Here is a 72,089-nt window from a genome sequence, read left to right on the forward strand (position 1 = left end):
CACCATCAAGACATTTTCCTACAAGTGGACAATCAGTAACTTCCATTTTTCTCTGGAGGGATTGAGTGAAGTCATAAGCAGTCCAGTTTTCTCATCAGAAGACAATGACCAAAGAAAATGGTGTTTGAAATTATACCAGAATGGGTTTGATGAAGAAAGCAGAGATTACCTTTCAGTTTACCTGGCATTGCTCAGCTGTCCAAAGAGCCCCACTTGGGCAAAGTTCCAGTTTTGGATCTTAGATGACAATGGGGAGAAAAGAAATAATGTGGAGAGCCAAAATGTCAAGGGTTTCCTGCCATACCAACACTGGGGATTCAAAAAGTTCATCCCTCGAGAGTTCCTCCTGTCCCAGGCCCAATGGCTACTACCTGATGGCAGCCTCACACTCTTTTGCAAGGTGAGTATTGGCCAAGATGTCGTCAGCCTTTCTCAACAGACATCTGCAATCAACATTCCAAGGTGCTCTTTGACAGATGAGCTGGGAGCACTGTGGGAGAATTCACACTTCACAGACTGCTGCCTCTTGGCATCTGGTCAGGAATTCTGGGCTCACAAGACCATCTCAGCAGCTCGCTCTCCAGTTTTCAGAGCCATGTTTCAACATGACATGGAGGAGAGGCGAAAGAACAGAGTTGGGATCAAGGACCTGGAGCCTCAAGTCTTCAAGGAGATGATGGGCTTCATTTACACGGGGAAGGCACCAAAACTCAACACCATGGCCACTGGTGTTCTGACAGCTGCTGACAGGTGTGGCCTGAGTGCTTGAAAGTCATGTGTGAGGATGTGATCTGCAGGGATCTCTCAGTGGAGAATGCTGCTCACATGCTCCTCTTGGCTGAATTCCACAGTGCAGAGCACCTGAAAATGCAGGCACTGGATTTCATTACCATTCATGCTTCTGAGGTCTCTGAGACCTGGGTTTGGAACATCATGGTAGATTTCCATCCCCACTTGGTGGCTGAAGCATTCCATGCCCTGGCTTCTGCACAGAAGCCTTTCATGGAAACCACTGTCAAACACCTGAAGACATAGATACTAGCACCTGCTTCCTTGTGACCTCCACCTGTCTTCCTGAAGCAACAGCCACTGTTTTTACCAGCAACTCCCAAGTAGACTATGTATGGCTGTTGCATTCACCATCTATCTGGTGAAGCACACCGTTGTGGCTCAGGATTTGAAACAGATGGAAGAAGGTCGAATGCTGGTTGGGTGGACAGCCCTGTACTCAGGTTTATTCTACCTTGTATCTACTTTGTTTTGCTACTAGTTTGATAGTTGTCCCATGAGTTGGAAACTGAGATTGAACTTAAATGATTGCAACAAACACATCTCAACAAGGCATGTTTTGGGCTGAAACATGTCTGGATTAGATTGATCAGAACCCATGACCGATGGATCAGAACAAAGGGAAAAACAAACATGAACCTGTAATGATATGAGAAGGGACAAAGAAGACTTTTTTATAGTCTCAGTTTGTACGGACAGGAGTGATATCTCAGTTGGTAAGAGCACCTGTTTCTCTTGCAGAGGACAACTGGATGCTTCTCAGCACACACAGAAGTTATTTCAACCCTCTGTAACTGGACATACACAGGATCTCAGGCACCTTCTTACCTCCATGGGCACATGCATCTCTGTATTCCAAACCTTACAAATAAAATATAAAATGAATAAAAATATCAAAATCATTTGTGGGTTTATCTGATTTATATGTTCAGGAAAGTCAAGTTTAGTGCATTCAGCCATGGAGGTTTGTTACAGACTCCTCAGTACCCCTGTCCTATTAAAACCCTTTCTCCTTTTTCTTAGCACTCAGTATGTACTGCATCAACTCCTTTTTTCTTCATTACTTATTTACTTAATTAATTAATTGGCTTTACATCACGATGTGAACTTACCCTACCTCCTCCTCTTTAAGCCTGTCCTGATGCCACCTCCTCCCTTTCTTCCCCACCCACTTTATTCCAGAGAAGGATAGACCTCTGATGGATAGCAATAACCTTGGAATATTAAGTAGGACTGGCTACATCTCATATTGAAGCTAGACCAGGCAGTCCAGTTGGAAGAAAGTGATCAAAAGGCAGGCAACAAAGAACCTCTACTCCCATTGTTAGGGAATCCCTATGATGACAATGCTGCACATCTGCTCCATGTGTGTAGGGGGACTGGGTCCTGCCTTGCATGCTATTTGTTTGGTGGTTCAGTCTCTGTGTGTCCCCAAAGACGCAGGTTAGTTGATTCCCTATGACTTCTTGTGTTGTCCTTATCCCTTCTGGCTCCTTCAAACCTGCTCCCTTCTTCCACAAAACTCCTGTAAATAGCTATTAATTGACTGTAGGTTTCTGTACCTGTTTCCATTTGCTGCTGGATGAAGCCTTTCTGAAGACAGGCTCCTATCTGCAAGCACATCAGAGTTTCATTCACAGTGTCAGGGATTGGCTCTCTCATGGGATGGGTCTCAAGTTGGTCCGCTCACTGGCTTGCCAGTCCCTCAATGTCCACTCCACTTTAATCCCTGCACATCTTATACAGGAGACACATTTCAAACAGAAGGTTTTGTGAGTGAGTTGGTGTCCCCCTCCCTCCACTGGTAGTTCCTCCTGGCTACAGGAAGTTGTCAGTGAAGACTCCATACATGGCACTACTATATATCTCTGTTAGGGCCACCCCCATGGCCTTCTGGTAGCTTCCCCTGTTTCAGAGAGGTCTACTGCACACACCTATTTCCATTCTATGCACAGTTCCATCCTCTCCCATCACCCTATGCCCCACTCTCTTTACCTGATCTCCATTCCTGCTAAATCTCCACACCCCTTTTCATCCACTTCCTTCATTACATCTACTTCAGATGTCTATTTTTAACTCTTTGAATGGGATTCAAGTATCCTTTTTGGGACCTCTTTCGCTTATTTGGGTTTGTGGATTGTAGCATGGTTATCATATATTCTATGGGTAATAATTATATTGTTGAATATTAATTTTTAATATTGGTTTATGTTTTATTTATACAGTAGTTATTCCTGAACCAGCTGTATACCCAAATAACCATACAGAGACTAGGATTTATTTAATTAACCTAGAGCACAATGCTAGGCAATAGTTACACCACTCTACACCTCCACACCCACATAGTTTCCTCCCATTCAGATTTGTCATATTACTTGCTGTTCATCATAGCTTAATTCCGGGTTCATCTCTCCTATGGTTCCAAGTTTTGTCCTTCTGATCTCTCCTCTCAGACTCCTCTCACTTCCTTCTTTCTCCTCCTTCTCAGTCCAGGATGTTCTACCCTATTCTCTCCATTGCACAGCATTGGAGAGAATTTTATTCACAATACAGAGAAAAAATGGTAGCATATTTATACAAACTTGAACAGGTGATGCTTAGAATAAACATCCCAATGTAATGTTTCCATTGAAACCACATGCTGGTGTAGAGAGATCTGCATTTTAATGAACAAGGGTAATTGTGTACATTCCACAAGAACATTATACCAACATATATCCTTACAAGTGAACACAACCATGTGTGTCTTTCTGGGTCTGGGTTACTTCACTCGGGATGAAATTTCCTTGTCAATCACATTATCCCAAATATCTTACTTTAAATCTCCAGGCCCTTCTTGCTTTTGAAGCCTCCAGTGAGAAGTTGGGTCTACCTTTGAAAGTGTTCCTTGGTCTTTTTTCCTTGGAGCTTTTCATAGTCTTTCCTTTTCTGTATGCCTAGTGTTTTGATTATCATGTGGCAAGGGAACTTTCATTTGTGGTCCAATTAATTTGGTGTTCTGGATGCTTCCTGGATCGTTATATGCATCCTCTTTGGGTTAGGGGACTTTTCGTATATGATTTTGTTTAAAATATTTTCTGGGGCTTTGAGCTGGGATTCACAGCTCTTTCTAGTCCTATCATTTTTTAGTTTGCTCTTTTGATAATGTCCAAGAAATCCTGGATGAATCGAGTCAGGGTCTGAGCAGTCTGCCCAGTATGACTCATGGCTAATGCCCTGGTGGTAGCTCCGAGTCAGGAAATTTGACGTTTTAATTTTCTATTATTGTATCTTCAACACCTGAGCTCTCTAGTCCTTACCTTGTATTTTCTTGGGAATGCTTGTGTCCATATTTCCTGTTCACTTACTCAGACTTTCCATTTCCAGTGTTCCTCAGTTTGTTTTCATTTTATTGCATCTATTATCGTCTTCAGTTCTTCGAGTGTTTTATTGAGTTTCTACAACAGTTTGTTTTTGTTTTTGTTTTGTTGTTTCGTTTTTTAGGTTTTGGAGAGGTTTTTTTTTTGGGTGTTTTTTTTTTTTTTTGGCTTCATGGCTTTCTTTAAGGGATTTATTTACCTCCTCTGATTTTTTTTATTTCTCTCTTTCTTTTCGCTTTTAACTTTTAATTATCTAATTAATTATTTAACTAAGGAATACGTTAACTTTATAATCTCTTTTTGTCCCCTTTATTCTCTCCTCCCAGTGCCAACTCACACCCCAAGTTTTCCCCTCCACTCCTCATCAGACAAGGGGATATCGCCCATGAGTACCAGCTGACCCTGGCACATCAAGTCTCACTAGTACTAAGCACATGGTCTCCCGCTGAGGCCACACAGGCAACCAGCTATGGGAAAAAGATTCAAAGTCAAGTAACAGGACCAGCAACAGCACCGTGCTCCAATTGTTAGGGGAAATGAAAAATAAGTTGCACATTTGCTAAATATATGTGTGTGGGAGGGCTAGATCCAGCCCATGCATTTTCTTTGGTTGGTGGCTCGTCTCTGTGAGCTCCATGGGCCCTGGTTAGTTTACTCTGTAGGTCTCCTTTTGGTGTTCTTGACCCCTCTGACACCTTCAATATTTTCCCACACTTTTTCACAAGACTCCATGAGTTATGCCTGTTGTTTGGATGTGGGTCTTTTTATCTGTTTCCATCGGTTCTTTTTTTTTTTAATTTTTCATCAATTATACTTTATTCATACTGCATCACCCCATAAGCCCCTCCCTCCTCCCCTCCCAATCCCACCCTCCCTCCTCCCTCTGCTTGCATGCCACTCCCCAAGTCCACTAATAGGGGAGGTTCTCCTCTCCTTTCTGATCTTAGTCTGTCAGTTCAAATCAAAAATGGCTGTATTGTCCTCTACTATGGCCTGGTAAGGCTGCCCCCCCCAGAGGGAGGTGATCAAAGAGCAGGCCAATCAGATTATATCAGAGGCAGTCCCTCTTCACATTACTATGTAACCCAATTGGACTCTGAACTGCCCTGGGCTACATCTGTGCAGGGGTTCTGGGTTATCTCCATGAATAGTCCTTGGTTGGAGTATGAGTCTCTGGGAAGTTCCCTGTGTTCAAATTTTCTTGTTCTGTTGCTCTCCTTGTGGAGACCCTGTCCTCTCCAGCTCTTACTATTTCCCAGTTCTTACCTAAAATTCTGTTCACCTGCCCAACAGTTGCCCATCAGGCTCAGCATCTGCTTTGATAGTCTGAAGGGCAGAGGCTTTCAGAGGCCCTCTGTGGTAGGTTCCTAGGTTGTTTCCTGCTTTCTTCTTCTTCTGATGTCCATCCTCTTTGCCTTTCCGGATGGGGATTGGACATTTTAGTTAGGGTCCTCTCTCTTGCTTAGTTTCTTTAGATGCACAGGTTTTAGTGGGTTTGTCCTATGTTGTATGTCTATATGAGTGAGTATATACCATGTGTGTCTTTTTGCTTCTGGGACAACTCACTCAAGATGATCCTTTCCAGATCCCACCATTTACCTGCAAATTTCATGATTTCCTTATTTTTTTTTTCAATGCAGTTTATTCAGGAACCTTGAACAATCCTCGGACCCTGGGGAAAGCCAGCCCACAGCTTAAATAGCCTCTGAGTAGCCAACCCAGGCTTGCCACATGGGCAATGCAGATAGGTCCACATATATGGAAGCAAGCCAGATCCTCAGCCTTAGACAAATGTGGAATTGTTCGTGACAGAGAGCACTCACCATCGGGAAGGTGGAAGGCGGAAACCAGCTCCATCTTTAAGGCATAGCATTCCGCAGCTCTCTACAGTTCCCCCTTTTTGTTTTAGGCGCATCAGGCAAGAGTAGAGGTCTGATCTCTGATATTAGAAATAAATTGGGACTTTGTACAGATGTTCATTTAGGTGTCATCCACCCAAAGAGCATGAGACCCGTCCGATACCTTTTTCTCAGAGGCGGGACCTGGGGCATCAACCTGCATGCAATCAGACATGCTCTTCTCTGGGTCGAAAGAGGCTGACCCTGAGTGCAGTGCTTAGCCTCTCATCCTGAGCATATCATTTTAGCTTTTTATGGTATCCAACCATGCTTGGGGAGAATGTCCTGCTTCAATGGCTGTAAAGGCCTGAATGATCATGGCTGCATCACACTGTTGTGAGACTCTAATCTTACATATATACCACAGGCAAACCAAGGAGACCAACACCAGAAGGCCTGCTAACGCTCCCATGCCCGCCCATTCCTTCAGATGATTCATGGCTGCAGCAATCCATGTTGATAATCCTGTGGCTAGTCCTGCGTCCACTCTGGTAGAATTTACTGTGACAATGGCCACTCTCAGCTGCTCCATCATAATATCGAATTCTCCAGTCCAATTACCTAAAATATAGCTCGACAATTGTTTAGACAGATTTGCAGCACAGGAAAAATTCTCATGTTGTATGCTAGTGACACAAAGTCCAGCATACTTTCATTGACAGCCAGGTTGAGCGATTTGCCTTAGGGTATCAATTTGCTCCTGCAAGAGGTCAATCCTCTGATTGAACACCATCAAGCTTCCTTTTAGTTGAGCATTAATTCCTTTATGTACAACTAAGGCATGAGCTACATTGGCTAAATTTTTATTCAGGGTCTGAGCAGTCTGCCCAGTATGACTCATGGCTAATGCCCTGGTGGTAGCTCCAACAGCCGCCAATGAGATGGTAGTAACAATGGTGGCTGTAGTTCCAAGATCCCTTTTCTATCTGAAGAGAGTCCTAGCGTGAGGGGCATCAATGGGCACAGGCACGCAGTGAGGCATGCGAGTAACCAGGGCATACCTAATTTACTAGCATTCCAGCGTTGGGCAAAAAAGCAAGTATCATTACCACAACTACTTGGCTCTATCTTGCTAATAATGAATAAAAATGGGGGATATAGACAAACAGGTGTGGGCTTATAGGAAATATTATGAGAAGCCTTAACCCCTCGTTGGAACATCCTGCATCAATTCTAGAACTAGCAGTGGTGGTGTCCGAGGTCTGAGTAGGTTCAGGAGACCATTGCCCCCAGGGGCGAGACGTGCTCCATGCCAATTGACTAACTCCATGTTTTCCTCCACTTTTGAAAGTCATTTAAGGTTCTTAAATTATTTTTTTCCCTTTTTTTAAATTATTCATCAATTACACTTTATTCATTCTGCATCCCCCCATAAGCCCCTCCCTCCTCCCCTCCCAATCCCACCCTCCCTCCTCCCTCTGTTTGCATGCCACTCCCCAAGTCCACTAATAGGTGAGATTCTCCTCTCCTTTCTGATCTTAGTCTGTCAGTTCACATCAAAAATGGCTGTATTGTCCTCTACTATGGCCTGGTAAGGCTGCCCCCCCCAGAGGGAGGTGATCAAAGAGCAGGCCAATCAGATTATGTCAGAGGCAGTCCCTCTTCACATTACTATGTAACCCAATTGGACTCTGATCTGCCCTGGGCTACATCTGTGCAGGGGTTCTGGGTTATCTCCATGAATAGTCCTTGGTTGGAGTATGAGTCTCTGGGAAGTTCCCTGTGTTCAAATTTTCTTGTTCTGTTGCTCTCCTTGTGGAGACCCTGTCCTCTCCAGCTCTTACTATTTCCCAGTTCTTACCTAAAATTCTGTTCACCTGCCCAACAGTTGCCCATCAGGCTCAGCATCTGCTTTGATAGTCTGAAGGGCAGAGGCTTTCAGAGGCCCTCTGTGGTAGGTTCCTAGGTTGTTTCCTGCTTTCTTCTTCTTCTGATGTCCATCCTCTTTGCCTTTCCGGATGGGGATTGGACATTTTAGTTAGGGTCCTCTCTCTTGCTTAGTTTCTTTAGATGCACAGGTTTTAGTGGGTTTGCACTATGCTGTATGTCTATATGAGTGAGTTTATACCATGTGTGTCTTTTTGCTTCTGGGACAACTCACTCAGAATGATCCTTTCCAGATCCCACCATTTACCTGCAAATTTCATAATTTCCTTATTTTTCATTGCTGAGTAATATTCCATTGTGTAGATGTACCACAATTTCTGCATCCATTCTTCAGTTGAGGGGCATCTGGATTGTTTCCAGCTTCTGGCTATTACAAATAAAGCTGCTACAAACATGGTTGAGCAAATGTCCTTTTTGTGTACTTGAGTCTCTTTTGGATATATGCCCAGGAGTGGTATGGCTGGATCTTGAGGAAGCACTATTCCTAGTTGTCTGAGAAAGCACCAGATTGATTTCCAGAGTGGTTGTACAAGTTCACATTCCCACCAGCAGTGGAGAAGGGTTCCCCTTTCTCCACAGCCTCTCCAGCATGTGTTGTCACTTGAGTTTTTGATCTTGGCCATTTTCATGGGTGTAAGGTGAAATCTCAGGGTTGTTTTGATTTGCATTTCCCTAATGGCTAGTGAGGTTGAGCATTTCTTTAAGTGCTTCTCTGCCATTCGGTATTCCTCTACAGAGAATTCTCTGTTTAGCTCTGTTCCCCATTTTTTAAGTGGATTACTTGGTTTGCTGCTTTTCAGCTTCTTTAGTTCTTTATATATACTGGATATGAGTCCTCTGTCAGATAAAGGGTTGGTGAAGATTCTTTCCCAATCTGTAGATGGTCGCTTTGTTTTGATGACGGTGTCCTTTGCTTTACAGAAGCTTTTCAGTTTCATGAGGTCCCATTTATTGGTTGTTGCTCTTAGAGCCTGTGCTGTTGGTGTTCTGTTCAGGAAGTTTTCCCCTGTACCAATGAGTTCCCACTTTTTTTTCTAGCCGATTTAATGTTTCTGGTTTTATGTTGAGGTCTTTGATCCACGTGGACTTCAGTTTTGTGCTGGGTGACAAGTATGGATCTATTTTCATTTTTCTACATGTAGACATCCAGTTAGACCAGCACCATTTGTTGAAGATGCTATCTTTTTTCCATTGTATGGTTTTGGCGTCTTTGTCAAAGATCAGGTGTCCATAAGTGTGTGGGTTTATTTCTGGGTCCTCTGTTCGGTTCCATTGATCCACCATTCTGTTTCTATGCCAGTACCATGCAGTTTTTAAAACTGTTGCTCTATAGTACAACCTAAGATCAGGGATGGAGATACCTCCGGAAGATCTTTTATTGTAGAGGATTGTTTTAGCAATTCTGGGTTTCTTGTTATTCCAGATGAAGTTGAGAATTTTTCTTTCCAGGTCTGTAAAGAATTGTGTTGGTAATTTGATGGGCATTGCATTGAATCTGTAGATTGCTTTTGGTAAAATGGCCATTTTTACTATGTTAATCCTACCAAGCTATGAGCATGGGAGATCTTTCCATCTTCTCATATCTTCTTCTAATTCTTTCTTCAGAGATTTGAAATTTTTTTCATACAAGTCTGTGACTTCCTTGGTTAGGGTTACTCCGAGGTACCTTATGTCATTTGTGGCTATTGTGAAGGGTGTTGTTTCCCTAATTTCTTTCTCAGCCCTTTTGTCTTTTGTATACAGGAGGGCTACTGATTTTTTTGAGTTAATTTTGTATCCTGCCACTTTGATGAAGGTGTTTATCAGCTGTGGGAGTTCCCTGGTAGAGTTTTTGGGGTCACTCACGTATACTATCATATCATCTGCAAATAGTGATAATTTGACTTCTTCCTTTCCAATTTGTATCCCCTTGATCTCCTTCAACTGTCTTATTGCTCTAGCAAGGACTTCCAGCACTATGTTGAAGAGATATGGAGAGAGTGGGCAGCCTTGTCTTGTCCCTGATTTCAGTGGGATTGCTTTAAGTTTCTCTCCATTCAGTTTGATGTTGGCTATAGGCTTGCTGTATATCGCCTTTACTATGTTTAGATATGTGCCTTGTATCCCTGATCTCTCCAATACTTTGAACATGAATGGATGTTGGATTTTGTCAAAGGCTTTTTCAGCATCTAGGGAGATAACTTAGAACCCCTGCACAGATGTAGCCTGTGCAGCTCAGTCTCCAAATGTGCACTTTAGTAAGGGGAACAGGGGCTGTCTCTGACATGAACTCAGTGGCTGGCTCTATGATCACCTCTCCCTAAGGAAGCGAGGTTCAGCCTGGCTAGAGAGGAAGACTCTGAAAAACAATCCTGATGAGACCTGATAGGCGAGGGTCAGATGGCAGGGGAGAATGTCCTCCCCTATCAGTTGACCGAGGAAGGGGCAGGGGAGGAGATGATGGATGGAGAGAAGGAAGGATTGGGAGGGATTTAGGGTTGAGGCTACAGCTGGGATACAACGAGAATAAATTGTAATAAATAAAAAATAGTATTTTAAAAATCTAGGGAGGAAACAGAAACCATGAAACAGAATAACTACTCCACAAAGGCATACCGAAATCAGCACCTAGACCTATAATCATTCCAATCCCAGATTTGTAGGCTTAGATTTTTCACCAAACCTACTTTATATGGGGTTCTTATACAACTTTAATGCCTTTCAATCATCACCCCCATCCTAAGTAGAAGATTAGAAGGGACAAGGGCTGTAGACCTCTTCTGTCTACTTCCTCCTGATTAGGGTCAATGGGTCTGTAGGGGATTACCAAAACCAAGTTATTAGGATACCAACAGCCCAGTACAAAGATCAATACCAAGTAGCAACATGAAGTCAGGAAAAGCTGCAAGACTCAGTTGAATTGCCTGGAGAAGTTCTCTGGAATATTTGTCTCTTCAAATTCAAGTGTCAGAGCACTAATACCAGTGCAGACATGTCAACCCAAAAAACGAAGCCTCACTGTGTGGGAACCTATATATATCTCCTCTCCTCAGAGTCCTCCCAGAGATGGTCTCAGCTGTCCAAAGTCACACCCCTTGCACATGAGGGGTCAGAACAAAATATCACATGCCCTCTTACCAGCCAACCTATAGCAAAACATCATGTACCCAGCTTACAGTAAAACATCACATGAGAAAACTGAGTCTTCAGAGAAACCAGAAACTTCCACATCATATCCTTATTTCTGTTTTAAAAAAAAATGTATTTTTACCTTTTACATTAATAATATACACACAATAAGAATAATTATAATTATGGGAACCATAAGACTAGAAATATATATCAAATAATAGTCAAACAAAACTACATTAAATTTCTACCAGTAAATAATAATTAAACCAAATAGATTTTTACATTTCCAAAGTCATACAAAATAACCTGAATTTCTATCAATATACAATAGTTACACAAAATAACCTTAAATTTCTATCCACATACAATATAAAATAACCTTAAATTTTCACAAAATAACCTTAAATTTCTATCAATATACATTAATTCATACCTAGGCAAAGTAACACATCAAATGACCAAAAACATCCTCCCCACCTTTTGAGAATGGGAATATCCTATATGCAAAGATATCTTTTGAGTACCCTATGAAAATCTGGGATATTGGCCATGTCCCATGAAAGCTAGCTGAATATTTGTTGTCCATTATTTTTGTTGTCTGTCTAGTCTCGGTGTAGTCTGTCTAATCTCTGTGTCGTCTATCTGTCCAGTCTCTGTGTTGTCTGTCCTTTGGGCTAGCCCTTTTGAAGATGATTTTCATGCAAATTTTAGAAAAATCAGTCATTGAGGTAAAACAAAACAAAACAGAACAAGTTTGCAAGAGTGAATCACTTGGGCTATTTGCTTTGTGAAGACCCCCATGCCTCAGGTGATAAGAGGTTTTCTCTGGTCAGAACTCATCTATATAAGTTTTGTTGGTAAGCATATATTGTCATTCCTTGTAGATACATGAGCCTAACCACATCCCATCTCAAAACTATTGCAGATTTCCATTCTATTAACACATCCTTAAAGTATATTGGTTGACCTAGATCTTAATTTTTTTTTTTAGTAACACAGTGTCTCTCAGGTGCTGTTGTTTGTTTTATTCCAAACGTTAAGAAAATTTAAAATTAACAAAGCATTATTTAGTTTGTTCCTGGGTTTTTTTAACTCCACCTTTTTGTTTAATAAGCATCTCTTCTAAGGTGTGATTTGTTCTTTCTTCAACTCCTTGTCCTGTAGGATTGTAATACCTGTAATGTGCTTTATATTGTAATATGCAAAGAATGGTTTTGTCTTATTGGCTACATATGCGGGAGCATTATCGGTCTTAATTTGTGTACATATCCCCTTAATTGCCATTATTTCTAATAAATGTATAATTGCACAATCACCCTTTGCAGAACTTGAAGCAATAGCCCATTGAAAGCCTGAGTATGAATCAATGGTGTGGTGTATATACCTTTGTTTTCAAAATTTTGCAAAATGAAAAACATTTATCTGCCAGGTTTCATTTTGTGTTTGGTCCCCCTAAGGTTACTACCAGTAGGTAACAGAATTTGGTTATATAGAGAATATGTAGGACATATTTTTTATTACTATTTCTTTAGCTTGTTGCCAAGTGATAGAAATTTTTTTCTTGAAACATTTTCCATTAACATGATGTCTCTCATGAAATTTAGAGGCTTCTAAAACATTCCATATTCATAATTGCTCAGTTTCCTCGTTTGCTTGTGCCTGGTGAACCTGTATGTGACAAAATGGATAGTTTCTACTTCTGACGTACTGTTGTAATCACATAAATAATGAAGTTATTTCTGAGCCTGATTTTTTAGGAACAAATTCAGCAGTCTCTACATGGAAAAAACAACTCTTTCTGCATATAAATAATCAGTAATTATATTAAGAGTTTCTGGAGAATCTAATAATACCATGAAGATTGCATACAGTTGTGGGTTTTGAACTGAGGTATATGGACTTTTGGTCACCTTTTTGTCTGACTTATAACCTGCCAGCACTATCTTGTTTGCATCAGTCTAGAATGTTGCTGTCTCTGGAATTGCTGTTCTCTTTCCAATACGTGGAAGAATCCAATTAGTTCTTTATATAAATTGAATACATCTGCTTTTAGGATATTTATTGGGCTGGAGAGATGGCCCAGCGGTTAAGAGCACTGCACGCTCCTCCAGAGGACCTGAGTTCAATTCCCAGCAATAACGCAGTGGCTTCACAACCGTCTAGCATGTGATCTGATGCCCTCTTCTGGTGTGCAGGTGTACATGCTGATAGAGCACACATGCATAGAATCAATAAATAACTTAAAAAAAAAGACAAGGAAGGAACGAAAGAAGGGAAGGTTTGTTTTGGCTCACAGTTCAAGGGGAGCCAGACCATCACTGTGGGAAAGGAATGGTGGCAGGGGCAGGAGGAGGATATTTATTATTAATTTCTCCCAATGAGTTAGACAAACTCTTTGCCAATCATCATTGATCACCCACAATGACATTGTCTCAGTATTAGTGAGAGGCACTACAATTTCAGCCATATATCTTCTTTTATAATTTGTTCAGAAATATTTTCTATATATGTTGGGATCAATTAAGTAATGATGAGGCACACAACAGATCTTATATGAAAGAGGTTTCTTAGATGGGATTGAAGAGAGAAAGAGGAGAGAGGAGAGAAGGAGAGAGGAAGACATGATGGAGGGAATAGAGAGGGGACACCCCCACAGAGAGAGGGGAGAGGACAAGAAGGCAAGAGAGGCCAAGAGAGAGACAAAGTAGTGGGTTGATCGTTTTAAGGAGCAAACTAACCATACCTGCCAGGTGTGGCCACCTTGCCTGTTACACTTAAGTTGCTAAGCACCCCAGAAGCAGGTGTCTAAATACTTATAATATATGTCTTCAGTTTTTTAAACTTCGTTTATGTGCTCAGAAAATCCATTCTATAATGCTGTATTCCCATTGCATAATGAGCTCAGAGGAGAAAGAATTGAAGTCAAAATGACCAAAATGCAATCAAGGTTAGGATCAATTTGATCCACATAAGCATCTTCAGTCTTTGTTATTCACGAGTTAACTCTTTTGCTGCTTCAGCTGTTGGACATCTTGCACTGTTTAAGTTTGAATCTCCTTGAAATTTTGAAACAAATTACTTAACTCATAAATATTCAATCCAATTATAGGCTTCAGCAAGTTAATATCTTCCATTAATTTTTGAAAATCATTAAGACATTGCAATTGGTCCCTATGGGTTTGTGTCTTTTGTGGTCAACTTATTTGATGGCAGATTTTATAACCCAAACAACTAAGTGAATGTCCTCTTTGCATTTATTGTCGAGCAATCTGTAACCCAATATTGGTAGAATATTTTTATGTTTCCTTAAATATTTTCTCTGAAGTATCTGTATCAGAATCAGCTAACAAAATATCATCCATGTAATAATATATGAAAGATGAAGGAAATTGCCTACTAATTATTTCTGATGGTTTTAACACAAAATATTGATTTAAAGTTGGATTATTTAACATTCTCTGTGGCAACATCCTCCAGTGGTATTTCTTTATTGGACCACTATTATTCAGAGTAGGTACTGAGAAAGCTAAACTTTCCCTGTCCTGCTTATCAAGTGTATTGTGCAAAAAGCAAACTTTCAAATCAATTATTATTATAGGCCAGGCTCTAGGTAACAAGGAAGGTAAAGGAAGTCCAAGCTGCGAAGGACCCATTGGTGAATAAGTCTATTTACTCTCTTAAATCTGTTATCATCCTCCAATTTCCTGATTTCCTTTCTTCAACAAACACGGGTGGAATTCCATGAGCTTGTAGACTCTACTATATGTTGAGCCTCCAGCTGCTCTTGAACCAGTTCTTTGATGGCCTGCTATTTTTCTTTTGTTATGAGCCACTTCACTTGCCACACTGGTCTGTTTGATATCCAGCTCAGGGGAAAAGGCCAGTAAGCACAGAATTTTTGGTTCTGTTGTTTTCTTTGTGGAGCTCCAGATACTTCCAAGTCTTTCTATCTCCCCCTACTTTCATAAGATTCCCTGCATTATGCCCATTGTTTGTCTATGTGTCTTAGCATCTGCTTTAATACCCTGCCAGGTAGAATCTTTCAAAGGCTCTCTGTGGTAGGTTCCTGTCTTTTACTTGTTTTCACATTTTTTCCAATGTCTGCCCCATTTCCTTTCTGAATGAGGATTGATCATCTTTTCATGTAAAGTCAAGTAAGTAAGTAACGAATGAAAGAAGGAAAAATGAGTTGCAGCAGTAGCCACTGACTGCTAAGAAAGAGGAGAAAGGGTTTTAATAGGGAGGGGGCACTGAGGAGTCTGCACAAACATCCACAGCTGAGCAGAGCTGGATGCACTAAACTTGAGTTCCCTAAACAAAGAAACCAGGAAAACCCACAAGAACTTCATTATATTTTTCATTTTATATTTTATTTGTAAGGTATTATATACAGAAATGTATTTGCCCATGGAGACAAGAAAGTGCCTCAGATCCTGTGTATGTCCAGTTACAGATGGTTGAAACCTTCCTGTCTTTGCGTCCAGGTGTCCTCTGCAAGAGCAACAGGAACTCTTCCCAAATGACTTATCACTCCCGTACTTACAAACTGAGATTTAAAAAAAAGTCTTTGTCTGTCCCTTCTCATATCATTACACGTTCATGTTTATTTTCCCCTTTGCTCTGACCCTTGGTCATGGGTTCTACTCAGTCCAATCCAGACATGTCTCAGCACAAAGACCCACTGTTGAGATGCATTTGTTGCAATCAACTAAGTTCAATCTCAGTTTCCAACTCATGGGACAACTATTAAAACCTGTACAGAAACAAGGGAGATATGAGGTAGAATAAACCAGAGTCCAGGGCTGTCCAGCTGAATAGCATTCCACCTTCTTCCCAGGAGTTTTAAATCCTGAGCCATGATGCTGTCCTTCCCCAGATTCGCTGTAAACACGGCAGCAATACCAGAGACTGCCTGAGAGTCGCTGATAACAACAGTTGTTGCTGCCACAGGAAGACAGGTGTAGGTCACAAGGAAGCAGGTGCTAGGATCTATCTCTTCGGGCGTTTGAGAGGGGGTTCCAGGAAAGGCCTCTGTGCAGAAGCCAGGGCATGGAATGCTTCAGCCAGCAAGTGGGGATGGAAGTCCACCATGACCTTCCACCCCGAGGTCTCAAAGACCTCAGAAGCATGAACTGTAATGAAATCCAATGCCTTCATTTTCAGCTGCTCTGCACTGTGGAGGTCAGCCAGGATGAGAGTGTGAGCGGCATTCTCCACTGAGAGGTCCCTGCAGATGGCAACCTCACACATGCTCTTTAAGCACTCCAAGCCATACCTGTCAGCAGCTGCCAGCACACCAGTGGCCATGGTGTGGAGGTTTGGTGCCTTCCCTGTGTAAATGAAGCCCATCATCTCCTTGAAGACTTGAGGCTCCAGGTCCTTGATCTCAACTCGGTTCTTTTGCCCCTCCTCCAACTCATGTTCGAACATGGCTCTGAAAACTGGAGAGCGAGCTGCTAAGATAGCCTTGTGAGCCCAGAATTCCTGACCAGATACCAAGAGACAGCAGTCTGTGAAGAGGGAATTCTTCCACAGCGCTCCCAGGTCATCCATCAAAGAGCAGCTTGGAACCTTGATTGCCGATGTCGTGTTCTGTCGTGGAATGCTGCAGGAGTCTTGAACTATGTACACCTCGCACAGGAGGGTCAGGCGGTTCTTGGGGAGAAGGCGCTCTGCCTGGGACAACAGGAAATCTCTTAAGGATGAATTTTTTGAATCCCCTGCCTTTGCCAGGCACAAACCTAAAGACAATTTGGCTCCACAGTCCTTGGCATTTCTCTCCTTCAGCATTTATGATCCAAAAGTGGAACTTGGCCCAAACGGGGCTCTTTGGACAGCGGAGCAACACTAGGTGAACTGACAGGTAATCTTTGCTATCTTCATCGCTCCCATTGGCGTGAACTTTCAAAAGCCATTGGAGTTTGTCATTGGCTCCTGATGAGAAAGTCGCACTTTCAATGGCTTCCCTCATTCCCTCCAGGCAAAAGGAGAAGTTGCTGATGGTCCACCTGTACGAAAATGTCTGGACAGTGATCTGCGTGGAGCCCCAGCTCTCAGCTGCCAGGTTGTCTGACATATCTGCTGGAGGTGGCTTAGAAGTTAAACTGGACAAAAAAAAAAAAAACAAGCACAAAAAGAGCTAGAATTTCTTATGTCTTTATCATGAATGACACAATTATAGATAATTATAAAAGTTTAGTTTCAAATTCTCCTAGGTTCCCCTTTCTATGACTTTGGACATTTGTATCTCTCTGAAAATATTTATCTAGACTTGAACATTAGTCAGAGAAGTTAGCACCAGCCACTAGCCAGTGCTAAATTGTGTGTGTGTGTGTGTGTGTGTGTGTGTGTGTGTGTGTGGTGTGGATGTTAACACTTAGGTAAATAATAACTAGATTTAGCTATCATATCAAATTTCTGAAGAGTGGAAAATTTTAGAGACTTCCATTTCATTCCTGTGATGTTAGTCAGGGTCCTCTAGAGTAACAATGCACAGAATGAACTTCTCTATATACCTATAGAAAGGGGAATTATGACAATGACTTGCAAACTGCAGCCCACCTAATCCCACAATAGTTAAAGCCAGTACTTACTTAATCCACAAGGCTAGAAGTCTCAGGTGGTCTTCAGTATATGCTAGACATCTGAAGAAGTAGCCTCTAATGACAGTGAAGTGATCCACTTGCTATCAAGTTGAGTGCAAGCAGGCAAAGAACCAAGGTTTCCTTCTTCCATCTGTTTATATAGGATTGCTGCAGAAGGTGTGGTCCGATTAGAGGTGTGTCTTCTACCCCAAGATCTGGATTAATGGTGTGTGTTTTTCCTACCTCAAAAGTCTATATTTGAACTGGGTCTACCTACTTCATGTCAAGTAAAAAGCTTCTAATAGGTTTGCCCTCCTGTTTAAGTTCCTGAAGTTTTCCTTTTGGGAACACAAATGGACTTCACAAGTGTTTTGTGCTTACCAAGGTCAATGTTCCTTAAAAAGGATGAAGTCAGTCTCTGTCCAGCTATTGTTTGCCCTTGTGATGATGTTACACTGATCCCTGCCAGGAACATAATCAGGGAGGGGTGTTGTCTCTACCTTGTCAGAGGTCTGAGTCTTCATAGCATGGAGGACAGGAGGAAGACCTCATATATGGTGTGCAGGAGGCAGAGGGAGGAAGCTGTGAACGTGGGATCATTCTTTCTGCCTTTTATTCCAAAGAGACAAGCAGTCTGTGTGATGGCTCCCCCAGTTTTGTAGCTGGTCTTCTACTTTTCTCTCAGAGAATCCTCCTTGGAAATATTTTCCCAGCTCAAATTGAGGGTGTAGTTTATGAATATCCTGAAGTTTTTTCGATTCAGTCATAGAATTCAGGTACTCAACACCTCATGTTCTGCAACATCCACTGGTAAATTCAGTCCTCTTCAACCTTAGAACTGCCATGCTTCCTCTGCTAGGCCTTAGTAATGAGAGATTATACAGGTTTTCAAAGGTCCAGCATTTAGTCAACAGTACCCAAGACTGGGCTTTCTGATGTTTCCCATTCTGTAAAGTGATGTGTAAAATGCTGCCTACATCTGTTTTTGTTTGTTTGTTTGTTTGTTTTGGTTTGGTTTGGTTTTTTTTTCCTCTTCTCAGTTCTTCACATCTTGGAGAGATTCACTAAGCCTAGAGAACACAGAAATAGTTTCTGTGATTCAATCAGCTCAGCATTTCCCAGCCCAGCTCTTTTGTGTGTCTGGTTCCAATGCTGTTCATCCCTCAGTACAGCATGAATCAGTCAATTGGCTTTGATCTTTTGACTTTTGGCTCCCTAGTTAGATTTCTAGAGTATCTGTACTAAGTGGTTCCCAGGTGGCTTTAGGTTTAGAGTAACTGGTACTCTCTTGCTCAAATCTGTCACTTGAATGTTTTCAGGTGATCAATGCAAGCCACCTCCTTTGCAAGAAATGTGCTCCTAATTTTGTATCCTGTACACAGAAGAGCATGCTCTAGGAGAGTGGGAGTAGCCTCTTACAGGAGAGCTGCAATCCTCTGGAGCAGGAAACTTGGACCCTGACCATAAAGGATCTCATTCTTGGAGTGAGAAAGGTGTAGGTGCTCTTTGTGTAATTGTTCTCTTTGAGAAGTGATTGACAAAAAGAATTCAGGTTGTAATACCACCATCATGGGACCCTCAGAGACCACCATGAAATGACTCCATCCAAGAGAGCTTTATTAGGAAAGCAATCGAACTCTGGCCCCAAGTCTCACTGATGCAGCAGTAGAGAAGTGGGACCCTGAGCTCTGAGTGTACAGGGTTCTAAAGGGAAAGATTGCAAGCAAGGGTTTTCCTTGACAACAAGCAAGGGTGAACCTCTCTCCAGGACAGAAAAAAAGGTGGGTTCATGCCGTGATGTTACAGGATTTTGAGAAAAAGCCATAGGGAAGAGGTGACCCTTTACATAATCACAATTGCCATTCTTCTAAACTACATCTGAACCTTTGGGGAGAATATTTCCAACACATACTCATTAATTATTGCCAGGGAGATTGTCTCTATTTTTTTAATAAACATTTATTCTGTGATATTTCCTGAAGGCTGTTGCTATAAGAGCTAACTTTGTTTTCTGCCAGGTGCACATTCTGTGATATTTAATGATACTTGAGTTCAGCTACCAGTCAAAATGGTTCCTCATTTCAAAATGGAGTCACTCAGATTAACTTAAACTCTTCATTCCCCCGTTTTCTTGTAAATAAAGAGGCCAATTTTGGGCTCTTACATTCCAAGCTCAGCTTCCAACTGGCAGTACTGGGTTCTCATTACCATCAACTGTATAATCCCTAGTCTTTGCCTAATATATCCTAAGAACTTGTTAAGCAAGCATGATCCAAAAATGACTAAAAGCATTGCAGTATTGTAGTACTAGTTTCTGCTCCACGTAAGGAGGTCCCCAAGATAATAGCTAATGTCGGAGCCCCCTTTGACTTAGCATTTCAGCCTGTAGGTAGGATTTTGGGCCTGTGGTCTCTTCTTCTGAAATGTATTCAATGTGACAATAGGACCTTTGGCATCAGGGGATAGGGAGGCTGAAATGCCAGCCAAAGCCTGGGAATGAGGCAGTCCTTAGAAGTGTCTGGTTAGTTGTTGATCCATCTGAGGAGGCAGTGAGCAATCATCTCAGCTTCCAGCAAGTTCAGATCTCAGTTTGTGGTCTCAACCAGGTGAAAATCTGCTGAGACAAATTCAAACTAGAAACAAAAATTAAAATTTGTCTAATAAATGGGAAAAGTTAGAGTTTGCTAAAGGAAATATAGAAAAAGACTCAGAAAAATAATATAAAACTGCATCCAATGGAATGAGTGCCAATTCTTCTTAGCTGTTTCTTTTGTAACCTTTATAAATAATTTAAATGTGTGCATGGTCTGAAACTTTAACATTTTAACTGTAGTACAGCTGTTGGTAATCAGCCACCAATGGAGCTCAGCAATTTTTTATAAACTCAGCATATACTTTTCATCTCCATCTCAATGTTACACTGAAAAGTTGGGCAGATATACATTAATGGCTTTAGTATTAAACTCTGAATGCTTGGGCTTTCTTTAACAAAGTAACTAGAAAAAATAAATTTAAAATATTCCTCAATCCTGCATCACAATGTACCTCAAAAATGGCAGATATTAAAATTACGGTAGTAAAATCTCTGGCTTTTTGGGTCAAATTCACATTTTGGACAGATGATCTTAGTATGATGAAATGCATCTTTGAGTCTATCTCCAGAAGACAACCAAGAGAAAATTAAAATCTCAAGCTTGTGATTGGAAAATAAGCAGTCAGTGTTCCATCAGCTTATCCCAATTTTATTAATCAACATTAGAAGGCTGAACTTGTGGAATTTTATAACAATATAAGCACATCAATAGCAAAGAATGGGGGAGAAATATGAAACATTGCCTTAAAGTATTTATTTAGACCCTTTCATTAATTTTTTAACTCTGAAACTTTTTTCCAGATCCTTAAACTTTTTTATATATTTTTATCCAGCTATTTATCATAAAACATAGACAACTAACATAAAGCCTATAAGCCAAGAAAAACTGTTTCCCTTTTAAAATAAAATACCTACTACTCTAATGCCAGGTTCATGGGACCCTCAGAGACTACCAGAAGATGACTTGATGAAATTGCAAGAGAGCTTTATTACAAGACCAATCGTACTCACAACCCAACTCTCACTAACACAGTAGTAGATAAGTGGGACCCTGAGCTCAGAGTGAACAGGATTTCTGTGATCAGGGAGTTTCCGTGGCAGCAAGCAGGAGCAACAAGCCTTGGCTTTACAGAATTGGGTAAAGTTTAGGAGGGTGGGGTGACCTTTACTGAGGCACACAATCACAAAGGCTAAGGCATACTATTGCAATGGCTATTTTTCTAAAACATATCTGTAACATTGGGGAGAATTTTCCCACCTGATTTCCAACCAATTCCCATTGATTATTGCCAGGGAGTTTGTCTCTATTTTCTATATTTCTATCAGATACAATACATAGAAGGGCTAGCAAATCTTACTCATCCTATCATAGTGCATTAAGACTGAACAGCAAAAAAGCATAAAGGAGAAAAGTTTCATTTAGCACTAAATGGAAAACTAAACACAGCTGTCAACCTTAGCAGAGGTGGACAATTCTGTCCATTTCAAACCTATCGGCCTGAAAGAAACAGCATTAAATCATTTATATAGGAACTGGCAACCAGGCATATATTTTTATAATAATTAACAATGACTTCATTATAACCCTACATAACCCTGGGCTAACATGGAGGTGCAATGAAGAACATTAAAAGAAAAAACATTTTGTTTTGAAGAAACATTAGCCTTTTAAACATTAGCAACATATCTTACATTTCTCCCTCAACTCATCCTTGCAGGTGTGAAAAAACAAGGCAAATACAATTCATACCTTCTATAACATTCCATATACCTTCACGTTAGGCTTTTTCCAGTTCAGTTCTTTTAAGACATTTTTCTTGAACTTCAGTCCATATAAAAGTTTTCGTCAATACTTTGAACATGAATGGATGTTGGATTTTGTCAAAGGTTTTTCAGCATCTAGGGAGATTATCATGTGTTTTTTTTTTTTCTTTCAGTTTGTTAATATGGTGGATCACATTGATGGATTTCCGTATATTGAACCACCCCTGCATACCTGGGATGAAGCCTACTTGGTCATAGTGGATAATATCTTTGATGTGTTCTTGGATTCGGTTTGCAAGTATTTTATTAAGTATTTTTGCATCAATGTTCATAAGGGAGATTGGACGGAAATTCTCTTTCTTTGTTGAGTCTTTGTGAGGTTTAGGTACCAAGGTGACTGTGGCTTCATAGAATGAGTCTGGTAATGTTCCTTCTGTTTCTATTTTGTGGAATAGTTTGAAGAGAATTGGTGTTAGCTCTTCTTTGAAGGTCTGGTAGAATTCTGCGCTGAAGCCATCTGGTCCTGGGCTTTTTTTTGGATGGGAGACTTTTGATGACCGCTTCTATTTCTTTGGGGGATATAGGACTATTTAGTTGATTTACCTGGCCCAGATTCAGCTTTGGTAAGTCAAATCGATCAAGAAAATTGTTCATTTCATTTAGATTTTCAAATTTTGTGGCATATAGACTTTTGAAGTAAGTCCTAATGATTGTTTGGATTTCCTCAGTGTCTGTAGTTATTTCAGATTTTGTTGATTTGGGTGGTGTCTCTCTGCCTTTTAGTTAGCTTGGCTAACTAAAAAGCTAAAATGTTACGCTCAGGATGCGAGGCTAAGCACTGCACTCAGGGTCAGCCGCTTTCGACCCAGAGAAGAGCATGTCTGGTTGCATGCGGATTGATGCCCCAGGTCCCGCCTCTGAGAAAAAGGTATCGGACGGGTCTTATGCTCTTTGGGTGGATGACACCTAAATGAACATCAGTACAAAGTCCCAATTTATTTCTAATATCAGAGATCAGACCTCTACTCTTGCCTGATGCGTCTAAAAAAAAGGGGGGAACTGTAGAGAGCTTCGGAATGCTATGCCTTAAAGATGGAGCTGGTTTCCGCCTTCCACCTTCCCGATGGTGAGTGCTCTCTGTCACGAACAATTCCACATTTGGCTAAGGCTGAGGATCTGGCTTGCTTCCATGTATGTGGACCTATCTGCATTGCCCACGTGGCACGCCTGGGTTGGCTACCCAGAGGCTATTTAAGCTGTGGGCTGGCTTTCCCCAGGGTCCGAGGATTGTTCAAGGTTCCTGAATAAACTGCATTGAAAAAAAAAAGTTTTCATCAGAACCCTTTTCATTATTTTATCATTCTGACACAATACATTATAAAAACTGCCATTTTTAATTGACTCAAACAGTATGGCTTGGCTTCATTTGGTAAAATTAACAAAATACATAGCAAAGTCTTTTGTACTTCCCAAAGGATTGAGAAAGTGTTTGAAGTTTTATATTAAAATGCCCAAGGTCATTGTCTAAAATGCCTGAAAAACTTGAAAATGTTTTATTGCCTTAAACATATTTTAAACATGTTTTTGAAATATTAACATACAGTACCCTTTTAAAGAATGAAGTCTCAAAGTATAACCACAATTTTAAAAGTCAAAACCAAATTTTATCAATGCAGATAATTTAATATTTTTTAAATTGACACCAAGTGTATTATTTTGATGTTATAAACTTTGCTGCCAGCAAGAAAAGTTCTTTTATACAAACACATGGAGGTGAATTTTTAATATATTTTTTCCATAATTTTATTTTTCTCATTAGTTACATTTTGTTAATTCTGTATCCCAGTTGTATCCATTTCCCCAGTCCCACCCTCCCTCCCTCATCTCCTCCCTGCCCCTTTCCAAGTCCACTAATAGGGGAGGACCTCCTCCCCTTTCATATGACTCCCTTTTGTCAGGTATTTTCAGGACTGGCTGCAAAGTCCTCCACTGTGGCCTAACAGTACTGCTCCTCCCTTGGGAGGTGGGGAGGTCAAAGAGCCAGTCATTGAGTTCCTGTTAGAAATAGTCCTTGTTCCCCTTACTATGGGAAACCAATTGATTACTGAGCTATCACGGGTCACATCTGAGCAGAGGTTCTAGGTTTTATCCTCTCATGGTCTTTGGTTGAGTGTCCATCTCAGAAAAGACCCTGTGCCCAGATACTTTTGGTCCTTGTGGAGCTCTTATCCTTTCCACATCAAACTCCCCTTCTTTCATATGATTCCCTGCACTTTGCCAAAGGTTTGGTTGTGAGTTTTAGTATCTATTTTGGAGCACTGCTAGGTAGAGTCTTTCAGATGCTTTCTGCAGTAGACTCCTGTCATACGTTCAATGCATAGCCCATTTGTCTTTCTAAATGAGGATAGATCATCATACTCCGTGTTGCTTTCTTGATTATCTTCTTTAGGTGTATAGATTTCATTATGTTTATCCTATCTTTTAGGTCTATATAAGCGAGTATATTCCATGTTTGTCTTTCTCCTTCTGGGATACTTCACTCAGAATGATCTTTTCTAGATCAAGTCTCTGAAGAAAGAAATTGAAGAAGATCTCAGAAGATGGAAAGATCTCCCGTGCTCATGGATCGGTAGGATTAACATTGTGAAAATGGCCATCCTGCCAAAAGCAATCTACAGATTAAATGCAATTCCCATCAAAATACCAACTCAATTCTTTTCAGACCTTGAAAAAAAGATTCTCAGCTTCATATGGAGAAACAAAAGACCTAGAATCTCCAAAACAATCCTATACAACAACAGATCATCTGGAGGTATCTCCATTCCCGATCTCAAGCTGTACTACAGAGCAATAGTAATAAAAACTGCATGGTATTAGCATAGAAACAGAAAGGAGGATCAATGGAACCGAATTGAAGACCCAGAAATAAACCCACGTACCTATGAATACTCAATTTTTGACAAAGCAGCCAAAACCATTCAATGGAAAAAAGATAGCATCTTCAACAAATGGTGCTGGTCTAATTGGATGTCTACATGTAGAAAAATGAAAATAGATCCACATTTATCACCCTGCACAAAACTAAAGTCCAAGTGGATCAAAGACCTCAACATAAAACCAGATACGCTAAATCTGTTAGAAGAAAAAGTAGGGAACAGCCTAGAACTCATTGGCACAGGAGACAACTTCCTAAACAGAACTCCAACAGCACAGGCTTTAAGAGCAACAATCAATAAATGGGACCTCATGAAACTGAAAAGCTTCTGTAAAGCAAAGGACACCATCATCAAAACAAAACGACTGCCTACAGATTGGGAAAGAATTTTCACCAACCCTTTAACTGACAGAGGGCTAATATCCAGTATATATAAAGAACTAAAGACACTGAAAAGCAGCAAAACAAGTAATCCAATTAAAAAATGGGGAACAGAGCTAAACAGAGAATTCTCTGTAGAGGAATATAGAATGGCAGAGAAACACTTAAAGAAATGCTCAACCTCACTAGCCATTAGGGAAATGCAAATCAAACCGACCCTAAGATTTCACCTTACACCCATCAGAATGGCCAAGATGAAAAACACAAATGACAACACATGTTGGAGAGGTTGTGGAGAAAGGGGAACCCTCCTCCACTGCTGGTGGGAATGTAATCTGGTACAACCACTTTGGAAGTTAATGGGGCGCTTTCTCAGACAATTAGGAATAGCGCTTCCTCAAGACCCAGCTATACCACTGCTAGGCATATACCCAAAATTTGCTCAAGTACACAATAAGGACATTTGCTCAACCATGTTTGGAGCAGCTTTATTTGTAATAGCCAGAACCTGGAAACAACCCAGATGTCCATCAACGGAGGAATGGATACAGAAATTGTGGTATTTTTACACAATGGTATACTACTCAGCAATCAAAAAGAAGTTTTAATATTTTATATAAACAGAGTTACAATCCTTATTGATTTTATAACCTCTCTTTTAAGACAGGACAGAAATTATGTAAAGTCTTAATATACTTAATAATTAATAATCAGACAACAAAATATATAGAACATGGTAAATTACATATTCAAAACAAAGAGACAAAACTACAAAATTTATTTTTACTTTTTTTGCTGGAATTTCAATGGAGGAACACCTTGCTACCTGTTGAATCCAATTTTTATAACCATAGAGGCTTGAAGTTTTTTTTTTAAACTGAGAATCTTGCTATTGCCTATTTAAGAGCTGCCTGCTTGCACAGAAGCCTTAAGTATTTCTTAAAACCTGTTTTATCCACTTCAGCAGTAATATCATTCTTAAGGTTGGGTACTATAAGGGCTGGCATTCCATATATAATCTCAAAGGGAGTTAACCCTAGATGGAAAGGAGAATTCCTAACCCTACAAAGGGCAAAGGGGAGGAGCATCACCCAGTTAGAGCCAGTCTCCGAGGTCCATTTAGTAGAGGTCTCTTTTAATGTTTTATTTATTTTCTCTATCTCTCCTGAAATTGGGACCTATATGCACAACACAATTTCCAATTTTCCCCTTATGGCAATCATCCTTAGGGCCTCTTGGACCCCATGACCTTAGTCTGGGACCTGGGTGCCCTCTTTTGACATTCTCTAAACCAGTAACCTTCCTCCTTGCAAGGTGCACATTGGTTCTTACCCAGTGGTGGTCTGTGTCATCCTTTGTATCCTTTGTCATTGGCTATTTGCTGATCTCTAAGATTTGGAACATTGCTTGGCCAGTAAGATCTTTGCCAGATCCCGATCTAGAGCACACTGATTAATGAAAGCTAAAGCAACCATATCTAGATGTCCAGGTTTCTCTGCATCTATATGTGCATAGGTGTGGATCTATATGTGCATAGGTGTGGAAGGCTTCACTAATCTTTTCAAAGGGGCAGCTGGAATTTCAACTGTTCCTGGTCTGACATCATACATCATGGCCAAATTAGTAGGATGTCTTGTGGCCACCTTGAGACCTGCCAATAGAGTCTGTAGGTAGAATAGGAGATGCTTCCTCCCTGCAGCCAAGTTGTAATCCCAATTGGGCCTCTTGTAGGGAAAGTGGTTGGGACTCCTGCAGTGTCTGGAACATTTTTGCATGCTCCTCTATGGCCGACAAAACTTTTAAAAACTGCTGACAATCATCCCAGGTGGGCTGATGGGAAAAAAAAAAAAACAGTTTCAAAGAGATCAATAAAATCCCTAGAATTGTCAGAGAACTTGGCATTCTGAGTTCTCCACTTATCTGTTTCCCCAGAGGGAGAGGCTGCCCAGTGGCTCTGGGTACTTAGCACTGGCCAGTTGGTGATTCCAACCTGTATAAAGGGGCTGGAGCCAGTTGGAGAGTGGGAGGAAGTCTGCATGGAGGGGGTGAAAAAATTATTTCCATAGGAGTCCCATACTGCAAAACAGAGTATAACGAGTGGGGGTGGGGCAAGGGAGCCAGGGCAATGGCCTCTGGTTTCAGAGAGCCTATGGAAGGAGGCTTGTAATTCAGGGTCAGAAAGGACTTGATCCATGGAGGTAGATGAATCACTATATCCTTCCAAACTACACTATAGGGCACTTGGTTTGGTTGCACACACCCTTTCTGAAAGACTATTTGCCACTGCAAGGAAGATGTGAAAGTGGAAAGTTCCTTCTGGCAGCCAGCCCACATTGAAGGTGGGCCATTCCAAGCTGCAAAAAGTCATCAATTTTTCTTTCCTCACATCAACTGAAAGACTGTGAGCTCTAGTCTTAACCTCAACAAAATGAGTCAGAACCAAGTCAAAGGGTTTGGAAATATTCTGTCTCATATTGTCAGTCATGCTATTCATCAGGAGAATTCAAGAAAATGAAAAGAAATAAAGAGGACAATTTCAACCAACAGTAAATCACAGAAAAAAGAAGCCGGCCATTTAAGGCAAAAGCAAAACTAAAGACAGTAAATCACAGCCTGTGCCTGGGCTAATATCCTGGGACAAAACTGAAATCACAGAAGTGAAAAGAGCTATGGCTTCAAACAGAAATTGAACCAAGCACCTTCAGGAAACCGTGAGACCACAAACAATTAATCACAGAAATGAAACAGTAACTCCTGGCACAACACCAAGCAAAACAAAATTAATCACATGCAGAGACAAAGTAAAACCAACAACCTGGCTTTTCCCGGACTTCTTTGCCACAGAAGTTTCAGAAAGGCTAAAACTGCTCCCCAGTCCACCTTCCCTGCCACAGAAGTTCTGGATGGATAAACTGATTGCTGATGAGAAAATGAGATGTCTCTGATGCCCCAACGAGCAGATGGCCATCTGGCTGTCTCCCCCAAGCCATACTCTGCGTCCTGACTGAAGGTTAATCAAAACCATATAACAAAAAACTTAAGACAGACAGACAACACAAAACATTTACCTGAAGGACTAAGCTCTCCGGGTCAGGGGTCCTAGAGATCCTGAGGGTTCCTGCTCAGGGAACCAATGTAATACCTGGATCATAGGACACTCAGAGACCACCAGGAGATGACTCATAAAGAGAGACTCATAAAGAGAGCTTTATTAGGATAGCAATCGAAATCAGGACCCAAGTCTCACTGACACAGCAGTAGAGAACTGGGATCCCAAGTTCTGAGTGAGCAGAGTTTTTAAAGGGAAAGATTGCAAGCAAGGGGTCTCCATGACAGAAAGCAGGTGGGTTCATGCCTTGACCTTACATGATTGGGTAAAAGCCATAGGGGAGAGGTGCTCATTTATATACTCACAATTGCTATTCTAAACTATATCTGAAACATTGGGGAGAATTTTCCTAACCAATTCTCCTTAATTTTTGCCAGGGAGATTGTCTCTATTTTTTACTAAGCTGTTATTCTGTGATATTTCCTGGAGGCCACTGCTAGAAGAGCTAACTTTGTTTTCTGCCAGGTGCACATTCTATGATATGTCCTAGTAGTTGAATTCAGCTCCCAGTCAAGAAGGCTCCTCATTTCAAAATGGAGTCACCAGGCTAACTTAAACTCTGTAAGGTCCCCAACATTAGGAGTCCCAAGTGTTAAGCTACTAGGGATCCTCATACCAGAAAAAACCACTGGTCATTAAAGAAATACAAAACTAACCGGAAACACACAAATACACACAAACCAATCACACATAATGTCACACACAGAGTGTTTAAAATTATTTTTTAAAATTTTATATAGGTTTCTTATTTCTTTTTCTCCATACTCCATTCCAATCCTTTGAACACCCCAACACCATGTAAGCGAGAGAAAGAATCAGCAGGAAAGGGGGCACAGTTCTTTCTTAGCTGCTTCTTGCTGGCTAGGGTTTTCATGTTCCTTGGAGCCAGTACAATCCTTCTTTCATGAGATCTCCATCCTCTTGTCTCACAACAGCCACCAGGAGCAGCAAGGGAGAAGCAGGAGCAGCGCTGTTCTCTGATCTTCACACTCTCTGGGCTCTTGTATTTATTCTCTCTCCAGATTCCTCAGGTTGAAACTACATGCAGAGAGCAAAGAGTGATTCTCAGAGCCTGAACAAAGCAGGTAGTCTGCTGCTGTGGACCATCTGAATCATGCCTACATCACCCATGTGGGACCAAAACAAAAACATGTTTATATCCACAACACAGAGACACACAGACACTCCATAAGACAACCATGGGTGGTCACCACACATTCATACACTAGAGCACACAGGGGGAACCCAGGGATGTGTCCTTCCTTTAAGCCCTGATCAGCATCAGTGTTGGGCCTCTCCTATGTGTCTACACAGAGGCATCATGACCAGACTCACCTCCAGAGCTGACAGACTAGGGGACTTTCTCCTTTGTTTCTTTGGGAGTAGAGGTGCCAAGAACTTGTGAACTTTTTGGGCAACAATTCATCAAGGCAGTCTAGGATACCTGGAACTCAGGTTGAGCACACCCCAGAAATTCCTTGACTGCTGCCCTCTTGGCAATTCAAGGGACTCTGAGAGCCCCAGCCCTTGAGGTTTGTCTCTGAAAACTCAGTGGAACCTCCATAAATTTATAACAGAAAATGTACCAAAATTTCTGTATCTAGACAGGAGCCTAGCATAAATGTCCTCTGAAAGGTTTCATCCAGAAGCAGATGTAAACAGGTGCAGAGACCTAGAGTCAAATAATAGGACAAGCTCTGGAACGTTTGTGGATGAGTGGGAGGAGGGTTTGAGGGGACTAGAGAGGTAAAGGACAGCAGAAAAAGGCATAAGGAATCAAAGAACCTAGGCCAATCTGGGTCCACAGGGTCTGGACCACCAACCAAAAAGCATGCACAGGCTGGCCCTACACCCCCTAAACAAATGTAGTAGATGTGCAGCTTGGAGATTGAGGGAATGTCAAGCCAGTGAGTGGACCAACTTCAATCACATCCCATGAGAGAGAGAGCAAACCCCTGACACTGTTAATGAAAATCTAACATGCTAGGACAACTGTCTTCTGAAAGACTGCATTCAGCAGCATACGGAAACAGAAGCAGAGACCTACAGTCAACTAATAGGCCAATATTTGGGAGTTGTGTGGAAGAGTGGGAGGGAGGTTTGCGGGAGCCAGACGGGTGAATGACAGCACAGAAGGCTTAGGGAAGCAAGTACCTGGGCCCAGGGGAGCTCACAGAGACACAACCACCAACCTAATAGCATGCAGGGGCTGGACCTAGACCACCTGCACATATGTAGCAGATGTGCAGCTTGGTCAGGATGTGGATTCTCTAACAATGGGAGTAGAGATTTATTGTTGCCTGCCTTTGGATCTTTTTTTTTCTAACAGGACTGCCTGGTCAAGCCTCAATAGGACATGTGCCCAGGACTACTTGACATTCCATGGGTATTGATATCCATGGGAGTTCTACCCTTCTCTGGGAATAAAGTGAGTGGGGAGAAAGAGAGGAGAAATGGAGAAGGAGGGGTTGAAAAGGGAAGAGTGAGGGGAAGTTCCCATCCTGATGAAAAGTCAATTAATAAATAAATTAATTAAGTAATTTAGTAATGAATGAAGGAAAAAGGAGTTGCAACAGTAGAACTCTATAATGCTTGTGAGAAATTATATGTTTGCAGAACAAAAGAACTGGACACCAGAGATGCTGGATCAAACCTAACAGAATCATTATTCAGCATGCTGAGATACTGACATTTGTTCTAGCATCTTACATGGTCCAGCATTCTGCTTGTTCCTGCCTCAACTGCTTCAATGGCTATTTTCTCATCAAAGCCTGCTCCCAAAAGAACTTTGAAGAAAGCTTCGAATTTTAACTGGTCCAGCATTTTAGACTGTTCCAAAAAGGACTTTTATTAAGCCTGAAATTTCTCAACATTCAAATGTTATTGGACCACAAATGTTATTGGTTGCTTAATTAACCATTTTTATTTGGGCCCCATACAGGATTTCTACATGTCTACAATGTCAGCTAGAAGAAAGTCATGAGAATGACGTCCAATTTTCCTTAAAAGGGGTTGGGTATGTTTTTGGTTGTTTGCTATGGCTACAAAATTTTATTGTCATTGGGAGATGTTTATTCAAAGTAAAACAAGGAATATACAAGGATATTTTCTAGAAATAGAAAAAAGGGTAGATTATTGAATCTACTCAACTTAAGGTTTTATTTGTTAATCCCAAATAAGGTTAATTTTAACTCTGGTATAGGATTTGGCATATTGATGAAAAATAAGTATTTTTAATACATTGGTATAAGCTTTAGTATATTGATAGAAAGTCAAGGCTACTTCCAATACTTTTAAACTACTATTAAAAGGTGGTTATGATATTAGGTATGCAAGTTAATTGTTAGTTATTCAACTCATAGTCATGTCAGACACTAGTCTAATTTATCACAGGAGTATACATCATAGGTTTAACAGATAGATATGATTTTGTGTACAAAGTGATTACATAAAGATAGGTAGTCTTCAAAAACTTCAGAGACCTACAAAATATGGCATTTAAAATGTTCTTATTATTTTAAAGATTCTTTGACAATGAGACAAGTCATTTCCTGGCAGCACCCCACCTACCTGAAAGAAGATAATGAGCATCGAAGAACCTCCATATGGAGATGGCTTCAAATGTGGCAAACAAGCCACTCAGATAAAGAAAATACCCTCGCTTCACAGCAGACAAATTCTGCCTAAAATGGGCAAGCTTAAATGCAGGACACATCAACTGCCAAACTCTGCCAAGACAGGGTAAGCAGTCCTAAATAGTTCCTGCTTCATGTATATGTCTGTCAAAATATTCTGAGCCAGATGGCTGAAGATGATGCTCCAACATTATAGAGAGTTATGGGTGACTGTTCAGCAGCAAACTGTCTCTGTCAATTTTTATTTTTTGGAAGCTGCTAACATGCACTTCCTATTTACTCTCATAACTAATTTTATTCCTTCTCAAGTCTCTGATGGGGTTGAAGACCAAATAGTTACAGTAACACATTTAAGCTTAAGTTGTTTAGAAGTTAAGAAATCTTTTCATATAGGTAATACCAATAAGGATAAAAGTTAATTTAGGTATAGAACTTAAAACTTTTCAAGATAGATAGGATAATCAGATACTTTCTCCTAAGATACCCTCTCCATGTGCTAAATACACATGGACTGGACATCGCACATGTAGATTTTACCTAACAGTTTTCATAATTTCATAATTATTATTGTATTGAAAGAAAAGGAGCCTTGTATTGGACTTAAAGGGGGAAATGTTGGTATAATGGTTTTTTTTTAATGTAAACAACTTATGCTTGTTCATTCAAATACTGATTTCTCCCCCACCACACCCCCAACTCTCTGGTTTCAATCCGAATATTGCATTGTGATACTCATTCTAAGCATCCTGTCTCAACTCTTGTGTTAACAAGACAAAATAAAGCAACTAGATACAATGTTGAGCAGGGAGGAGCCAGAGGACAGAAAAGAAGAGAGGAGCCAATAGGCAGGAGAGGAAAAGGAGGAGAAGGGGTGAAAGGAGAGCTAGGAGAGCAGAGCTGGAGGAGAGATCTTGGAGGACATGGAGCATGAACTAGACCTAAGATTTCACAAAAACCATGTTTAACGTGGGAAATCTAAATGTTAGGAAACTGATGGCTTGGAGGTTTAGGAGGGAGTAAAAATTGCCCAGCATTGTGTTCTAGGTTAAGTAAAAACCCAGTCTCTGTGTGGTGATTTGGTTATACAGCTATTTAAGATTAACAGCAAGCTTTATTAGAAGATAAATCAATAATAAATATTAATCAACTCATACAACAAGCAGTAGACACTAAGTGCTAAGAAAGAGGAGAAAGGGTTTAATAGGGAGGGGGCACTGAGGAGTCTGCACAAACACCCACAGCTGAGCAGAGCTGGATGCACTAAACTTGAGTTCCCTGAACATATAAACCTCATAAACCCACAACTGACTTCATCATCTTTTCTATTTTATATTTTATTTGTAAAGTTTTATAAAAAGAGATATATGTGCCTGTGGAGGCAACAAATTGCCTCAGATCCTGTGTATGTCCAGTTACAGATGGTTGAAACCTCTCCTGTGTGTGCTTGGAAGCATCCAGGTGTCCTCTGCAAGAGCAACAGGTGCTCTTCCCAACTGAGTTATCACTCCAGTCCTTACAAACTGAGCTTAAAAAAAGTCTTTGTTTTTCTATTATAATATGACTATAGGTTCATGATTGTTTTCCCATTTGCTCTGAGTCCCTCTTCAAGGGTTCTACTCAATGCAGCCGAGACACATCCCCACATCCCACACCCAGCCAAAAGAACCCCTGAGAGATATGTTTGTTGCAATCAACTAAGTTCAATCTCAGTTTCCAACTTATGGGATAACTATCAAACTAGTACAGCATCAAGGTAGATACGAGGTAGAATAACCCAGAGTCCAGGGCTGTTCAGCGGGCCATCATTCCACCTTCCTCACAACTGTTTAAAATCCTGAGCCACATGCTGTCCTTCCTGAGATTCATTGTAAACGTGCCAGCAATACCATAGTCTACCTGGGAGTCTCTGGTAACAACAATGGCTGAAACTTTAGGAAGACAGATGTAGATCACAAGGAAGCAGGTACTAGGATCTCTCTCCTCAGATGTTTGAGAGGATATTCAGGAAGGGCCTCTGTGCAGAAGCCAGGGCATGGAATGCTTCAGCCAGCAAGTGGGGATGGAAATCCACCATGACCTTCCACCCCAAGGTCTCAGAGACCTCAGAAGCATGAAGTGTAATGAAATCTAGTGTCTGCATTTTCAGCTGCTCTGCACTGTGGAGGTCAGCCAGGATGAGAGTGTGAGAGGCATTCTCCACGAAGAGGTCCCTGCAGAGGGCATCCTCACACATGACCTTCAAGCTCTCCAGGCCATACCTGTCAGCAGCTGCCAGCACATCAGTGGCCATGGTGTGGAGGTTTGGTGCCTTCCCTGTGTAAATGAAGCCCATCATCTCCTTGAAGACCTGAGGCTCCAGGTCCTTGATCTCAACTCGGTTCTTTTGCCCCTCCTCCAAATCATGTTAAAACATGGCTCTGAAAACTGGAGAGCGAGCTGCTAAGATAGCCTTGTGAGCCCAGAATTCCTGACCAGATACCAAGAGACAGCAGTCTCTGAAGAGGGAATTCTCCCACAGCTCTCCTAGCTCATCTGTCAAAGAGCAGCTTGGAACCTTGATTGCAGATGTCTGTCCAGAATTACTAAAGATATCTTGGCCCATACTCACCTTGCAGAAGAGAGTGAGCCTCCCATTAGGGAGTAGCCATTGGGCCTGGGACAAGAGGAAATCTCGAGGTATGAACTTTTTGAATCCCCTGTGTTGGTATGGCAGGAAACTATTGACACCTTGGCTCTCCACATTATTTCTTTTCTCCCCATTGGCATCTAAGATCCAAAACTGGAACTTTGCCCAAGTGGGGCTCTTTGGACAGCTGAGCAACACCAGGTAAACTGAAAGGTAATCTCTGCTTTCTTCATCGAACACATTCAGGTATAGTGTGAAAAACCATTTTACTTGGTCATTGTCTCCTGAAGAGAAAACTGGACTTCTAATAACTTCCCTCATTCCCTCCAGATAAAAACATAAGTTGCTGATGCTCCACTTATAGGAAAATGTCTTGATGGTGATATGTGTGGAGCCCCAAGCTGTCAGCTGCCAGGTCCTCTAACATTTCTGCTGGAGGTAGTTTAGAAGTTAAACTGGATCAAAAGAAAAAACAAAAAGAGCTAGGATTATTTTCTCTTCACCCTGCAGGACACAATTACAAATAATTATTAAAATTTAGGTTCAAAAACTACTAGGTTCTCCCTTCTATGACTTTGGAAATTTGTATCTCTTTGAATATCTAAATTTGAATATTAGTCAGAGAAGTTAGCCCTGTTCACAGGCTACAGCTAAATTGTGTGTGTGTTTGTGTGTGATGATACTTAGGTCAACGGTTTCTAGTTTGGACCAACATATCCAACTTCTGAAGAGTGGAAAATTTTAGAGACACTCATTTCATACATGTTGTATTAGTCAGGATCCTGTAGAGTAACAGAACACATAGAATATACCTCTCTTTCTATGAAAAATTGTTATCATGACAATGACTTACAACCTGCAGTCTACCTAATCCCACAACAGTTAAAGCCAATACTTACTTAATCCACAAGGCTAGCAGTCTCAGCTGGTCTCCAGAAAATGCTGGACTTCTGAAGAAGTAGACTCTAATGCCAGTGAAGTGATCCACTTGCTATCAAGGAGAGGGCAAGCAGGCAAAGACACAGGTATCCTTCTTCCATGTGCTTATATAGGCCTGCAGCAGAAGGCATGGCCCAATCAGATGAGTGTCTTCTAGCTCCAAGATCTGGATTAAAGATGTGTGTGTTTTCCAACCTCAAACATCTGTGTTTGAACTGGGTGTACCTACTTCATGTCAAGTAAAAGCTTCTAAGAGGTGTGCCCTCCCAGTATGAACTATACTTAGTTCCAGAAGTTGTCCTGTTGGGAACAAAGATCCACATCACAATTGTTGTGCTTACCTTGATGAAGTCAGTATCTGTCCAGCTATTGTTTACCCTTGTGATGGTGATACACTCATCCCTGCCAAGAACTTAATCAGAAAAAGGGTGTTTTCTCTACCTTGTCAGGGATCTGAGGGTTCATAGCATGGAGGACAGGTAGAAGACCTCATATATGGTGTGCAGGAAGAAGAGCTGGGAAGCTGTGAATGTGGGATCATTCTTTCTGCCTTTTATTCCAAAGAGACAAGCAGACTGTGTGATGGCTTCCCCCGTTTTGTTGCTGCTCTTATACTTTTCCCTCAGAGAATCCTCCTTGGAAATATTTTCCCAGCTCTAATTGAGGGTGTGGTTTATGAATATTCTAAGAGCTTCTTGATTCAATCATAGGATTCAGCTTCTCAGTACCTGATGTTCTGCATCCTCCACTGGTGAATTCTGTCCTCTTCAACCTTAGAACTGCCATGCTTCCTCTGCTGGGCCTTAGTAGTGAGAGTAGGCAGGTTTCCAAAGCTGCAGCATGTAGTCAGCAGAACCCAAGACTGGGCTTTGTGATGTTTCCCATTCTGTAAAGTGATGTGTAAAATGCTGCCTACATCTCTTTTCTCTCCTCAGTTCTTCACATCTTGGAGTGACTCACTAAGCCTAGAGAACACAGAAATAGTTTTTGAGATTCAATCACCTCAAGAGTTCCCAGCCCATCTCCTGTGAGTCTGGCTCCAATGCTGCTCATCCCTCAGTACAGCATAAATCACTCAATTGGTTTTGATCCTTTGACTTTTGGCTCCTTAGTTAGACTTCTTGTTAGACTTCTTGTGTGTCTTTACTCACTGTTTCCCAGGTGGCTTTAGGGTTAGGGTAACTGGTACCTGCTTGCTCAAATCTGCCCTTTGAATGTTTGTAGGTGATCAATGCAAGCCACCTCATTTGCAAGAAATGTACTCATATTTTTCACCCTGTGCACAGAAGACTGGAGAGTGGGAGAGCTGCAATCCTCTGGAGCAGGAAGCTTGGGCTCTGATTATAAAGTTTCTCATTCTTAGAGTGAGAAAGGGGAAGGTGCTCTTTGTGAGATGTTCTGAGAAGTGACTGACAAAAAGAATTCAGGTCCATAACAGGAGGGGCCACAAGTATTAAGCCACTAGGGTCCTCATACCAGAGAAAACCACTGGTCATTAAAGAAATACAAAACTGACCTGAAACACACACACAAACTCACACACAGAGTGTTTAAAATTATTTTTTAACTTTTTTTTACGTTTCTTGTATCTTTTTCTCCCTACTCCATTCCAATACTTTGAACACCCCAACACTATGTAGGAGAGAGAAAGGGTCAGCAGGAAAGGGGACACAGTTCTTTCCTGCTAGTTAGGGTTGTTAGATTCCTTGGAGCCAGTACAATCCTTTCATGAGATATCCATCCTCTTGTCTCACAACAGCCACCAGGAGCAGCAACGGGAAGCAGGAGCAGTGTTGTTCTTCTCTGATCTTCACACTCTCTGGGCTCTTGTATTTATTCTCTCCCCAGAATCCTCAGATTGAAACTCCCTGCAGCTGGCAAAGAGTGATTCTCAGAACCTGAACAAAGCAGGTAGTCTGCTGCTGTGGACCATCTGAATCAGTCCCACATCTCCCAAGTGGGACCAAAACAAAAGCATGTTCATATCCACAACACAGAGACACACAGACACTCTATAAGACAACCATGGGTGGCTACCACACATTCATACACTAGAGTACACAGAGGGAACCCAGGGATGTGTCCTTCCATTAAGTAGCCCTGATCAGCATCAGTGTAGGGCCTCTCCTATGTGTCTACACAGAGGTGCCATGACCAGACTAACCATGAGATTAACAGAGCAGGTTACTTTCTCATTTGTTTCACTGGGAGTGGAGGTGTCAAATCCTTGTGAAGTTTTTTTGTTTTGTTTTTTTTTCAATGCAGTTTATTCAGGAACCTTGAACAATCATCTGACCCTGGGGAAAGCCAGCCCACAGCTTAAATAGCCTCTGGGTAGCCAACCCCAGCGTGCCATGTGGGCAATGCAGATAGGTCCACATACCTGGAAGCAAGCCAGATCCTTGGCCTTAGCCAAATGTGGAGTTGTTCGTGACAGAGAGCACTCACCATCGGGAAGATGGAAGGCGGAAACCAGCTCCATCTTTAAGGCACAGCATTACGCAGCTCTCTGCAGTTCCCCCTTTTTGTTTTAGACGCATCAGGGAAGAGTAGAGGTCTGATCTCTGATATTAGAAATAAATTGGGACTTTGTACTGATGTTCATTTAGGTGTCATCCACCCAAAGAGCATCAGACCCGTCCGATCCTTGTGAAGTTTTAAGCAACAATTCATCAAGGGAGTCTTGGGTACCTGGAACTCAGGTTGAGCACTCCCTAGGAATTCCTTGACTGTTGCACACTTGCCAATTCAAGGGACTCTGAGAGCCCCAGCCCTTGAGGTTTGTCCCTGGAAACTCAATGCAACTTCCATAAATTTATCACAGAAAGTGTACCCCAATTTCTCTATCCATTCGTCCGTTGAGGGACATCTGGGTTGTTTCCAGGTTCTAACTGTTATGAATAAAGCTGCTACGAACATGGTTGAGCAAATGTCCTTGTTGGGTACTTGTGCATATTTTGGATAAATGCCTAGGAGTGGTATAGCTGGAACTTGAGGAAGCACTATTCCTAATTGTCTGAAAAGGTGCCAGATTGATTTACAAATGGTTGCACAAGTCTACATTCCCACCAGCAATGCAGGAGGGTTTCACTTTCTCCACATCCTCTCCAGCATGTATTGTCACTTGAGTTTTTTTATTCTAGCCATACTGGTGGGTGAAGGTGATATCTCAGGGTCGTTTTGATTTGCATTTCCCTGATGAATAAGGACATTGAGAATTTCTTTTTTTTTTTATTTTTATTTTTTTTATCAGTTACATTTTATTAACTCTGTATCCCAGCCGTGTCCCGATCCCTCATTCCCTCCCAGTCCCTCCCTCCCTCCCTCCCTCATCTCCACTGTGCCCCTTTCCAAGTCCACTGATGGGGGGGACCTCCTCCCCATTCATCTGATCCTGTTTTATCAGGTATCTTCAGGACTGGCTGCAAAGCCCTCCTCTGTGGCCTAACAGGACTGCTCCTCCCTTCGGGGGTGGGGAGACCAAAGAGCCAGTCATCGAGTTCCTGTTAGAAATAGTCCCTGTTCCCCTCACTTTGGGAAACCAATTGGTTACTGAGCTACCACAGGCTACATCTGAGTGGAGGTTCTAGGTTATGTCCATACATGGTCCTTGGTTGAATGTCTTAAAGTGTTTCTCTGCAATTTAGTGTTCCTCAATAAAGAATTCTCTGTTTAGCTCTGTTCCCCATTTTTTTAATTGGATTACTTGATTTGTGGCTTTTTAATTTCTTGAGTTCTTTATATATTCTGGATATTAACCCTCTGTCACAATTAGGGTTGGTGAAGATGCTTTCCCAGTCTGTAGGCTTTGGTTTTGTCCTTTTCTTTACAGAAGCTTTTCAGTTTCATGAGGTCCCACTTACTGATTGTTGATCATAGAGCCCGTGCTGATTCATAATATCCAGAACCTGGAAGCAACCCAGATGTCCCTCAGCTGAGGAATGGATACATAAATTGTGGTACCTTTACACAATGGAATACTACTCAGCAATTAAAAATAAGGAAATCATGAAATTTGCAGGTGTAAGACCTGGAGTCTCACTGCTCAGGAGCTCAGGATCGTGCCCTTCTCTGGAACTCTCACAAACCACAACTCAACGTAAAAGCAACAGGTTTTATTGCTATCGCAATAGGGTCACCCCTCCAAAGATAGGAGACAACCCCAAACATGCAAAGCACAGGGTTTTTATACCTGAAAATCAGATCACTTTGCTCTATAGTTTACAGCTGGTTGTTTCTCAGAACAGTTCACCCCTTTAAGAGCTATCTGCACCTGGCTTCAATTCAAATAATCACAGTTGGTTTTTTTCATTCCCAGGTGGCCCCTCATTTCCAGGAGATCCCTCATTCCCCCCCTTTTCTTTTTGCCTCAATTTTAAACCCTAAAATTGTGGATTATCCCTGATGAGTTTTGGTTTTAGCGGTTTGCTGGAGGCTTGGCCTTTCCAGGTGTCTGCAGGTTGATGAAGAGCAGGCTTGATGTGTGACGTGTGGATCTAAGCTGCCATGCCCTCTACTCTGACAGCAGTTGGGGTGGTGAGCAGGACGTCATAAGGATCCTTCCATAAAGGTTCCAGATTCTGGCTGCATACACCAGATCTCCAACCTGGAACTGATGGGGCACCTCCAAGGACCCAGGCACATATGCACTGCCAACCTTGCTCCAAATTTCTTTCTGAATAAGCTGCAGTCATTTCAGCCTGGACAACAAGTCAGAGCTACCACTAGTTATGTCAAGGGGGTCCCCAAGAAGAGTCAGGGGAGCAGGAACCCCATATAGTAGTTCGAAGGGAGTCAGGCCCAGTAAGGAGGGAGTATTTCTGACTCTAAAAAGGGCCAAGGGAAGGAGCACCACCCAGTTAGTGCCAGTCTCCATGGTCAATTTGGTGAGAGTCTCTATTAGAGTTCTATTCATTATTTCTACCTGTCCTGAACTTTGGGGTCTATAAGCACAGTGTAATTTCCAATTGATCCCCAGAAACCTGGCCACCTCCTGACTTACCTGAGCAACGAAGGCCAGCCCGTTGTATGACCTAATTACCTTTGGAATACTGAATCAAGGAAAAATGTCTTCCAGAATCTTTTTGGCTATGACCAGAGTGGTTTTTTTCTTTGTGTGAAAAGCTTCCACCCATCCTGAGAAGGTGTCCACAAAGACCAGGAGATATTTATTGCCATGCCTGGCTTGTTTAATTTCATTGAAATCCACTTCCCAATGCATTCCAAGTCTAGTTCCTCTCAGCTTCTTCCCTGGGCCCTGGAAATTCTTACTTATGCTTACCTTCTGACAGGGTTTACACTCCAAAGTCACTTTCTCAGTCAGAGAGGTGAGGTTTAGTATTTGGTACTGGGATTGGCGGGCAATTTCAGCCAATTTCTTTGGCCCCAAGTGAGTCCACTTCTGCATCTGAGTTATTAATTTCTCAGCGTCTTTCTGTGGTAGAATGATCTTATCTTTGGAGTCAATCCATGCCCCCACATAGGTGTCAAATATCCCCTGTTTTTGCTGTATTAGCTTTAAGTCACTTTCTGAGTAGTTTAGTCATTCTTCTCTGGGCAGCTCAGCAGTCAGTACCACTGGGACAGAGTTTCCTCTAGCGGCTGCTTTAGCCTCCTGATCAGCCATGTTATTTCCCCTTTGCTGCCCTGGAAGTTCCCTTCTGATGTCCTGGGCAATGAATAATGCTTACCTTGGCGGGCAGCAACAAAGCAGTGAGCAAAGCCAGAATCTCGTTTTTATTTTCGATCTCTTTACTGGCCGATGTTAGCAGGCCTCTCTGCTGATAGATGGCCGCATGCACATGGGCTGTTGCAAAGGCCTACCGACTATCAGTGTAGATGTTTATCTTTTTATCCCTTCCCAGAGTTAATGCCTGGGTTAAAGCGATCAATTCTGCTCACTGAGCAGAAGTGCTCTCCAGCAACGCTTGGGCCCATACTACCTTGTGTCCATCTACCACCACTGCCCCTGCCATCCTCTTCCTGTTTTCCAAAAAACTGCTCCAGTCCATATAGTATGTCACCTCAGCATCAGGCAGAGGTTGATCTTTCAAGTCCTTTCGCCATCCCTGTTCAATCTGCTACAACCTGCAAATAATCATGCTCTGGGGACTGGATTTCTGGATCCGGCAATAAGGCAGCACGGTTTAGTCCTGTCGCCAGGGCAAAGGTGACTCTATCGTTATTCAAGAGCAAACCCTGGTAATGTGTCATGAGGGTGTTCGTGAGCCAGTGAACAGGTGGCTGCCTTATGACACTCTCAAGGGCCTGAGGAGCATAGATGGTAACGTCCTGTCCCAGAGTCAGTTTGTCTGCATCTTTTACTAGTAGCCACTGCTGCTACTATTCGAGGGAAGTTGGCCATCCTGCCGCTACTGAATCAAGCTTTTTGGATAGATAGGCTACCGGTCTCTTCCAGGGTCCAATTTTCTGTGTTAGCACCCCTTTGGCCATTCCCCGATTCTCGGCCACATAGAGATGGAAGGGTTTGGTCACATCAGGAAGTCCCAATGCTGGGGCCGACATTAAGGCTTGTTTAATATTATCAAATGCGGCTTGTTCATCCTTTCCCCGGATGAAAGAGTCGTTGCCCCTTGTAAGGGCATACAGAGGGGCTGCCATCTCGGCAAATCCCAGAATCCATAGCCAACAAAACCCCGCTGTACCTAAAAATTCCCTCAGTTGTTTAGTAGTCTGCAGAGGGGGAATATGAAATACAATCCCTTTTCTAGCCTCCGATAGCCATCTCTTTCCCTCTCTTAATATATATCCCAGATAACTGACCTGTTACCTGCAGAGCTGGGGCTTTTTTGCCAATGCTCTGTAGCCGAGCTCACCCAGCTCTTGCAGTAGCCGGTCGGTGGCTTCAAGGCAGCTTTCTTTACAATCTGCAGCTAATAGAATGTCACCCACATATTGGAGAAGAGTTACCTGGGGATTGGTGGCCTGGAAGTGGGCCAGGTCCCAGTGTAGGGCTTCATCAAATATGGTAGGGGAATTTTTAAACCCTTGAGGAAATTGAGTCCGTGTAAGCTGGCCCGAGACCCCTGAGTCTGGGTCTTTCCATTCAAAAGCAAAAATGTCTTGGCTGATAGGGCTACATTGAAGGCAAAAGAATGCGTCCTTAAGGTCCAGGATTGTATACCAAACCCTGTCAGGGGAAAGGGAACCCAACAGGTTACATGGGTTGGGCACAGTAGGATGTAAGTCCGTGACCTGTTTGTTAACTTCTCTCAAGTCCTGTACGGGTCGATAGTCATTGCTCCCAGGCTTCCAAACTGGCAGCAATGGAGTATTCCAGGCAGATTGGCACCTTCTGAAAACCCCTAGGTCAAGGAGCCATTGTATGTGAGGGCGGATCCCATCACGGGCGTCCTTAGACATCAGGTATTGTCGCACCGCGATCGGGGTAGCCTGAGTCTTCAGCTCTATCTGAACTGGGGGCTGTTTCTCTGCTTTTCCTGTTTCAGCCCATGCCCTGGGATCTCTCTCTAGCCACCAGTCAATGTCTTTTTCCAGACTTACCACCTTTTCAAACAGTCGGTATTCATCTTCCAGTTGAATTATCAGCACCTGAATGGGATCCCCTTTATTGTCTGTCACCTGTGGGCCATCTGAATATGGGCCCCTATCTTAGTTAGCATATCTCCCCCACTGTGGGTACGGGCACTCAGGGACAACTAAGAATGAGTGGGATACTGGGCCCACTCCAAGTTCCACAGTTCTTCGGGTAGTCCATGAATATTGTTTACATCCAGTGGCTCCTTGGACCCACGATTTTTTTCTCTTTTTTAGCTCCAGTCTTGTAACAGAACAGAATGCTGGGCGCCAGTGTCCACCAAGAGGTGGACTGGCTTCCCCTCCACTTTAAGGGTTACCCTGGGCTCGGGGATGGGAGCCGAACCCCGTCCCCCCTAGTCGCTATCATCGCCCAGGGTTAGGACCCGGGTCTCCAGGGCTCGAGTGTTCCATTTTTCTGGCTTTTTCTTCCTTTGGGGACAATCCTTGACTTAGTGTCCTTTCTCCTTGCAATAGGCACACTGATCTTTAGACAAAGGGACCCTCCAATTGCTCTCCCTATCATTACGACTCTCCTGCACTACGGTGGCCAGGATCTGAGTCAACTTTCTGTCTTGCCTCTTATCCCTTTCTCTTTCTCTCACTTCCTGCTCTTTCTGCTTTCTTTCCTCTTTCTCTTCTTCCATCTTCCGGCTGTAGAAAACCTTTTCTGCTACCTGCACTAAATCCTTCAATGACGTGTCCTGTGAACCCTCTATTTTCTGGAGTTTTCTACAAATATCTCTGGCTGACTGCTCTATAAAGATTATAGTCACCATTGCCCTATGCTCATCTGAGGTAGGGTCATAGGGTGTAAACCGGCGGTATGCCTCCATCAGCCATTCAAGAAAGGCTGTGGGAGATTCATCCGGCCCCTGAACTGTCTCTCTTACCTTATCAAATTGGTGGGCTTTTGAGCAGCCCCACGGAGACCCACCATTAGAGTCTGTTGGTAGACCTTCAGGCGTTCCCTACCTCCGGGTGTGTTGTAATCCCAGTTCAGGTGGGTGAGAGAAAGCAATCATCAATCTCATTAGGGAGGACGGAAGGCCTCCCATCCATTCCTGGCACATTCTTTCTCGCATCAAGGACAACCCGCCCCCGTTCCTCAGTAGTCAGGAGGGCCTGCAAGAGTTGCTGGCAATCATCCCAAGTGGGCTGGTGTGAGAATAGGACAGATTCAAACAAATCAGTTAGAGCTTGAGGATTTTCAGAAAGGGGGGGGGGGTATCGGTCTTCCAGTTATAGAGATCAGCTGATGAAAAAGACCAGTACTGAAGGGGTTGATTTCCATCGTCATCAGGGGGCCCATATGCCCGCAAAGGAAGGGCTGTGGAGCCTGGCTGAGCTGCTCTGCGGCTCTGCATTCCTGCCCATGGGACACTTTCCATTCCAGGATCTGGTGGCGACTATAGCGGTAACAAGGGACTGCTGGCGGCACTCTTACTTTCAGAATCTGGTGGTGATTGCAGTGGTGCTGAGGGACTGGCAGCACCCTGCTGCAGACCTGCTGAGGGATTAGTGGGGGAAAGAGCTGGCACATAAGAAGGTGGAAGGTCAAAAAGAAGGAAATCTGTATCTGGAGTAGCAAGTATCTTCTTCTCCTCCTTGACTGCACAGATGGCTGTCGGGGAGTCCCTGTGGGAAGAATAAAGGGGCACAACCAAGGAGGTGTGTGACAAACTACATCCTCCCAAGTCAGAATATAGGGAACCTGATCAGGGTGGCCCCTGGGTCTGGAGGGTCTTAATCTTGACAAAAAGGATCTTGCCATGGTAAAAGGTGCCCTCCGGTGGCCATCCAACCTAAAAAATAGGCCACTCCGAGGAGCAGAGAGTTTGGCATTTTCCTTTTTTAGCTTCAACTGAAAGGTTATGTACCCTATATCTCACATCCGAGAAATGACCAAGGGTGAGGGATAAGGGTGTTGTCACAGTCTGTCCCATAATAAAGTCGTCCAATAAGAAAATCAAAGAAGCAACAACGATAGAGACAAAGAAAACAAGACAGGTAATTAGACAAGGCTGCCCTTGTGGGTGGTACCACAGAATTCAGTTGGAGAGGCTGCCTCAGGAAGGCCATCTCCTACAGATAGGAGGAGGACCATCACGGACCTAGCCTACCCAGATGGAATTTGGAGCGTCCTCGAGTTCCCAGTCAAGTGATATTCTGACACGTCTGTCTATTGCAACAACTGATCAGATGACCAAAAAGGTCCAGATAGGCACCTAAACAGATACAACCAGAAATCAGACTAATCTGTTCCGAGCTTGACCACCGAGCCCTGTCTGATGAGGGTTTGGGAAGGGGCACGCTGTTTCCCAGCCAAACACACCAAAATGTAAGACCTGGAGTCTCACGGCTCAGGAGCTCAGGATCGCTTCCTTCCCAGGAACTCTCACAGACCACAACTCAATGTAAAAGCAAGAGGTTTTATTGCTATTGCGATAGAGTCCCCCCTCCAAAGATAGGAGGCAACCCCAAACATGCAAAGCACAGGGTTTTTATACCTGAAAATCAGATCACTTTTGCTCTATAGTTTACAGCTGGTTGTAGATAGTTTACAGCTGGTTGTTTCTCAGAACAGTTCACCCCTTTAAGAGCTATCTGCACCTGGCTTCAATTCAAATAATCACAGTTGTTTTTCTCATTCTCAGGTGGCCCCTCATTCCCAGGTGGTCCCTCACAGGCAAATGGTGGGAAATAGAAAAGATCATCCTGAGTGAGGTATCCCAGAAGCAGAAAGACACACACAGTATGTACTCACTTATAAGTGGATATAAGACATATAATATAGGATAATCACACTAAAATCTGTACACCTAAAGAAGCTAAGCAATAAGGAGGACCTTGGGTAAATGATCACTCCTCACTCAGAAAGACAATTGCGATGGACATTGGAAGGAGAGAATAGGAAACAGGACAGAGCCTACCACAGAGGGCCTCTGAAAGACTCTACCCAGCAGTGTCTCAAAGCAGATGCTGAGACTCATAACCATTCTCTGGGCAGAGTGTAGGGAATCTAATGATAGAATGGGGAGATAGTAAGACTTGGAGGGGACAGGAGCTCCACAAGAAAAGCAAGAGAACCAAAATATCTGGCCCCAGAGATCTTTTCTGAGACTAATACTCCAAATAAGGACCATTCATGGAAATAACCTAAAACCCCTGCTCAGATGTAATCCATGGCAATCAAGTATCCAAGTGGGTGTCCTAGTAAGGGAACAATGACTGAATCTGACATGAACTCATGGGCTGGCTCTTTGATCACCTCTCCCTGAGAGGGAGCAGCCTTGCCAGGCCACAAAGGAAGACAATGCAGCCAATCCTGATGATACCTGACAGGCTAGGTTTAGATGGAAGCGGAAGAGGACCTCCACTATCAGTGAACTTGGAATGCGGCATGGGAGGTGATAAGGGAGTGAGGGTAGGATTTGGAGGGAATGAAGGAGGGGGCTACAGCTGAGATACAAAGTGAATAAAGTATAATTAATATGAAAATTAAAAATTAAAAAAATTATCAGAAGACTGCTCTAATATAGATTTATAAATCTTTATCTACTGACTACACAGGATGTCCTGGATTCAAGTGTAGCCCCCAGCCTTTCTCATGATGAGGTTTTTTGTGTCTTTGTTTTTGTCTGTTTGTTTTGTTTTGTTTGTTTTGCTTTTGTTTTTAGGGACAGGGTTTCTCTGTGTGAAGAGTTTAAGTTATCCTGGGTATAACTCCATTTTGACATGAAGAGCCATCTTGACTGGGAGCTGAACTCAGGTACCAGGAAATATCACAAAATGTACACTTGGCAGACCACAAAGTAAACTCTCCTAGCAACAGCCTCCAGGAAATATTACAGAATAAATGCTTCATAGAAAATAGAGACAAACTCCCTGGCAATAATCAATGAAAATCTGTTGGGAATCGGCTGGGAAAAATCTCCCCAATGTGTCAGATATAGTTTAGAAGAATAGCAATTGTGATCATATGCCTTAGCAACTGTGATTCTGTGCCTCAGAGAAGGTCACCTTGCCCCTCTAACTTTTGCCCAATCTTGTAACACCAAGACATGTGACAAACACACACACACACCCCGCTTGTTGTCATGGAAACATGTGCTCTCCTGCTTGCTGTCATGGAAACGTGCTCTCCTGCTTGCTATCATGGAAACCTCTGCTCACAGTGTTTTCCTTTAAAAACCTTACTCACTCAGGGCTCGATGTCCCACTTCTCTACTGCTGTGTCAGTGAGATTTGGGTCCCAAGTTCAATCACTCTCAAAATAAAGCTATCTTGCTCTTACATCAAGTAATCTACTGGTAGTCTCTGAGGGTCCCGTGATCTAGGTATTAGATGTGTAGCCTTGGCTGTCCTAGATTCACTTTGTAGACCAGGCTGGCCTCTATCTCACAGTGCTCTAACTCCCTCTGCACCCTTGACTGATGGGATTAAAGGCATGTGCCACCATGCCCAGTTTTATAGTGAGCTTTTAAGCACAAAATTCATATTCTTCAGTTAAAAAGAAGAGTTAGCCAGAAGCAAAACTACAGAAGCCAAATGTTAGTCCACTTAGAGCAAGGTTAGAACATTTAGAGATTTCCCCAATACTATGGACTTTGATAAATTAGGCCTTTGATTTAGTGTTTGCAGATGGTGCTGTGTAAGTGCTAAATTTTACAGCCTGAATGGCATTTTCATCATGGAGACAGTTGTTCTTAGGGCCTACTAAGGTCTGAGGCCCTGTTCCACAGGTGTGCTATGAACAGAAGGGCCCCTCAGAGGTACAATGAGGCTGTCGGATCCCTTGGAACTGGAGTTACCAACTACTGTGAGTTGCCTCGTGAAATTGGCATTGGAGGCAAGTCTTCTGGAAGGGTACCCAGGATCTTTGACTGCTGAGCCATTTCTCTAACCCATCAGTTACTATATTGTGGATGAGGAAACAGTTAAAGACTGGTTAGTTCTCTAAAGCTTTGGCAGTTAGAAATATTTTGGCAGGAATTAAAGACATATCTGTGATTTGGTTCATGATTCTTTTTCGACAGCTATGTATGTTTGGCTGTCCTAGAAGTTGCTATTTCGACAATGTTAGTCTTAGACTCACAGAGGTGAGTATGCCTCTGCCTTCATAGCATCTGTGAAAGCCATGGAATACCATGTTATTCCTGATTCATGAACTTTTATTTAATTATGGCAACTACAATGTAAGCATTTTACAAAGATTGAAACGCTGGGTTTGTCATTCACTTTAAGAATACCAAAACTTTATTGCTCATATTATTATTTTGAAATTGGATCTGACTAGGCAGCTTTTGCTATCCTTGTATTCTTGATGTAAACCAAGCTGGCCTTCAACTCATAAAGCTTTGCTTGACTTACACTCTGGAGTGCTGGGATGAGATACCTGTCCTTTATGCCCTGAGGCAACAAAGTATGAGAAGCATCAGCCTCAGAAGCACAGTGAGATAAACTCCGTGTCATTACAGGACCCAGTTTTCAGTGAGAAATTCTGATAAGCTGAGAGAAAGGAATTGAAGATGTCTTAGGGTTACTATTGATATGAAGGGAAACCATAACCACAGTAACTATTTTTTTTCTTTACATGCTTGTTGTGCGTTTATTCAAGAAGAAAACATAAGCATGATTAGAGCATTTGCTATTCACTCTTATTATATATATATCTTCACTATGGGTAAAATTTATTGCAATTTTTGTTTCTGCTACTTTATATTTTATTTTGAAAATATATTTATTTAGTCATTTTACATCTCTATTGCAGTCTCCTCCCTTTTCTCCTCCTTGCCCCACTCTTCCCTCTTTCCCCTTTCCCCTGCTCCTCAGAAAAGGGAAGCTCTCCCACCCTCACTAATCTACCTCATCACAACAAATCACATCAGGACTAAATGAATCTTCTTCCCCTGAGTCCCCACTAGTGGAAACTGATCTAAAAGCAGGCAACAGAGTCCATGTGAGAGAGAGATTCCACTGTAATTGCTAGGGGACCCTCATGAAGACCGAGTTGCCCAACAAATACATATGTGCATGAGACCTAGGTACATTCCATACATGCTCATTGAATAGTGGTCAGTGTCTGTGAGCCCACATGATTCTTGGTTAGTTGACTCTGTTGTTGGCCTTCTTCTGGAGTTCTTTCCCCCTCCAAGATGCTCTGTCCTCCCCTACCCTTCCAAAGACTGCTGAAGCTCTACCTATTGTTTGGCCATGAGTCTCTTCATCACTTTTGGACACTGCTGGGTAGAGCTTCTCAGAGGACAGTTATGCTAGGTTCCTCTCTGACCCGTCCCACAGGTCTGTCAATGGAGATACTGAATGGGGGAGTGGGAATGAAAAGGGGGGACAACGGCAGGAGAGATGAAGACCAAGACAGTATTTATGATCAAAGTCTTTATTTGTTCAAGTTTTCCATACAACTATATAGGCAGAAGCGGAAGGAATGTAATTGCCTTTGGCAGGGTTACTAAGTGACTAGAAATCACAGGATGGCCCACCAAGATGTGCTAATAATGGTAATTTGGAAAGTTCCTCAGAAGAGTTACTTAGGAAACCCTGAGGGAGAGGAGGATTTAAGGCTTTTCAGGAAGATGATCTTATCAAAAGCCCCAGGTCAGCCAGGAATGCACTATTGTATCCGGGCAGTAGACCGGTCAAGTCAGATACCAATATTTAGGGGGCAGCAAGGTGCCAGAAGGCCCCCGACACCTGTCTGCAAGCATAACAAAGTATTGTTAACAGGGTCAATGGTTGGCTCTCTCCCACGTAGTGGGTCTCAAGTTAGTCAGTAATTAGTTGGTCCTTCCTTCAACTCTGCTCATCTTTATCACTGCACAATTTGAAGACAGGGAAAATTTTGAGTCCAAGGTTTTGTGGTTGAGTTGGTGTCCATCTCCCTCCACTGGAAGTCCTCCCTAGCTCTAGGAGCTGGCCACTTCAGTCTCCACGTCCCCTGCTGCTAGGAATCTCCACTAGACTTATTGCCACATCCTCCCAGGAGCCTAACCAGTCGAGGGTCTCTAGGTTATCCGAGAGATGACCCTCCTATCAGATTCCCTTCTTTTTCCAAGAATTCAGAACTCCTATCCTTGTTCTACCCCAACCAGATCCCCACCCTCATTCTCCTTCCCACACCCTCTCACACAAAGTTCTCTTTTTATCCACTTCTTATATGTATTTTATTTCCCTTCAGAAGGAAATTCAAGCATGTTCCCTGGGGATCTCCTTCTTGCTTGGCTTCTTTGGGTCTGGCAGTCATAGAATGATTATCCTGTACTCCACTGATACCTGAGTATATACCATGCATGTCTTTCTGGGTCTGGGTTACCTCACTCAGGATGATCTTTTCTAGCTCTATCCATTTGCCTGCAAACTGCATGATTTTCTTGTGTTTAAAGGCTGAGTAGTTCTCCATGGTACAAATGTACCACATTTTCTTTATCCAGTCATCAATTGAGGGGCATTTAGGATGTTTCTGTTTCTGACTATTATAAATAAAGCTGCTATAAACATAGTTGAGCAAATGTCCTTGTGGTATGGTAGAGCATCTTTTGGAAAAGAAATTATAATTATAACAGTTACATTTGGGGGCCCTAGCATGTCAGAGACTGAAGAATGAAATAACTGAGACTCAGGTGTCTCAGCTCCCTGTGAATTGCTGCTCCCACTCACCAAGAGCATGCTCTTGGGAGCTCAGAATTCACAGATTCAAGCTCCAGTACCTTCAGTAGCATACATTAGGCCATCAATACTTAGTTTTCATATTCTTGTCTGCTTGATAACCCTTGGCTGACTAAAGGAAGATGACCACATTGTTTGTTGCGGGGCCTCGAGCTGATAGGCCCCTTTATTTGTTTCCCTGATGACAAGAGTTTACCATGTTTTCCCTTGACACCAGAGCTAAAAAGACCCTTGAAGCTTTTGCATTCCATGGCAGCCAGAAACTGCTTCTGCTCTTCTACAAATGCCATTTTCTACTATTTCGAAGTTTGAAACTTCTAGTATTACAGTTTCTTTGGAAATGGCCAGATTCACCACAGTTGTGACACAGGGTGTTTTATCTCTGAGATTTCTATCTACAGTGTGTCCAGTGATATTGACATTATGCCCTAAGGGCCAGTATCAGTTCTCTCTCTTAACCATTGGTCTATTGGGGCTCCTTGTACTTTTAATGGTCTAATTGCTCTCTTACTTTCAATATCTGAATTTTTAAGTGGCAAGATCTCTATCAACTACTTTCTGGTTTCAGGAGCTGGTATAGCTCTATTGATGGCAGAATTCAGTCTCTATATAATTCAGTGAAGCCTTCTTCAGAGCCTTGTATTATCTTAGTAAAGGAGATAGTTTTTTCCCCTGACTCCTCAACAATGTCCCATACTCTTAAAGCTGCAGCACAACATTGTTCAAGTAGGACATTATCATACCCGATTTGCTCTTGTAAATCAGCATGACAACCAACCTTCACCAAACAGTTGGACTTTAACATTATCCTCCTTCCTATATCATATTGTTGAATTTTCATGGCTTTGTCCATCCAACACCGTAAACAGTGAAATTGTTGACCAGCTTCCAGAACACCAAACTCTTCAAATCATGGGAAATAGGTCTGTTTTCCATTGCCCAATTATTTAGTACTTGTTTAATGAATGGGTAATGCATCCCATACTTTAAAATAGACTCTTCAAAATGTTTTATATCTAGCATGTCTATTGGATGCCACTCCATCTTATCATAAGCTTGACCACCATCGTTAGCATGTATATTCACTTTGTATCTTAGCTCTGGTGCCACCCTCATTCCATCCCAATCCTACTCTTCCTCCCTCACTCATCTCCCATTCCCCTTCCACAATACACTAATAATGGAGGACCTCTTCCCCTTTCATCTGACCCTAGCCTATCATGTGTTTTCAGGACTGTGTTTTATAGTTTTCCTCTGTGGCCTGGTCACAAAGAGAACGATTACACAAAGAGCATCTACCCCTTTCTCACTCCAAGAATGAGATCCTTTATGGTCAGGGTCCAAGTTTCCTGCTCCAGAGGATTGCAGCTCTCCTGTAAGAGGCTACTCCCACTCTCCTAGAGCATGCTCTTCTGTGTACAGGATACAAAATTAGGAGCACATTTCTTGCAAAGGAGGTGGCTTGCATTGATTACCTGAAAACATTCAAGTGACAGATTTGAGCAAGAGAGTACCAGTTACTCTAAACCTAAAGCCACCTGGGAACCACTTAGTACAGATACTCTAGAAATCTAACTAGGGAGCCAAAAGTCAAAAGATCAAAGCCAATTGACTGATTCATGCTGTACTGAGGGATGAACAGCATTGGAACCAGACACACAAAAGAGCTGGGCTGGGAAATGCTGAGCTGATTGAATCACAGAAACTATTTCTGTGTTCTCTAGGCTTAGTGAATCTCTCCAAGATGTGAAGAACTGAGAAGAGGAAAAACAAAACAAAACAAAACAAAAAAAAAAAAAACAGATGTAGGCAGCATTTTACACATCACTTTACAGAATGGGAAACATCAGAAAGCCCAGTCTTGGGTACTGTTGACTAAATGCTGGAACTTTAGAAACCTGCATAATCTCTCATTACTAAGGCCTAGCAGAGGAAGCATGGCAGTTCTAAGGTTGAAGAGGACTGAATTTACCAGTGGATGTTGCAGAACATGAGGTGTTGAGTACCTGAATTCTATGACTGAATCGAAAAAACTTCAGGATATTCATAAACTACACCCTCAATTTGAGCTGGGAAAATATTTCCAAGGAGGATTCTCTGAGGGAAAAGTAGAAGACCAGCTACAAAACTGGGGGAGCCATCACACAGACTGCTTGTCTCTTTGGAATAAAAGGCAGAAAGAATGATCCCACGTTCACAGCTTCCTCCCTCTGCCTCCTGCACACCATATATGAGGTCTTCCTCCTGTCCTCCATGCTATGAAGACTCAGACCTCTGACAAGGTAGAGACAACACCCCTCCCTGATTATGTTCCTGGCAGGGATCAGTGTAACATCATCAGAAGGGTAAACAATAGCTGGACAGAGACTGACTTCATCCTTTTTAAGGAACATTGACCTTGGTAAGCACAAAACACTTGTGAAGTCCATTTGTGTTCCCAAAAGGAAAACTTCAGGAACTTAAACAGGAGGGCAAACTTATTAGAAGCTTTTTACTTGACATGAAGTAGGTAGACCCAGTTCAAATATAGACTTTTGAGGTAGGAAAAACACACACCATTAGTCCAGATCTTGGGGTAGAAGACACACCTCTAATCGGACCACGCCTTCTGCAGCAATCCTATATAAACACATGGAAGAAGGAAACCTTGGTTCTTTGCCTGCTTGCACTCAACTTGATAGCAAGTGGATCACTTCACTGTCATTAGAGGCTACTTCTTCAGATGTCTAGCATATACTGAAGACCACCTGAGACTTCTAGCCTTGTGGATTAAGTAAGTACTGGCTTTAACTATTGTGGGATTAGGTGGGATGCAGTTTGCAAGTCATTGTCATAATTCCCCTTTCTATATGTATATAGAGAAGTTCATTCTGTGCGTTGTTACTCTAGAGGACCCTGACTAACATCACAGGAATGAAATGGAAGTCTCTAAAATTTTCCACTCTTCAGAATTTTGATATGATAGCTAAATCTAGTTATTATTTACCTAAGTGTCAACATCCACACCACACACACACACACACACACAATTTAGCACTGGCTAGTGGCTGGTGCTAAATTCTCTGACTAATGTTCAAGTCTAGATAAATATTTTCAGAGATACAAATGTCCAAAGTCATAGAAAGGGGAACCTAGGAGAATTTGAAACTAAACTTGAATAATTATCTATAATTGTGTCATTCATGGTAAAGACATAAGAAATTCTAGCTCTTTTTGTGCTTGTTTTTTTTTTTTTTTTTTTTTTTTTTTTTGTCCAGTTTAACTTCTAAGCCACCTCCAGCAGATATGTCAGACAACCTGGCAGCTGAGAGCTGGGGCTCCACGCAGATCACTGTCCAGACATTTTCGTACAGGTAGACCATCAGCGACTTCTCCTTTTGCCTGGAGGGAATGAGGGAAGCCATTGAAAGTGCGACTTTCTCATCAGGAGCCAATGACAAACTCCAATGGCTTTTGAAAGTTCATGCCAATGGGAGCGATGAAGATAGCAAAGATTACCTGTCAGTTCACCTAGTGTTGCTCCGCTGTCCAAAGAGCCCCGTTTGGGCCAAGTTCCACTTTTGGATCATAAATGCTGAAGGAGAGAAATGGCAAGGACAGTGGGGCCAAATTGGCTTTAGGTTTGTGCCTGGCAAAGGCTGGGGATTCAAAAAATTCATCCTTAGAGATTTCCTGTTGTCCCAGGCAGAGCGCCTTTTTCCCGAGGACCACCTGACCCTCCTGTGCAAGGTGTACATAGTTCAAGACTCCTGCAGCATTCCAGGACAGAACACGACATCGGCAATCAAGGTTCCTTGCTGCTCTTTGATGGATGAGCTGGGAGCGCTGTGGAAGAATTCACCCTTCACAGACTGCTGTCTCTTGGTATCTGGTCAGGAATTCTGGGCTCAAAAGGCTATCTTAGCAGCTCGCTCTCCAGTTTTCAGAGCCATGTTTGAACATGAGTTGGAGGAGGGGCAAAAGAACCGAGTTGAGATCAAGGACCTGGAGCCTCAAGTCTTCAAGGAGATGATGGGCTTCATTTACACAGGGAAGGCACCAAACCTCCACACCATGGCCACTGGTGTGCTGGCAGCTGCTGACAGGTATGGCTTGGAGTGCTTAAAGAGCATGTGTGAGGTTGCCATCTGCAGGGACCTCTCAGTGGAGAATGCCGCTCACACTCTCATCCTGGCTGACCTCCACAGTGCAGAGCAGCTGAAAATGAAGGCACTGGATTTCATTACTTCATGCTTCTGAGGTCTTTGAGACCTCGGGGTGGAAGGTCATGGTGGACTTCCATCCCCACTTGCTGGCTGAAGCATTCCATGCCCTGGCTTCTGCACAGAGGCCTTTCCTGGAACCCCCTCTCAAACGCCTGAAGAGATAGATCCTAGCACCTGCTTCCTTGTGACCTACACCTGTCTTCCTGTGGCAGCAGCAACTGTTGTTATCAGCGACTCTCAGGCAGTCTCTGGTATTGCTGCCGTGTTTACAGCGAATCTGGGGAAGGACAGCATCATGGCTCAGGATTTAAAACTCCTGGGAAGAAGGTGGAATGCTATTCAGCTGGACAGCCCTGGACTCTGGTTTATTCTACCTCATATCTCCCTTGTTTCTGTACAGGTTTTAATAGTTGTCCCATGAGTTGGAAACTGAGATTGAACTTAGTTGATTGCAACAAATGCATCTCAACAGTGGGTCTTTGTGCTGAGACATGTCTGGATTGGACTGAGTAGAACCCATGACCAAGGGTCAGAGCAAAGGGGAAAATAAACATGAACGTGTAATGATATGAGAAGGGACAGACAAAGACTTTTTTTTAAATCTCAGTTTGTAAGTACGGGAGTGATAAGTCATTTGGGAAGAGTTCCTGTTGCTCTTGCAGAGGACACCTGGACGCAAAGACAGGAAGGTTTCAACCATCTGTAACTGGACATACACAGGATCTGAGGCAATTTCTTGTCTCCATGGGCAAATACATTTCTGTATATAATACCTTACAAATAAAATATAAAATGAAAAATATAATGAAGTTCTTGTGGGTTTTCCTGGTTTCTTTGTTCAGGGAACTCAAGTTTAGTGCATCCAGCTCTGCTCAGCTGTGGATGTTTGTGCAGACTCCTCAGTGCCCCCTCCCTATTAAAACCCTTTCTCCTCTTTCTTAGCAGTCACTCTCTACTGCTGCAACTCATTTTTCCTTCTTTCATTCGTTACTTACTTAATTGACTTTACATCAAAAGATGATCAATCCTCATTCAGAAAGGAAATGGGGCAGACATTGGAAAAAATGTGAAAACAAGTAAAAGACAGGAACCTACCACAGAGAACCTTTGAAAGATTCTACCTGGCAGGGTATTAAAGCAGATGCTAAGACACATAGACAAAAAATGGGCATAATGAGGGAATCTTATGAAAGTAGTGGGAGATAGAAAGATTTGGAAGTATCTGAAGCTCCACAAAGAAAACAACAGAAACAAACATTCGGTGCTTAGTGGCCTGTTATGAGACTGATACTCCTACCAGATTCCATTTATGGAGATACCTTAGAACCCCTGCACAGATGTAGCCTGTGCAGCTCAGTCTCCAAATGTGCACTTTAGTAAGGGGAACAGGGGCTGTCTCTGACATGAATTCAGTGGCTGGCTCTATGATCACCTCTCCATAAGGAAGCGGGTTTCAGCCTGACCTGGCTAGAGAGGAAGACTCTGAAAAACAATCCTGATGAGACCTGATAGGCGAGGGTCAGATGGCAGGGGAGAATGTCCTCCCCTATCAGATGATCGAGGAAGGGGCAGGGGAGGAGATGATTGATGGAGAGAAGGAAGGATTGGGAGGGAGTGAGGGTTGAGGCTACAGCTGGGATACAAAGAGAATAAATTGTAATAAATAAAAAATTATATTTTAAAAATCTAAGGAGGAAACAGAAACCATGAAACAGAACAACTATTCGACAAAGGCATCCAGAAATCAGCACCTAGACCAATAATCATTCCAATCCCAGATTTGTAGGCTTAGATTTCTGACCAAACCTACTTTATTTGGGGTTCTTATACAACTTTAATGCCCTTTCAATCCCCACCCCCATCCTAAGTAGAAGATTAGAAGGGACAAGGGCTGTAGACCTCTTCTGTCTACTTCCTCCTGATTAGGGTCAATGGGTCTGTAGGGGATTACCAAAATCAAGTTATTAGGATACCAACAGCCCAGTACAAAGATCAATACCAAGTAGCAACATGAAGTCAGGAAAAGCTGCAAGACTCAGTTGAATTGCCTGGAGAAGTTCTCTGGAATATTTGTCTCTTCAAATTCAAGTGTCAGAGCACTAATACCTGTGCAGACACGTCAAACCAAAAAACGAAGCCTCACTGTGTGGGAACCTATATATACCTCCTCTCCTCAGAGTCCTCCCAGAGATGGTCTCAGCTGTCCAAAGTCACACCCCTTGCACGTGAGGGGTCAGAGCAAAATATCACATGCCCTCTTACCAGCCACACTATAGCAAAACATCATGTACCCAGCTTACAGTAAAACATCACATGAGAAAACTGAGTCTTCAGAGAAACCAGAAACTTCCACATCATATCCTTATTTCTGTTTTAAAAAAATGTATTTTTACCTTTTACATTAATAATCTACACACAATAAGAATAATTATAATTATGGGAACCATAAGACTAGAACTATATATCAAATAATAGTCAAACAAAACTACATTAAATTTCTATCAGTAAATAATAATTAAACCAAATAGCTTTTACATTTCCAAAGTCATACAAAATAACCTGAATTTCTATCAATATACAATAGTTACACAAAATCACCTTAAATTTCTATCCACATACAATACAAAATAACCTTAAATTTTCACAAAATAACCTTAAATTTCTATCAATATACATTAATTCATACCTAGGCAAAGTAACACATCAAATGACCAAAAACATCCTCCCCACCTTTTGAGAATGGGAATATTCTATATGCAAAGATATCTTTTGAGTACCCTATGAAAATCTGGGATATTGGCCATGTCCCATGAAAGCTAACTGAATATTTGTTGTCCATTATTTTTGTTGTCTGTCTAGTCTCTGTGTAGTCTGTCTAATCTCTGTGTCGTCTGTCTGTCCAGTCTCTGTGTTGTCTGTCCTTTGGGCTAGCCCTTTTGAAGATGATTTGCATGCAAATTTTAGAAAAATCAGTCATTGAGGTAAAACAAAAAAAAAAACAGAACAAGTTTGCAGGAGTGAATCACTTGGGCTATTTGCTTTGTGAAGACCCTCATGTCTCAGGTGATAAGAGGTTTTCTCTGGTCAGAACTAATCTATATAAGTTTTGTTGGTAAGCATATATTGTCATTCCCTGTAGATACATGAGCCTAACCACATCCCATCTGAAAACTATTGCAGATTTCCATTCTATTAACACATCCTTAAAGTATATTGGTTGACCTAGATCTTAATTTTTTTTTTTTAGTAACACAGTGTCTCTCAGGTGCTGTTGTTTGTTTTATTCCAAACGTTAAGAAAATTTAAAATTAACAAAGCATTATTTAGTTTGTTCCTGGGTTTTTTTTAACTCCTCCTTTTGGTTTAATAAGCATCTCTTCTAAGGTGTGATTTGTTCTTTTTTCAACTCCTTGTCCTGTAGGATTGTAATACCTGTAATGTGCTTTATATTGTAATATGCAAAGAATGGTTTCGTCTTATTGGCTACATATGCGGGAGCATTATCGGTCTTAATTTGTGTACATATCCCCTTAATTGCCATTATTTCTAATAAATGTATAATTGCACAATCACCCTTTGCAGAACTTGAAGCAGTTGCCCATTGAAAGCCTGAGTATGAATCAATGGTGTGGTGTATATACTTTTGTTTTCAAAATTTTGCAAAATGAAAAACATTCATCTGCCAGGTTTCATTTTGTGTTTGGTTCCCCTAAGGTTACTACCAGTAGGTAACAGAATTTGGTTATATAGAGAACATGTAGGACATATTTTTTATTACTATTTCTTTAGCTTGTTGCCAAGTGATAGAAATTTTTTTCTTGAAACATTTTCCATTAACATGATGTCTCTCATGAAATTTAGAGGCTTCTAAAACATTCCATATTCATAATTGCTCAGTTTCCTCGTTTGCTTGTGCCTGGTGAACCTGTATGTGACAGAATGGATAGTTTCTACTTCTGATGTATTGTTGTAATCACATAAATAATGAAGTTATTTCTGAGCCTGGTTTTTCAGGAACAAATTCAGCAGTCTCTACATGGAAAAAAAAAACTCTTTCTGCATATAGATAATCAGTAATTATATTAAGAGATTCTGGAGAATCTAATAATACCTTGAAGATTGCATACAGCTGTGAGTTTTGAACTGAGGTATATGGACTTTTGGTCACCTTTTTGTCTGACTTATAACCTGCCAGCACTATCTTGTTTGCATCAGTCTAGAATGTTGGTGTCTCTGGAATTGCTGTTCTCTTTCCAATACGTGGAAGAATCCAATTAGTTCTTTATATAAATTGAATACATCTGCTTTTACGATATTTATTGGGCTGGAGAGATGGCCCAGCGTTTAAGAGCACTGCATGCTCCTCCAGAGGACCTGAGTTCAATTCCCAGCAATAACGCTTTGTGAAGCGTTATTGAAGCGTTGTGAAGTGGCTTCACAACCGTCTAGCATGTGATCTGATGCCCTCTTCTGGTGTGCAGGTGTACATGCTGATAGAGCACGCATGCATAGAATCAATAAATAACTTTAAAAAAAAGACAAGGAAGGAACGAAAGAAGGGAAGGTTTGTTTTGGCTCACAGTTCAAGGGGAGCCAGACCATCACTGTGGGAAAGGAATGGTGGCAGCGGCAGGAGGAGGATATTTATTATTAATTTCTCCCAATGAGTTAGACAAACTCTTTGCCAATCATCATTGATCACCCACAATGACATTGTCTCAGTATTAGTAAGAGGCACTACAATTTCAGCCATATATCTTCTTTTATAATTTGTTCAGAAATATTTTCTATATATGTTGGGATCAATTAAGTAATGATAAGGCACACAAAAGATCTTATATGAAAGAGGTTTCTTAGATGGGGATGAAGAGAGAAAGAGGAGAGAGGAGAGAAGGAGAGAGGAAGACATGATGGAGGGAATAGAGAGGGGACACCCCCACAGAGAGAGGGGAGAGGACAAGAAGGCAAGAGAGGCCAAGAGAGAGACAAAGTAGTGGGTTGATCCTTTTAAGGAGCAAACTAACCATACCTGCCAGGTGTGGCCACCTTGCCTGTGACACTTAAGTTGCTAGGCTCCCCAGAAGCAGGTGTCTAAATACTTACAATATATGTCTTCAGTTTTTTAAACTTCGTTTATGTGCTCAGAAAATCCATTCTATAATGCTGTATTCCCATTGCATAATGAGCTCAGAGGAGAAAGAGTTGAAGTCAAAATGACCAAAATGCAATCAAGGTTAGGATCAATTTGATCCACATAAGCATCTTCAGTCTTTGTTATTCACGAGTTAACTCTTTTGCTGCTTCAGCTGTTGGACATCTTGCACTGTTTAAGTTTGAATCTCCTTGAAATTTTGAAACAAATTACTTAACTCATAAATATTCAATCCAATTATAGGCTTCAGCAAGTTAATATCTCCCATTAATTTTTGAAAATCATTAAGACATTGCAATTGGTCCCTATGGATTTGTATCTTTTGTGGTCAAGTTATTTGATGGCAGAGTTTATAACCCAAACAACTAAGTGAATCTCCTCTTTGCATTTATTCTCGATAAATAAATGTAACCCAATAATGGTAGAATATTTTTATGTTTCCTTAAATATTTTCTCTGAAGTATCTGTATCAGAATCAGCTAACAAAATATCATCCATGTAATAATATATGAAAGATGAAGGAAATTGCCTACTAATTATTTCTGATGGTTTTAACACAAAATATTGATTTAAAGTTGGATTATTTAACATTCTCTGTGGCAACATCCTCCAGTGGTATTTCTTTATTGGACCACTATTATTCAGAGTAGGTACTGAGAAAGCTAAACTTTCCCTGTCCTGCTTATCAAGTGTATTGTGCAAAAAGCAATCTTTCAAATCAATTATTATTATAGGCCAGGCTCTAGGTAACAAGGAGGTAAAGGAAGTCCAAGCTGCGAAGGACCCATTGGTGAATAACTCTATTGACTCTCTTAAATCTGTTATCATTCTCCAATTTCCTGATTTCCTTTCTTCAACAAACACGGGTGTAATTCCATGAGCTTGTAGACTCTACTATATGTTGAGCCTCCAGCTGCTCTTGAACCAGTTCTTGATTAGCCTGCTATTTTTCTTTTGTTATGGGCCACTGCACTTGTCACACTGGTCTGTTTGATATCCAGCTCAGGGGCAAGGCTGTTGGTATTTCAGCAGTGGTTCCTACTATAAATTTGGAAAGTCAGTTACTGTGATGTCCTGCATTTGGACAATGGGCACAGTTTATACTTGTTCTTGATCACCTGTATCTATACCTACTCCAGAAGCATCCTACATATGATCCCCAAGTACCTCATTTTCTGTCCCTGGGACTGCAGGAATATTAATTTGAGTACCCCATGGTTATGAAAGATCCTTTCCTCATAAATTGAGGGGAAATTTATGTCAGCCAGATAGGGTCTCAACTTTCCTGTTTGCCCTTCTGTTCCCCCACCTTTAATCCACCTGACACTTTGTCTTATCTGCAATAATTTACCAACTCCTGTAAACTGTGTTATAAACCTTCTGAAGTGGCCAATCTGTATTCCAAGACTTTTGTGAAAGTATACTGGCATCAGCTACTGTTTGCACCAAACCTTTTATTTGAACACCATCCATTTACACCATTAATTTGGGTCTCATCCTTAACTACTGTTTGCCAGAACACACATTTTCTAGTACTCCCAAAACCCTCTGTTTTCTATATTGGAGCAGCCTTGTCCTTGATTCAAGGAAACAGTAACTTTGAGTTTCAGAAAATGTCCCCTAGGCCCAGATTTTTTACTCTGTTGTTTCTCTATTGGAGCTCCAGACATTTCTAAACCTACAGTATTTGGGATTCTTAAACACCTTTAATGCCCTTCCTACACTCCTAACTTAGGTAGGAGTTCAGAAGGAGAAAGGGCTGTAGACCTCCTTTATCTGCTTCCTGTTGCTAGGGTCAATGGGACTTGAGGGGATTACCAAACTCAGTCAGCAGGATGGCAGCAGTCCAGTCCAAAGGCCAACACCAAGCAACAACATGAAGTCAGCGAAAGCCACAAGACTGTTGGATTCCTCTGAGAAGTTCTCTAGAAGTTTTCCCTCTGCACAGTCAAGTGTAGAAGCCCAAAGATCAGTGCAACAATCTCAATCCAAAAATGGATGCCTCCCTATCCATGGGCCTCTAAATATCTCCTCCTGTCAGAGTCCCCCACCATGGATATTCTCAGCAAGCCAAAGTTATACCCCTCACATGTGAGAGCTCACAGAAAAACATCACATGCCCTTTCACAAGCCAACGTACAACAAATATCATGTCCCGGGCTTGCAGCAAAATATCACATGACAAAACTCAGTCTTCAAGAAACAACAAATTTCCACTTAGTCTAATACTCTATCCAAGGACCATTCAGAGAGATAACCTGTGCCCAGTGCACAGTGTTAGCCCTTGGCAGCTCAGTTTCCAAATGGGCATCCTAGTAAGGGGAACAGGGGGTGTCCCTGACAAAATCTCCGTGGCTGGTATTTGATCACCTCCCCTGAGGGGGAGCACCCTGAACAGGCCACAGAGGAAGGCTATGAAAGAGAGTCCTGATAAGACCTGACAGGCTAGAGTCAGATGGAAGGGGAGGAGGTCCTCCACAGTCAGTGGACTGGGGAAGGGGCAGGGAAGCAGATGAGGGAGGGAAGGAGGAAGGGCAGGATTGGGAAGGTACAAGGGTCATGATCTGATGGGATACAAAGTGAATAAATTGTAATGATTAAAAAAATCATACTAAATAAAAAATTTAAAAAAATATGAGAAGTTCTGCATAACTGTCTTCTGAGAGGATTCATGAAAGAACCGATGGAAACAGATAAAAAGACCCACATCCAAACAACAGGCATAACTCATGGAATCTTGTGAAAAAGTGTGGGAAAAGATTGAAGGTGTCAGAGGGGTCAAGAACACCAAAAGGAGACCTACAGAGTAAACTAACCAGGGCTCATGGAAGCTCACAGAGATGAGCCACCAACCAAAGAACATGCATGGGCTGGATCTAGCACTCCCACACACATATATTTAGCAAATGTGCAACTTATTTTTCATTTCCCCTAACAATTGGAGCACGGTGCTGTTGCTGGTCCTGTTACTTGTCTTTGAAACTTTTTCCCATAGCTGGCTGCCTGTGTGGCCTCAGCGGGAGACCATGTGCTTAGTACTAGTGAGACTTGATGTGCCAGGGTCAGCTGGTACTCATGGGCGATATCCCCTTGTCTGATGAGGAGTGGAGGGGAAAACTTGGGGTGTGAGTTGGCACTGGGAGGAGAGAATAAAAGGGACAAAAAGATATTATAAAGTTAACGTATTACTTAGTTAAATAATTAATTAGATAATTAAAAGTTAAAAGCGAAAAGAAAGAGAGAAATAAAAAAATCAGAGGAGGTAAATAAATCCCTTAAAGAAAGCCATGAAGCCAAAAACAAAAAAAACACCAAAAAAAAAACCTCTCCACAACCTAAAAAACGAAACAACAAAACAAAAACAAAAACAAACTGTTGTAGAAAATCAATAAAACACTCGAAGAACTGAAGATGATAATAGATGCAATAAAATGAAAACAAACTGAGGGAACTCTGGAAATGGAAAGTCTGAGTAAGTGAACAGGAAATATAGACACAAGCATTACCAAGAAAATACAAGGTAAGGACTAGAGAGCTCAGGTGTTGAAGATACAATAATAGAAAATTAAAATGTCAAACTTCCTGACTTGATTCATCCAGGATTTCTTGGACATTATCAAAAGAGCAAACTAAAAAATGATAGGACTAGAAAGAGCTGTGAATCACAGCTCAAAGCCCCAGAAAATATTTTAAACAAAATCATATACGAAAAGTCCCCTAACCCAAAGGAGATGCATATAACGATCCAGGAAGCATCCAGAACACCAAATTAATTGGACCACAAATGAAAGTTCCCTTGCCACATGATAATCAAAACACTACGCATACAGAAAGGAAATACTATGAAAAGATCCAAGGAAAAAAGACCAAGGAACACATTCAAGGGTAGACCCAACTTCTCACTGGAGGCCCCAAAAGCAAGAAGGTCCTGGAGAGATAAAATAAGATATTTGGGATAACATGATTGACAAGGAAATTTCATCCCGAGTGAAGTAACCCAGACCCAGAAAGACACACATGATTGTGTTCACTTGTAAGGATATATGTTGGTATAATCTTCTTGTGGAATGTACACAATTACCCTTGTTCATTAAAATGCAGATTTGTCCATTCCAGCATGTGGTTTCAATGGAAACATTACATTGGGATGTTTATTCTAAACATCACCTGTTCAAGTTTGTGTAAATATGCTAACATTTTTTTTCTGTATTTTGAATAAAATTCTCTCCAATGCTGTGCAATGGAGAGAATATGGTAGAACATCCTGGTCTGAGAAGGAGGAGAAAGAAGGAAGTGAGAGGAGTCTGAGAGGAGAGATCAGAAGGACAAAACTTGGAACCATAGGAGAGATGAACCCAGAATTAAGCTATGATGAACAGCAAGTAATATGACAAATCTGAATGGGAGGAAACTATGTGGGTGTGGAGGTGTAGAGTGGTGTAACTATTGCCTAGCATTGTGCTCTAGGTTAGTTAAATAAATCCTAGTCTCTGTATGGTTATTTTGGTATACAGCTGGTTTAGGAATAACTATTGTAAATAAAACATAAACCAATATTAAAAAATTAATATTCAACAATATAATTATTACCCATAGAATATATGATAACCATGCTACAATCCACAAACCCAAATAAGCCAAAGAGGACCCAAAAAGGATACTTGAATCCCATTCAAAGAGGGAAAAATAGACATCTGAAATAAATGTAATGAAGGAAGTGGCTGAAAATGGGTGTGGAGATTTAGCAGGAATGGAGATCAGGTAAAGAGAGTGGGGCATAGGGTGATGGGAGAGGATGGACCTGTGCATAGAATGGAAATAGGTGTGTGCAGTAGACCTCTCTGAGACAGGGGAAGCTACCAGAAGGCTATAGAAGTGGCCCTAACAGAGATATATAGTAGTGCAGTGTATGGAGTCTTCACTGACAACTTCCTGTAGCCAGGAGGAACTACCACTGGAGGGAGGGGGACACCAACTCACTCACAAAACCTTCTGTTTGAAATATGTCTCCTGTATAAGATGTGCAGGGATTAAAGTGGAGTGGAGATTGAGGGACTGGCAAGCCAGTGAGTAGACCAACTTGAGACCCATCCCATGAGAGAGCCAACCCCTGACACTGTGAATGAAACTCTGATGTGCTTGCAGATAGAAGCCTGTCTTCAGAAAGGCTTCATCCAGCAGCAAATGGAAACAGGTACAGAAACCTACAGTCAATTAATAGCTATTTACAGGAGTTTTGTGGAAGAAGGGAGCAGGTTTGAGGGAGCCAGAAGGGATAAGGACAACACAAGAAGTCATAGGGAATCAACTAACCTGCGTCTTTGGGGACTCACAGAGACTGAACCACCAAACAAATAGCATGCAAGGCAGGACCCAGTCCCCCTACACACATGGAGCAGATGTGCAGCATTGTCATCATAGGGATTCCCTAACAATGGGAGTAGAGGTTCTTTGTTGCCTGCCTTTTGATCACTTTCTTCCAACTGGACTGCCTGGTCTAGCTTCAATATGAGATGTCGCCAGTCCTACTTAACATTCCAAGGTTATTGCTATCCATCAGAGGTCTATCCTTCTCTGGAATAAAGTGGGTGGGGAAGAAAGGGAGGAGGTGGCATCGGGACAGGCTTAAAGAGGAGGAGGTAGGGTAAGTTCACATCGTGATGTAAAGCCAATTAATTAATTAAGTAAATAAGTAATGAAGAAAAAAGGAGTTGATGCATTACACACTGAGTTCTAAGAAAAAGGAGAAAGGGTTTTAATAGGACAGGGGTACTGAGGAGTCTGTACAAACCTCCATGGCTGAATGCACTAAACTTGACTTTCCTGAACATATAAATCAGATAAACCCACAAATGATTTTGATATTTTTATTCATTTTATGTTTTATTTGTAAGGTTTGGAATACAGAGATGGATGTGTCCATGGAGGTAAGAAGGTGCCTCAGATCCTGTGTATGTCCAGTTACAGAGGGTTGAAATAACTTCTGTGTGTGCTGAGAAGCATCCAGTTGTCCTCTGCAAGAGAAACAGGTGCTCTTACCAACTGAGATATCACTCCTGTCCGTACAAACTGAGACTATAAAAAAGTCTTCTTTGTCCCTTCTCATATCATTACAGGTTCATGTTTGTTTTCCCCTTTGTTCTGATCCATCGGTCATGGGTTCTGATCAATCTAATCCAGACATGTTTCAGCCCAAAACATGCCTTGTTGAGATGTGTTTGTTGCAATCATTTAAGTTCAATCTCAGTTTCCAACTCATGGGACAAATATCAAACCAGTAGCAAAACAAAGTAGATACAAGGTAGAATAAACCTGAGTCCAGGGCTGTCCACCCAACCAGCATTTGACCTTCTTCCATCTGTTTCAAATCCTGAGCCACAACGGTGTGCTTCACCAGATAGACGGTGAATGCAACAGCCATACATAGTCTACTTGGGAGTTGCTGGTAAAAACAGTGGCTGTTGTTTCAGGAAGACAGGTGGAGGTCACAAGGAAGCAGGTGCTAGGATCTATGTCTTCAGGTGTTTGAGAGTGGTTTCCATGAAAGGCTTCTGTGCAGAAGCCAGGGCATGGAATGCTTCAGCCACCAAGTGGGGATGGAAATCTACCAAGATGTTCCAACCCGAGGTCTCAGAGACCTCAGAAGCATGAAGTGTAATGAAATCCAGTGCCTGCATTTTCAGGTGCTCTGCACTGTGGAATTCAGCCAAGAGGAGCATGTGAGCAGCATTCTTCACTGAGAGGTCCCTGCAGATCACATCCTCACACATGACTTTCAAGCACTCAGGCCACACCTGTCAGCAGCTGTCAGAACATCAGTGGCCATGGTGTTGAGTTTTGGTGCCTTCCCCGTGTAAATGAAGCCCATCATCTCCTTGAAGACTTGAGGCTCCAGGTCCTTGATCCCAACTCTGTTCTTTCACCTCTCCTCCATGTCATGTTGAAACATGGCTCTGACTCAGATGTAGCGTCTGGTAGCGCAGTAACCAATTGGTTTCCCAAAGTTAGGGGAACAGGGACTATTTCTAACAGGAACTCAATGACTGGCTCTTTGGTCTCCCCACCCCCGAAGGGAGGAGCAGTCCTGTTAGGCCACAAAGGAGGGCTTTGCAGCCAGTCCTGAAGATACCTGATAAAACAGGATCAGATGAATGGGGAGGAGGTCCCCCCTATCAGTGGACTTGGAAAGGGGCACGGTGGAGATGAGAGAGGGAGGGAGGGACTGGGAAGGAATGAGGGATCGGGACATGGCTGGGATACAGAGTTAATAAAATGTAACTGATAAAAAAAATTTAAAAAAAGAAGGGGAAAAAATCGCTATTCAGTAAGGAGGTTGAATAAAGAGCAGTTTCTGTGGCTTTAACAAAAAAAAAAGAAAGAAAGAAAAGAAACATGGCTCTGAAAACTGGAGAGCGAGCTGCTGAGATGATCTTGTGAGCCCAGAATTCCTGACCAGATACCAAGAGGCAGCAGTCTGTGAAGTGTAAATTCTCCCACAGTGCTCCCAGCTCATCTATCAAAGAGCACCTTGGAATGTTGATTGCAGATGTCTGTAGAGAAAGGCTGACAACATCTTGGCCCATACTCACCTTGCAAAAGAGTGTGAGCCTGCCATCAGGTAGTAGCCATTGGGCCTGGGACAGGAGGAACTCTCGAGGGAGGAACTTTTTGAATCCCCAGTGTTGGTATGGCAGGAAACCCTTGACATTTTGGCTCTCCACATTATTTCTTTTCTCCCCATTGTCATCTAAAATCCAAAACTGGAACTTTGCCCAAGTGGAGCTCTTTGGACAGCTGAGCAATGCCAGGTAAACTAAAAGGTAATCTCTGCTTTTTTCATCAAACCCATTCTGATATACTTTCAAACACCATTTTGTTTGGTCATTGTCTTCTGATGAGAAAACTGGACTGCTTATGACTTCTCTCAATCCCTCCAGAGAAAAATGGAAGTTACTGATTGTCCACTTGTAGGAAAATGTCTTGATGGTAATATGTGTGGAGCCCCAGCTCTCAGCTGCCAGGTCCTCTGTCATTTCTGCTGTAGGTAGTTTAGAAATTAAACTGGATCAAAAGAAAAAAAAAAAAGAGAGCTAGCATTATTTTCTCTTCACCATGCAGGACATAATTATAGAGAATTATTAAAATTTACTTTCAAATACACCTAGGTTCTCTATTCTATAACTTTGTAAATTTGTATCTCTCTGAAAATATTTATCTAGATTTGAATTAGTCAGAGAAGTTATCACCAGTCACTAGCCACTGCTAAATTGTGTGTGTGTGTTGACTTTTAAATCAATGGTATCTAGTTTGTGTTATCATATCCAACTTCTGAAGAGTGGAAAATATTAGAGACTCTCATTTACATGTGCTGTATTAGTCAGGGTCCTCTAGAGTAGCAATAAACAGAAGGAACTTTTTTCTATATATGCAGAAAGTGGAATTTTGACAATGACTTACAGGCTGCAGTTCAGCTAATCCAATCATAGTTAAAGCCAGTACTCACTTAATCCACAAGGCTAAAAGTCTCAGGTGGTCTTCAGTATATGCTGTACTCCTGAATAAGTAGGCTCTAATGCCGGTGAAGTAATCCACTTGTTATCACGTTGAGGTCGAGCAGGCAAAGAACCAAGGTTTCCCTCTTTCATGTGCTTATATAAGCTTATGGCAGAAGGCGTGGCCTAATTAGAGGTGTGTGTTTTTCCTACCTCAAAAGTCTGTATTTGAATTGGGTCTGCGTACTTCATCTTAAGCAAAATATTCTAATAGGTGTGCTCTCCCAGTTTGAACTTTACTAAGTTCCAGAATTTATCATATTGGAAGGGGGAAAAGGACATCAAAAGTGTGTTGGGCTTACCATGGTCAATGTTCCTTAAAAAAGGATGAAGGAAGTATCTCTCCAGCTATTGTTTACCTTTGTGATTGTGTTACACTCATCCCTGCCAGAGACAGGGAAGGGTGTTGTCTCTGTCTTGTAAGGGGTCTGAGTGTTCACAGCATGGAGGATGGGAGGAAGACCTTGTATATGCTGTGCAGGAAGCAGAGCCAGGAAGCTGTGAATGTGGGGTTCCTTCTGCCTTTTATTCCAAACAGACCAGCAGTCTGTTTGATGGATCCTCTCAGTTTTTTGCTGGTCTTATACTTTTCTCTCAGAGAATCATCCTTGGAAATATTTGCCAAGCTCTACTTGAGGGTGGGGTTTATGAATATCCTAAAGTTTTCTCGATTCAATCATAGAATAGAAGTATTCAATACCTCATGTTCTGCATCCTCCCCTGGTGAATTCTGTCCATTCAACCTTAGAACTGCCATGCTTGCTCTGCTAGGCTTTAGTACTGAGAGATTATACAGGTTTCCAAAGATTATTCAGGTTTCCAAGGGTGCAGCATATAGGCAACTGTACCCAGGATTGTGCTTTGTGATGTTTCCCATTCTGTAAAGTGAAGTTTGAAATGGAACCTACATCTCTTTTCTCTTCTCAGTTCTTCACATCCTGGAGAGACTCACTAAGCCTAGAGAACACAGAAATAGTTTCTGTGATTCAATCAGCTCAGCAGTTACCAGGCAGCTCTCTTGTGAGTCTTGCTCCAATGCTGCCCATCCCTAAATACAGCATAAATCAGTCAATTGGCTTCGATCCTTTGACTTTGGCTCCTTAGTTAGATGTCTTGTGTGTCTTTACTGAATGTTTCCTAGGTGGCTTTAGGTTTCAATTAACTGGTACCTACTTTCTCAAATCTGTCATTTGGATGTTTGCAGGTGATCAATGCAAGCCACCTCCTTTGCAAGAAATGTGCTCCTAATTTTGCTTACTGAGCACAGAAGAGCATAATCCAAGAGAGTGGGAGCAGCCTCTTACAGGAGAGCTGCAATCCTCTGGAGCAGGAAGCTTGGGCTCTGACCACACAGGTTCTCAGTCTTGGAGTGAGAAAGGGGAAAGTGCTCTTTGTGGGATAGTTCTCTTTGAGAAATGACTGACAAAAGGAATTCAGCTTGTAATACCATGATCACGGGAAACTCAGAGTCCACCATGTGATGACTCCATGCAAGACAGCTTTATTAGTACAGCGATCAAACTCGGGACCCAGGTCGCACTGATGCAGCAGCAGAGAACTGGGATACTGAGCTCTGAGTGAGCAGAGTTTTTAAAGGGAAAGATTGCAAGCAGGGGGTTTCCATGATAGCAAGCAGGGGTGTACCTGATATTATGACAGAAAGCATGTGGGTTCATGCCTCAATGTTACAGGATTGGGTAAAAGTCATAGGGGAGAGGTGACTGTTTGCATAGTCACAATTGCCATTCTTAAAAACTACATCTTAATCGTTGGGGAGAATTTTCCCAACCAATTCTCATTAATTACTGCCAGAGAGATTGTCTCTATTTTATACTAAATATTCATTATGTGATATTTCCTGAAAGCACTTGCTAGAAGAGCAAACTTTGTTTTCTGCCAGGTCACATTCTGCAGTATTTCCTGGTACCTGAGTTCAGTTTACACTCAAGAAGCCTCCTCATTTTAAAATGGAGTCACTCAGGCTAACTTAATCTCTTCATTCCCCCTTTTCTTGTAAATAAAGAGGCCAATCTAGGGCTCTTACAGACAATGGTCAGCTTCTAACAGGCAGTACTGGGTTCTAGTTAACATCAACTACATAATCCCTAGTCTTTGTCTAATATATCCTAACAACTTTTTAAGCAAGCATGATCCAAAAATGACCATAAGCAAAAGATTCTGCCTTTGAGATGTTATAATACTGGCTTTGAACATCCAGTATTGCAGTACTGAAAGGGTTAGACTAAGTTTGTAACCTGTATGTCTTTTACAGCCTATAGTTTTGTGTTTTAGGTTCAGGTTAAGCTTTCCAGAGAATTGAGTAATGTGAACCTATCTGTGAGGACAGATTTTAAAAAAGTCTTCAAGCAATGACTTTCACTCAGCAAAAGAAAGACCAGACCCTTGTCTTTGAGATATTGTTTCTTAGCAACCAACCCAGATGGCCTCAATCCTTCTTCTGAGTAGCTCTGACCTCCAGCCAAAAGTCTGAAACCCCAAATTTCAAGGATGGGCTAACCACCCCCACTTTCAATTGCAGCTGCATCCACACTTGGCAGGACTGGCCAAGCTTGAGCACCTAAGACTAACCAATTATCTTACTTTATAGCTTCCTCATCCAATGACAAACCTGCGACTTCAAATTTCCCACACTTTTTCTTTTAAAAACCTAAATGACTTTGTCTCCTGGTGCGACTCTTTGTTGACCAGGCAGAAATGACCCCATTGTGCAATGGTTAAAATAAACCTCTTGCTTTTGCAATGAGTAGCATGGTCTGTGGGAGTTCCTGGGAAGGGCACAAACTTGAACTCCTGAGCTGTGAGACCCCAGGTCTTACACTATGAACATGGTTGAGGAAATGTCCTTGATGTATACTTGAGTATCATTTGGATATATGCCTAGGAATGGTATGGCTGGGTCTTGAGGTAACACTATTCCTATTTATCTGAGAAAGCACCAGATTGATTTCCAAAATGGTTGTTCAAGTTTGCATTTCTACCAGCAATGGAGTAGGGTTCCTCTTTCTCCACATCCTCTCCAGCACGTGTTTTCAGTTGAGTTTTTGATCTTAGCCATTCTGATGGGAGTAAGGTGAAATCTGAGGTTTGTTTTGATTTCTGTTTCCCTGATGGCTAAGGATGTTGAGCATTTCTTTAAGTGTTTCTCTCCCATTCTATATTCCTCTACAGAAAATTCAGTTTAGCTCTGTTCCACATATTTTAATTGGATTACTTAATTTGTGGCAGCCCATTTGAAGTTAATGGCAAACTAGAGTGGGCATCTCAGCAGTGGAATTCGGCCTCTTGGCCCTGGTTCCTATCTAGAGC

The 72,089-nt window shown here is 42.0% G+C and overlaps 3 protein-coding genes and 3 pseudogenes across 3 annotated transcripts in view; 2 read left to right on the forward strand and 4 right to left on the reverse strand.

Annotated features, from left to right (window-relative positions):
* LOC132646075 (speckle-type POZ protein-like) overlaps nt 1–1,035 on the forward strand; it is a 1,079-nt gene extending 44 nt beyond the window's left edge. Inside the window, 2 exon segments of the mRNA XM_060363322.1 lie at nt 1–761; nt 764–1,035. The exon segment at nt 1–761 is cut by the window's left edge and continues 44 nt beyond it. Of these exon segments, the coding sequence (XP_060219305.1) occupies nt 1–761; nt 764–1,035 (1,033 nt within the window).
* Nucleotides 1,036–16,033: 14,998 nt separating this feature from the next.
* On the reverse strand, nt 16,034–17,150 carry LOC132657092 (speckle-type POZ protein-like). The gene is given in 2 exon segments (XM_060393313.1): nt 16,034–16,744; nt 16,746–17,150. Coding segments are annotated over 2 exon segments (1,086 nt in total). The 5' UTR covers nt 17,121–17,150.
* A 16,876-nt stretch (nt 17,151–34,026) lies between these two features.
* Nucleotides 34,027–36,396, reverse strand: LOC110544627 (speckle-type POZ protein-like). Its single transcript, XM_060363323.1, is given in 2 exon segments — nt 34,027–35,072; nt 36,339–36,396. Coding segments are annotated over 2 exon segments (1,104 nt in total).
* A 5,286-nt stretch (nt 36,397–41,682) lies between these two features.
* On the reverse strand, nt 41,683–44,534 carry LOC132646076 (uncharacterized; annotated as a pseudogene).
* Nucleotides 44,535–54,108: 9,574 nt separating this feature from the next.
* LOC110544525 (speckle-type POZ protein-like) lies at nt 54,109–55,222 on the forward strand (annotated as a pseudogene).
* Nucleotides 55,223–66,719: 11,497 nt separating this feature from the next.
* Nucleotides 66,720–68,243, reverse strand: LOC110544797 (speckle-type POZ protein-like; annotated as a pseudogene).
* Nucleotides 68,244–72,089: the final 3,846 nt, after the last annotated feature.

Source organism: Meriones unguiculatus, chromosome 10 (assembly GCF_030254825.1).
Source record: "Meriones unguiculatus strain TT.TT164.6M chromosome 10, Bangor_MerUng_6.1, whole genome shotgun sequence".
Classification (NCBI taxonomy): Eukaryota; Metazoa; Chordata; class Mammalia; order Rodentia; family Muridae; genus Meriones; species Meriones unguiculatus.